The following is a 62,056-nucleotide window of genomic DNA, read 5'->3' as shown; positions in this document are numbered from 1 at the left end:
TTTTTAGGTATCGTGCTCTCAATCGTATTTTCTTACGGACTTTAGTTAATTCTTTGGGATCGGCGTTTCTCGTAAACAGTGTGGATTTTTGTTCATATAGTTCAGAGAGTTTTTGGTCATTGTGCCAGGGTTTGGATTGTAAGTTGTTGAGGATCTTGGGTATTGTTTGTTCAGCAGCAGATGCAATGGATTCGACTAAATGATTATTAATAAATTCATTATTTTCGTTAGTTGTAGGTTTCGAATTCATGTTTGCGGTAGCAGTTTCAATAAAGTTATCTTTTACGTTTCCATTGTTTTTAAAAGAGTTCATGTCGAATTTAGTGCAACCAGACTTTCGTTTCCTGATCTTTTATCTGGCCTGTTTGGTACATGGTGTGTCAAGGGTTGCGATTACAAGACGATGATCGCTATCAAAATCAAAACTTCGGTAAACTCGGCAGTTTTTCGCGTACTGACGTAACCAGCTATCGATAAGAACGAAATCGTACACTTTTTGAGTGACACCATCAGGTGAGTACCATGTGGCACGACGACAACGTTTGTGATTATACCATGTATTTAAGACAGATAGATGGCACGTGTTGAAAAATTCGTGGAAACGTTCACCATTATTATTTACTACCAGATCGGGGACGACTGAATTTTCTCGGAGTGAAGCGTTGTACCAAAACGCAGACGAGGTGGCGTTGAAGTCCCCAAGGCAGATAACTTTTTGATTCTCTTGGGTGGCTCTATCATGTTTTTGTAAGAGGTTGTAAAAGCTTGTTTTAGCTGATTCACTGTCCTCTTCTGTGGGAGCATAACATCCTATAATTTTCAAATAACAACCATATACATTTACATCAAGAATGATTAATCTTGCGTTAATGGGAGTAATTTCTATATTGGGGTCAACTTTGATTGCGATGCTTACACCGTGAGTTCGTTTGTGCAAATGACCGCTCCAATGAATTTCGTGTAATCGTTAGTTATATTTTCGATTGTACTTGAAATAATACCTGAGCCTTTTCCAAGTCTCCTTGTTTCTTGCAGTGCACATATGCTGAGTCCTGCATTGTGGATTTCCTCAATACATTTTTCAAGTTTTTGGTCATCCGAAGCAGTTCAAACATTGATTGTTCCAATTTTCCAGTGGTGAAACTGATTCATTTGGGGTTCAAATCTTTTTATTTGGTACGAATTGTTCGACCGTAGGTTTAAGGGCGTGTCCGGTCAGCACCTCGTCCCGAGCCAGTTAAAGCATCACATCACATCACAATGGAACCAGTTGTTTGTTGTTTCTTTATTTTGTTTTTTCTTTTTCCTGAAAAAACAATGGTGGCCGTGTCCGCAAGGACATACCACCTTATTCACTAATTCCTAATGGAGTGAATTTTTTTATCTGCGGCACAGGCAGTTTCATGTCAAACCTTACAGTATATGGCCCTCAAAACGGAGACGACCCCCAAAACGTAGGTCGCCATTAAAATGAGGATTCTGACCTGTAAATTGATCAGAAATAGACGATTTTTGTTTATTATGAAAGAATGATGCTCATAATTAAAAATGAGCATGTTTTTGATGGTTCTACACCCAATGCCTTTCAGAAAATGCAGATACATCTGTGACTTTAGAGGATGGTTAAATGATATAGCATCTTAAAGGTCAACCAGTATTTTGGGGTCCTAGAACCCGCATTGATAAAACCGAAAATTCTAAATAATAAAAACAGCTAAAAATCTTGGAATTCCATTCCTATCAGCTTGAAAAGATAATTTATAACAAAAAATTAATATTACATATAAAATTTTTCGCTGAATCAGCAAAAACGTCAAATTCTGTCATTTTTTTGCAAAATGTAGGAGAAAAATACCTTTAAAGCTTAATATTTTCAGTTTCAGTTAAGCTGTTTTTCTAAAATTTTCACAGCATATTCCATACATGAATGGAACTGTTTTTAGAAGAGATTGGTTTTCAGAAACTGATAAAGACGTTGTTAAATCAAAATTGTAATTTTGAAAAATTCTAAATTTTCAGTTTGGACTATATTGGCATCATCGAAAATCTTGAAATATATCTAATAAAAAGCATAAATCTTACATCCATCGGGTCGTAAATTTAAGGGAAAACACAAATATGTTCATAGTTTCTCCCACTGGGATTAATAATTTGATTTAAACTACACCTACGTTTTGGGGGCCCCAAACCTTCGTTTTGACAACCAAGGGTATACTGTAAAAATTTTATCAAACTAATTTATGCCCAAAACCCTCCAAATCACATTTAAAAACTATGCACAAAATTTTGTATTCAAATCTTAAAGATATCTCGAGAAATCGCTAAAATTGCAAACCTCCGTTTTGGGGGCCATTAGAAAAAGAATAATCTTTAAGCGATTGAAAAATATTGTTGAAATTGAAAATTTTGAAAAAGAACTTCTGGGAAGTTTTTCATGCAGCAAAAATCTTTGTAAAACGTCTTTTCCTCTAGATTTAAGAGAAATTTGATCGACGTTTTGGGGGATAAGTGTGATCATCTTTAGGCATATGACACATGATGAAACAATATCAAATTTCGTTCTTTTATATATCATCGTTTTTGTAGAAATCACGTTTTATGCAGAGTGTCATTTTTTTATGTCTACTACATATTCGTTATTTAGTTTTTATTTCATGAAGGTAATAAAGATAGATGGAGAGTCAATGCATTTCGTTATATTCTGATTTATCATTGGAAGCTAACAGCTGTTTGGTTGCTTTGGGCCCTTTGGGAATAAGATGATTAATTTTGTGTGTAATGAATGAAAAAACATTACATTTTTAACAAGTATATTGAAATATAATGTCATGAAAAATTGAAAAAAACTTCACATAATAAGCACAATACTTCAAATTTCTAAGGGAAGATACCCTGCAAAATTTATGAGGGGGTGCAGACGTTTATGACATATTCATTATCTTTTGATAAAACAAAGACAATAATTACAGTGTCGTAAAACCCGCTCTTATCCATAAAATCTCGCTACGCCTATGAATGAGCCATTTCATAATGAATACACGTTTTTTTTTATAAGAACGTCAAAAATTTTCGAAGCCTTCGGATGTTCTTAGTTTTTTGGATTTGAAGCCTAAAAATGTTCTTAAAATGTTCTTAAATTTTTGGGCCTCGAAGCCTTATGTTCTTATATTGTTTGTTCTTATAAAAAAAACGTGTAAAGCCATCAATAGGTTTAAAAAAGAATTACATGTTACTATTAGGAACCTTGTATCGATCATTTTGTCAGAGTATTTTCGGCAAAATTAAGTTTTTCGAAATCAACCAAACAGCCTTTTCCTGTCTTATAAAGTTATAAATTTAAAATATAAATTAATGTTTTTTTCTTCCAATGATGGTACATCAAAGAAAAGCCACTTTGAATAGATTTATAAAAGATTTCAACGACCATATAGGTGCCCTTAGGTCATTACAGACGTTTTCTCTCCATCTATATCTTTATCACCCTTATTGTTTTTTTATATAGTATCTTTATGACAGGTATAGGAAAGAAAAGTGAGTGTATAGTAAAGTTGACAGAGAGTTTTCTTTTCTAAAAAATTTGATTTCTTCAAATTCGAGGATAAGTGATTTACACGTTTTCTTTTATTAGAACACCTAAAATTTGGCTGAGCCTAGGTGTGCTTATTTTTTTTAGCAATTTTCAGCCATAAATGTTCTTAAATGCGTTCTTAATTTTTCAGACGACTCAATCATGACAATATCAAGCAAAATAAAGAGCACTTAAAATTGGTAAAATTTGGACAATATTTGACTCTCATTTCAGAAAATCCATCCCTAAGCTCACTTAAAACTGCTTGAAAAGAGGAAAAAATTGTAGTTTCTTGTCATTTTTTCCAAACTGAGGCTCTGGGCATGTTCTTACGATGTTCTTAATTTTTCGACGAATTTCAGCCTGTATGTTCTTATAAAATGGGTTCTAATAAAAAAAAGTGTATCGTTTGGGTATAAAGACTTGAAACTGTTTTTTAATGTATTTTTTAATGTTTCCGATACCTATGCTTTCCTACCTATAATTTGATATTCTTCTCAAGTCAATTAAAGCTAGATGTTCAGCCAATTTTTCAACTCTATTCATACTACGCTTTTAGGGGGGGGGTGTGCATAGCACTACTTCGTCACATATCCTTACTTCGTCTCCTATTGTTATTTTCTTTTCTACGTCATAATTTATGCTTAAAAATTAAACAGCTAAATATACATGGTTTCTACTAGATTATTGTTAATCATTTAAACATGACGTAACATATGCTATTATGCAGCTAAGAAGTTGATTGACATATATCTTTGAATAAAATATGGAAAATTGATTGACAGATATATTCTTTTAGGCTACTTAAAATAATTACCGTTAGGTGTGAAAATGATGGGCGCAGAGGTAAAAAACATATTTTGACATTATACATTTCTTTAACTGACTACACATGGTCACATGACTTGAAAGTTAGATTTTACAGATCAGTCAAAAAAATTTATCCTTACTTGGTCACATGACTTGAAAGTTAGATTTTGCAGATCAGTCAAAAATTGTTATCCTTACTTGGTCACATGACTTGAAAATTAGATTTCACAGATCAGGCAAAAAAATTTTCCTTACTTGGTCACGATGCATTGCGTAAGAGTACTTTAAAAAATTCGCAAAAATTTATATTGTCACTACACCACCACGTGATTTAAAAGTTAGATTTTACAGATTAGTCAAAAAATTTATCCTTACTTGGTCACCATGCATTGCGTAAGAGTTCTTTAAAACTTTCAAAAAATTATATTCCCACTACACGGTCACGTGATTTAAAAGCTAGATTTTACAGATTAGTCAAAAGAATTTTCATTACATGGTCACATGACTTGAAAGTTAGATTTTACAGATTAGTCAAAAATAATTTTTTTTTCATTACATACAATCCATCTTTGAAGAATCGAAACGTCAGATAATTGCCGAAATCAAGAACGGTGTTCGTATCTTCGACAAGACGAAGCCGACGTGCCTGACGACAGACTGGTCAAAGACTGGACTGGGCTACTGGTTGATTCAGAAACATTGTGATTGTCCAAACGTCAAACCATTCTGTTGCAACATTGTCCTAGATTTACCCACCCAGCCGAATCCAGATATGCACCAATTGAAGGGGAAGCCCTAGCTGTAGCTGACGCTCTCGACAAATCAAGGCATTTCGTGCTTGGATGTGATAATTTGATCGTTGCTGTTGACCACAAGCCTCTACTGTGCGTCTTCTCCAATCGATCACTTGACAAGATATCCAATGGTCGTCTTCGAAACCTGAAGGAAAAGACTTTACGCTATCGCTTCAACATGACATACATCCCCGGTGAAGAATTGTGGATCTGATCACCAAACAAGATGCACCTAGTCGACGACATTTCATCGATATCATGTATCGATATGTTACCACCAAAAGCACATCAACTCCTGCCATCAAACACTACTGCAACACCTTCTACCCTTGCTGATGAGGATCGTCTTCTTTCATAATCGATTGCTACCATCACTTCGACATGCAACTCAGTAACATGGGATATGGTGAAGCAAGTAACATCCAGTGATCCTGACACGATGCACCTTATCAACATAGTTGAATCGGGATTCACCGAATAGTTAACTGACGTCCCAGATGCTTTAAAAGCTTATCACCAATACCGATTTGATCTTTCAACCATCGATGGTGTCGTCATCTACAAGGACAGAATCGTGGTTCCTCCCAGCCTCAGAAGCCTGGTCCTCGACAAGCTCCACTCGGCCCACCAAGGAACATTCTCCATGATCGCCCATGCTGAGGCTGCAGTCTTCTGGCCGGGTATCACAACTGCTATCAAAGAACGACGCTCGCGGTGCCGTGGTTGCGAAGTAATGGCTCCATCTCAACCGAATCTGCCACCAACCAAACCTTCAACACCTGAGTATCCATTCCAATATCTATGCTCAGACTTCTTCCACTACATGGGCAAGTACTACTTCGTCTCCGTTGATCGTTATTACAACTGGCCGATTTTTGACCAAGCGAAAGACGGCAGTGCCGGCCTCATCCAGAGTCTTCGTCAAACATTCATCACCTATGGTATCCGGGAAGAGCTCGCATCCGATGGTGGTCCAGAATTCGTCTTAAGAGCAACCGAGTCCTTCCTGAAGTCATTGGGGGGGGGTCCAACACCGGCTATCATCCACAACCTTTCCACACAGCAACAGCCGTGCCGAAATCGGGGTAAAGACTGTCAAGCGCATGATCGTTGGCAACACTGATTCCAATGGCCGTCTCAACACTGACGCATTCCAGAAAGCAATGTTGATATACAGGAATACCCCACAACCTGATACTTAACTCTCACCAGCAATGTGCATCTTTGGAAGTCCAATTCGCTCACCTGTTCCAATACTTCCTGGAAAGTACCGTCCCCATCCGACATGGCAAGACACCCTCTAGAAACGTGAAGAAGCTATTCGCCATAGACACCTCAAGATTACAGAACGACTCAGCATTGGAACACGTCCCCTGCCACCATTGAAAGTTGGAGACCACGTTCGCATCCAAAATCAAGTTGGTCCGAATGTTTGCAAATGGGACAGAACTGGGACCGTTGGTTAGGTCAGGCAATTCGATTAATATGGTATCATAGTTGATGGATCAGGAATAAGAGTCACCCTTCGCAACAGGAGATTTCTGAGGCGCTTCATCCCCGTCATGCCTCAGATCTCTTCCTCTCATCTCCCATCCCCACTTCCTCCATTTCCACATTCGCATTACCCGTCATATCAACACACACAATCATTGCCACTTCCATTACACCCTAGTCCAGTCCCTCCATCTCAAACTCCATCTCCATGGGGACTGGGCGAAACTACTACCTCGGTAGCGAAGAAAGATGACCAACAACAACCAACGATGTCAGTAGGGACGTATAACCCTACTTCACTTCTCGACTCGATCAAACAATCCAATCAACAAGAAATAACCTGCAAAGACCGATTCCGCCAACGGATGTCGCTAACCCAGCAATCAGTCAACCAACACAGGTAGTACAACCAGCAGAAGTCAGCCAACCAACTCAACTCGTTGAACCACCGACAGTGAGACCCTCTCAACGACAAAGCAAAACTCCAGCGTACTTGAAAGATTATGAACTGAAGTCAAGAAACTTGAACCAAAACTGAACTTACGGTGCTTCGTATAATGACACCGAAGCCTAACATGATTTGATTAACATTGAACTTGTTGATTTCAGCTGAACAGTTCTGATTCCTGAAACTGTCCAGTGCTTACTGACTTATTGATACCATAACATATGGACTAGGCCCACGTAAGGGCTGCTTATTTTATGTACATATATACATAACAGTCAGCTACTGTGCTGATTAACTTAGGAGGGGGGAGGGAGATAGAGAGTATTATTATAGCTATATCTTATATTACATTTCATGTTCTTATACTTTAGATTAAACATTACTAATACATGCAAAGATATATATTTATTAAATGGCAATCATAAACCTATCTAGCCTTAAGCCCAACAAAGCACCAGGTGACGATGGCATCAAAAAAAAACTTTTATATACCATATCTGACCAAATTGCACCTTGTTTTACTTCTCTTTTTAATGACTGGCTAAACAACTCTGTATTTCCTTCACAATTAAAAACTGCTAAGATCCAAATGATTCCTAAAAAGATCAATACTACCAAGTTATCTGAACACAGGCCAATTAGTCTTCTTCCAACAATTGGCAAGATCTTTGAAAAGGTTCTGGCAGATCGCATTTATAAATGGGCTGAAGACAATAGCATCTTAAACAACGAACAATTTGGTTTTAGGATATAGATCCACCATAGATAATCTCTTTCAACTCATAAACGACTATCAAGAAGCCGAAATCTCTGGAGAAAGAATGCATGCTATTTTTGTTGACTTCGAAAAAGCTTTCGACAAAGTTAATCACAGTCTTTTACTTTAATAACTAAACTGTTTTGGTTTACCAAAATATTTACTTTATATATTACATAGTTATTTATCTGATCGTAAGGCTTTTATTCAACATCATGATTTTAAATCTTCCACCTTTGTTTTGAAAGCAGGAGTCCCTCAAGGCTCCTGTCTCTCACCTATTCTTTTTTCTATCTTTGTGTCTGATGTACCAAAACCTCCTAATAGTAAAACTAAATTATCTCAGTTTGCTGATGACTTTTAGGGACATGGGAAAGATATAAAAGAGTTTGTGAATCTCATCTCGATGAATATGTTGAAGTGTTGTTTGAAAAATGGGGTTTGGTTGTGAATCTTGAGAAAACTAAACATGTTAATTTTGTTCAAAGTAAGATTTCTATCTGGATTAAGAACACTAGACTACCAAACGGGCCTAAAAAAGGCAAATGAAATAAAGTGTTTAGGTCTTTCTATTGACAAAAAGCTAAATCTTATACCACATACCACAAATAAAATCAATAAATCTTATCATATTCTTAACTTTCTATCCACTCTTAATAACCAATATTCTATGGAAAAAAATAAACTTCTTATGTTTTACAAAAGTCTCTTAAGATCAAGACTTGAATATTCTCACATCTGTCTTCTTTCTGTTTCAAACTTTCAACTCAATATATTAGAAATAATACAAAATCGTGCTTTACGAATCATTCTGAATAAACCAAGATGGACTAGAATAACAGATATGTATGCAGAAGCAAAAATCTGTTCTATAAAAGATAGACTTAAAAATCTCTCTAAGAGTTGGTTTACTAACGCTTTAGCTACTCCTCACCATCCGATAAACCATACTCAGTACATCAATAGAATTAATCCTGATAAACCTACATTATATGAACTTCTGTTATCTTTCTGAATGACATATCTTCTTTTTTGTTCTTTTACCACACACCTTATAATTTTATTGCGCCCGTCAAGGGCGCCTTAATGAGGAGTACCTAGGGAAAATCTCACGATTCAGTTTTCCGGCTCGATTATTCATGTTTGTTCTCGATTATTCATTTTTTATTTTGTGTTTTTTTTACGCATGTTAATGTTAACAGAGACAAGAGCCTTGCTCGATTAAACTACTTTTCGTAGTATTTCGCCGATTTCCTATCTTTCTTCCGATCGGATTCATTGAAAGGTTATTCAAGATTTTCAAGATGGCTACCGAAGCGATAGTGTTTTTGATCATTTGTATGCTGGCATTGCAAGTTTCATCTTTTTGAATTAGCTCTAACTTGGCAAATTAATTCTTGCATCAGGGACATGCCTTTTTGCATCGTGTAAAGACTTTATTTGCTCTAGTTTTCGTTGATTTTTATGAACTATTTTTTACCAAAAGTGAGACTTATTTTTTGCTCTGTTTTGGTTTGTTGTTTGTTATGATTCCATGACATTCCATGATGATGCGATGGTTGATTGCAATAAAAAACATATTTTCCTGTTGGGCTTGGAGATGGATTATTGGATGAAGTATCCTAACGTATACATTTCCTATGTAAATGTAATGAAGAAGAAGAGAGAAGTAATTTTCACCAAATTATGGCGGCTTTCACTGCAATTCGATTGAAGACGATAATGTGATAATATTCGATGAACTTTTAGATCGTATACTGGAATTCCATTAAGTAAGATGAAAGTATCTTTCAACAAATTATGGACAAAAATCCAAACGGTGCGATTATCGATTTGCAATTGATGCACTGCTGCGATTTGATATTTAAGACGATGATGCGATATATGATTTGATGAACTTTTAGATCATTTATTATCATAAAGTGTTACTGGGATTTGATTAAGTAAGACCAAAGTATTTTTCAAAAAATTATGGACAAAAATTCAGACGTTTCGATTATTAATTATTGTGATTGCGATTGATTGATGCATGAGTTGGGCGGCAATCGAATATATGTTCCGGTCGCGTCAAAAATCTTCTTAAAATTGAGTCGGTCGGTCGGTAGTAAATTTAGTCGGGTTTTTTGGAAAATGGTTTCAAAGTATATATAGTTTTTAATATTTATTCGTTCGCTTGATGAAAAATTCCGACAATTTTCTGACTCGTCTGACTAGGAATTTTTGTCTGCCAAGTTGGTCAGTCGGCTGACGCGAACGGAACATATTTTTGATTGTCGTCTTGGAGTTTTTCACCAAACTGCGATTTGATATTGAAGACGATGGATGATTTGATGAACTTTTGGATCATTTATTATGATAAAGTGTTACTGGAATTTGATTAAGTAAGACCAAAGTATTTTTCAACAAATTATGGACAAAATCCAGTTCTTGTGGTTATTAATTGCGATTGCGATTGATGCATGGGTTTGAGTTTTTCACCTCTGCGATTTGCTATTGAAGACAATGGGTGGTTTGATGAACTTTTAGATCATTTAAGTAAGACCAAAGTATTTTTCAACAAATTATGGACAAAAATCCAGATGGTGCGATTACTGATTATGACTGATAAATAATCAATTATGATTAAATATCGATTGCAGTCGATCAGTATCAATTTAAGTACATTACATCGATTACCTATTGATTTTTACTGACTCAATAACTAATTGATACATTAAAGCAATCGATAGATAATTAATATATACTCACAATTGTTTCAATAAACTATGTATCAATGCAATCAATATTTTATAGATTACTCATTGATTGCAATCGATAATCGATTTTATCTCTTTTTTTATTTTATTTATGTTTTACTGAACTAAATTTCTTCTAGATGACTTGGAGTGAATTATGTTTAAAAAAAAATATTGATTTTTGTTGTTCTGTTGTTGTATATTGATTTTAGGTGTTCTACACTTTGGAAGCTGCTAAATTTATTTTTTCCTGTACAAGGACCATAAAGGAGTGGCAAAGAAAACTTCTTGTGTGATTTTTAAGAAAACTATATATTGTTTTGTTTTTACACATTTTCCTTGCAGTTCTTATAAATAAAACTTAAAAAAGCAAATTTAACATGTCATTGAAATGGTTTACAGAAACTGTAATTATTTGGGCCTCCTGCTTTTTGTTTCCTTGGTTATCACTAACCGACGTCAGTTTCCCAGAAAAACATTGCAACGGGCGCATCATAGCCTTGGCTATTAGCTAGTAATACAACAAATCCAGACACATATACTGGTAAATTTTCACTATAATATACACTCTTTTATCAATATACATAATATACAAAACACTTATTACACTCTTTTATATAACACAAAAATAGTAATTTAAACCGATTTCCTCCTCACAAAAATAGTTATTTTTTATGTACTTTGTCCTCACAGTACACTTAATTCATATAGATTTACAATTAATTTTATATAATTAAAAAATTGTTCTTTTTAACAAAACTGTTTTTAACTACTACTTTCTTTTTATACCACTTTTTGTTTATAACCTTTTTATAATTCCAAGTTAATGATTCTGACACCTCTCTCTTCCACTTTAACAAGTTCTAGTGTTATCCTTAGTCTTTTAACGCTCTCTCCAAAAAAAAAAAAATTCTATTTTTTAACCTCTTTCGCCTCTTTCCCTCTTTGTCTTTTAAAACCTCTCTCTCTTATTGTTCAGTGGGCTGGATACAGAACTATACATCCTATCTTTTTAAATCCACAATGGGCAAAGACTCTCACAACGAGAGTGACGCCCCTCAAACAACATAACATCTACTTCAAATTTGATTGACGATGCATTGCTTTAGAGTTCTTTAAGAATTTTGCAAAAAAAAATTTTCTCACTATATGGTCACATGATTTAAAAGTTAGATTTTGCAGATTAATTCAAACATTTATCATTACATGGTCACATGACTTGAAAGTTAGATTTTGCAGATCAAGCAAAAAAATTTATCCTCACTTGGTCACGATGCATTGCGTAAGAGTTCTTTAAAAATTTCGCAAAAATTTGTATTCCCACTACACAGTCACGTGATTAAAAAGTTAGATTTTGCAGATTAATTCGAAAATTTATCATTACTTGGTTACATGACTTGAAAGTTAGATTTTGTAGATCAGTCAAGAAAATTTATCCTTACTTGGTCACATGACTTGAAAGTTAGATTTCGAAGATCAGGCAAAAAAAATTATCCTCACTTGGTCACGATGCATTGCGTAAGAGTTCTTTAAAAATTTCGCTTATATTTTGGACCAAAAACATCAAACACTACTTCGTCATGCCTCTTCATAAGAAATGTTCATAATTTTGATCAAACAAACCAAACACTATACTCCGTCGCGCGTATTTCCTCATCAGAAATGTTCATAGTTTGGACCAAAAACACCAAATACTACTTGGTCACGCCTTTTTATTCATTAGAAATCTTTATATTTTGGACCAAAAACATCAAACACTGCTTCGTCATGCCTTTTCACTCATTAGAAATGTTCATAATTTTGATCAAACAAACCAAACACTATACTCCGTCGCGCGTTTTGCCTCATCAGAAATGTTCATAGTTCGGACCAAAAACACCAAACACTACTTGGTCGCGACTCTTTACTCCTTAAACATTCAGATATTTTTCACATAAAACCACACCAAATTTTACTTAATCTTTTTCAGGAGCTATTAACATTAGTTTCACCCCGGACAGAAACAGCTCCCCCTAGTACCTAGGGTTAATCTTTTATTGCGTTCATTACAAACACCTCTGTCTCACAACCCCGGTAGAAGTCCTATCTAACAGTCAAGAACACCTTCAAATTAGCCTATCATAATCATAGGCTATTTAGACTATTTTATATAGGCTATTTAGCCGAAAATCGATAAAAACCTTGATTTCTGACGAAATATAAAAAGACTCTTCTCTAAGGAATACATGGTTTCTCATTGTCAGAGAAATGCTCATGACAGATTTTGACTTTGGGTCAATTTTGGTTTAGGAAAAATTCCACTTTTTGGTACTGCGCATGCGTGCGCATGCACAGGGTAAGAAAATCGGGCTTTTTTGTCGATTCAGCAGAATTGAAAATGTAAATACAAAGTGCACATGGCACTTCATTATCAGAAAATTAGCCTATAATCGGTTAGTTATCCGATGGATAGGAAATTTATTCATATTTCTGTTTCCAAGATTGAATGTTATATCAGTTTAAGTGAAAAAGATTCTTTTGGCTTTGGGCAATGAACTAATGGTGAAAAATAGACGCGACTATTTATATTTCGTCAGAAATCGAGGTTTTTATCAATTTTCGGCTAAATAGCCTATATAAAATAGTCTAAATAGCCTATGATAGGCTAATCAGTCTATGATAGGCTAATTTGAAGGTGTTCTTGTCTAAAGTGGGAATAAAACTTTTAATCAGGAGTAAGAATTCTTTTGTTTGCAGGTCAAAAAATCCGGATGGTTTTGGAGTGCAATTCGATTATAAACGTCAAATTTGTAGTGGTGCTAAAATCACAGGCTACTTTTCTCATCAAAAAAGAGGGTTCCAGGGTTCCACCGAGTCTGTGTCCCAATGGAATTCATACACCCCCCTATTCTAACAGACGCGGTAGGATTTTTTAAGCCAGTGGGGACGAAAAGGTCGGATTTAAAATCAATGAGGATTAATAATCCCATATTTTTTATCGCTGGGGATTCAATTTTTTTATTTGAAAGTCAGAAAATTTAGTGGGGATTGGAAAAATAGCATACTGATTTGCAGTGAGGATTGGTATATTTGATTATTTTCAGTGGTGACAAAGATTGGAGAATAGTTTTCCACCGGGGACGATATTTTGACAAATTTTTCCAGTGGGAAAGGGTCCTAGTGTGTCTTGAGAAGGGGGTGTGTTTATGAAAATAGTACGTTAAAATTACTGTAAGATTCGAATTTAACAGGAGAGATATTCCAATCCGAGAGAATTGCCTATGTTATATTTTCTTTTCAATTAAAACTCTTAGGTAAACAATGGACAAAAATTCTGTGAAAATTGTCAAATCCGTTGCTGTCAGTGGTGAAACTTACGCCGAATTCCGCGAAGCTGATTGGTTAAAAAAGCGTTGTTCTACTGCATGGATATGTATTGTGTACGCTCTAATCATCGGCATGGAATATTCCTGCATTTCAACATCACTTTTATATTACCTTCAAGATGATTTGAAATTACAAAATCCTAAGCTTTACTACAGTCTCATAATGTGTTTGTCAGCTCTGTCTGCATCAGTTAGCGCTCTCATCAGTGGCAAACTATTCGATAAAACACGACGATTAAAGCTGTTTATGTTGGTTTTCACTTTACTGACGTTAGTTGGTAACCTTCTTTATACCATGCATGTTTCAGTTTGGTTTTTGGTAGTGGGAAGATTTTTATGTGGATTGTGTGATGCAGCACAGCCAATTATATCTGGTAAGTTGTTTTAACATTTTCACAGGTCTCTTTCAATTGACTTCCAAAGCTGTACTCCCATCGAGAGATACTTATTCAAATGCTAAGAAACTGCTTCTTTATCCTAAAAAGAGAATTACATTTTTTCCAAGAAGTTGCCTTCTTTCCCAGCTGGCACACAGCGTTGTTTTAACGTTTTTATAACGTTATATGAACGTTGTGAATATTAGATAAACGTTGAAAAGACGTATCGTGTCAGCTGGGTAGCACACTCACTTCTCACAGACCCACTTGAAACCCTCCCACTAGAAAGATTGGTAAGTTGTTTCAGCATTTTTACAGGTTTCTTTTCTTGATCTCCAAAGCTGTACTGGCCAAAAATAAAGCGACTAAAAGAGGCGTAGCATTTGGTTGCGCTGCACCGATTGGAGAAAATTTAGATTTTGATCCCCTGAGCTTTTTCACACCCCTGTGTCTCACAGACCAGCTGGGACCTCAGCCCCACTGGAAAATTGGGCAAAAAATCTCGTCCCTGGTGGGAAAGTACCCTAATATTTTCCACTGGGAAATTGACTTTGATCTCAACCCCTTCGAAATTCAATGTTTAAAAATTGTGCTCCAAAACCATCCCCACTGGATTTTTAACCTTGGAACAATAGAATGGGATTTGAATAGGAATTTTTATCCCCACTAAGGAAAAAATTCCACCGGGGCCGTGAGACAGTGGTGTTTTTTGAACCCTTAATCATTACCCCCTTCTCATCCCGCTGGAGCAGAACCAGTTTATATCCTAGCATGTATTACCCGAACTCCTATGAGAAATACTCATTCAAATGCTAAAAATATACTCCTTTATCCTAAAAAGAGAATTAAATATTTTTCCAAAAAGTGCCCTTCTTTCCCAGCTGGCACACAACGTTGTTTCGACGTTTATCTCACGTTATATGGACGTTGTGAACATTAGATAAACGTTAAAAAGACGTATTGTGCCAGCTGGGTTAGTACACTCGCTTCTCACAGACCCACTTGGAACCCTTCGCACTGGAAGAATTGTCCAAAATATTGCCCCGGTGGAAAATTACCCTCCAATTTTTTCCCCCACTGAAAATCATCAAATAAATCAATCTTTCCCATTCCACTGAATTTTCTGACTTGAAACAAAAGAATTTAGATCCCCGGCTATAAAAAATATGGCAATATCGATCCTTATCGAGTTTCAGTCTGTTCGTTATTTCTACTCCCACTGGCTGAAAAATATCCTACTGGGTCTGTGAGACGTGGGTGTATAGCAAAGTTTATCAGAAGTTTTACTGTCTCAAAATTAAATGCAATGAATTTGGGATGATTTTTAATGTAGCATTCAAGGAGGAGTATTCAAATGATTCTTAAACTTAAATTTCTTGTTTATTCCAGGTGAATTTTCGCGATTATACGAAGGACCAGAACTAACAAAAAAGCTATCACAATACCAAGCACTTTATGCGATTGGATTCCTTTCTGGACCTGCAGCTCCAGTCATGTTTGGTAAAATTGATATCAAAATTTGTAGTTGGTGGACTTTGAACCAAAATAACTTTGTTGGTATATTTATGGCACTCTTAACCTTGGTAATACTACTTGCAATACTACTGGGTGTTCATGATCTAAGCATTCAAGATGTTGCAGCGAATACTCAAAGTGAAATGCCAATAAATACGTCACAACCTCCGAGCAACAGTAGTTTTAACCTAAAAAGCATTTTAAAGAATCTAGATTTGATGTTGTTAATTCTTAGCTCATCGTTCACCAATGCACTTGCCGGTATGTTGGAATTGATGATCAATCTGACTGCCAGCGATTGGTTCAAATGGTCCTTGACTCGTCTTGGCATTGTCACTTGTATTTGTGTGGTGATCTATACAGTTCTGATGTTAACTGTAGCTCATAAAGTTATCCAACGCTACTTGAAGTTTTTGTTCCTATTATGTTTTCCAATACACGCGTTATGTGTAATCATTCTAATGCTGCCAAAGATAACCAATATTGATCACCTTTACTCCCAGGAAGCACATCTTGCTTTATGCATTCTCACCAACACTTTTACTGGATTAACTATATCTGTTTTATCCAGGAATCTATTATTTCAAATGGTTCCAGCAGGCAGTGCTAGTTTTTCAGATGGTTTTAGAAGCACAACCCAACGTATTATGGGTATTGTAACATTTTTCTTGGCAGCATGGGCTTATGATACCAGTGTGGTTACATCACCTATATTGTCATTAGTTTTGTTAATGATTGCAATTATCCTTGCAACACGACGGAAGTTTCGACCAGAAGTTTGTGGCGTTAACCAAGAACATCGACTGTTGTTGGATGAAAATGATAATTTATAGATCGACTTTGTACAATAAAGTTCAAAATATATTCATAATTTTGGGTATTTTACTGTTTCATTTTTAGATTTTAAAGTTCTGGCGAGAGTTGCGAATTCAGCACTTCCAATTTATTTCAATGGATACTTCGGTTTGGGAGGAATTCAATTGCCTTTAGATTTTATACCCAGCCTTATTGGAACAAAGGAGATCCTAAAGTCCAAAGACTTTAAGCTTAAAGATCATTTTTGTTGTTTACAAATGTTGTAAGGAATTCCCCTTTTTATCAAATATTATGCAGATTATTGTAAAATTTTACAAAATTATCTTTATAAGCGAATCTTCGTTATACAGTTGACACTCTCTAATTCGATTTTCTAGAGTTGGATTTTCATCGAATAAGAGGGTGTATTGAATAGTAGACATCGTAAATGAGAGTTTGTTGTTGACGGTGAAACTTTTCACTTCACTACCGCCAGACTTTTATCACTGTATAATAAAAGTCATTTAATAAATAAACGTTCTAAAAATTTTGAAGCCTATTCGAGTGTTCTCAATTTTTTGAATTTGAAACCTAAAAATGTTCTTATAATGTTCTTATTTTGACCATTTGGTAACCACTTTTACATATTTTTCTAAAAGACTTGGTGTTTTCGATACTGCAACGCCTTGAAATGTTCTTAACTTGTTCTTAAATTTTTCTTCCCATCGAATCCTTATGTTCTTATATGTCTTGCTCTTATAAAAACACGTGTATATGTCGTTCATATTGATGCTATTTTAAATTTGAACTAAAAAACAAACACTTCCAAGCGACCGCATTCTTATTTTACAACAAAGGTAGACTGGAGTCGTTTATCATGCGTGTGATACAGTAGTATAGGCGTTATAATGATAATACGATTATTGTTATGGGATTTCGTTTGTGTAAACAAAAATTGTTCCTTCCATTAATTTTTGCTTTATTTCTACTATGTCTGAATTAGTCGTCTAGCTTGCTTGACTATAGCAAAGGTCAAATGATTTTGATCTTTTGTAGACATAAAAAATATTAAAGCTTAACTCCACAACTTTTAGATATATATGCATGCAAAAAGATTGTATGCAGTTTGAAAATGCACTAAGATTTCATAACCCAAAATAGAAAAACTACATTTTAGTGTGAAATAAGACCCGGTGGGATAATAAGTCCACCGTTAAAATTAAATTAAAAGGTGGCATGGAGAAATACGCGATCAAGTGATGTTTTTCTTTCAAACCATTGAAATTTGATCCTTGTCGAGTTGGACAAAGTTTTTAAGTACATTAAATCGCATAATCTGTTTATTTACATTCATTGTTGTTGTAAATTTAGTACTGATACAGATTTGTAGTCTAAACTTAACTTTACTTTGTGAGGGCTATAAGAGAGCTTTTGAATAAGAAGTTTGTTGGAACAAACACCCCTTTCTCACAGATCCAATAAGATTTTTCAGCCAGTGGGAGTAAAACTAACGTATTAAAACTTTATGGGGATTGATATTTTCATTTTTTGAATTTTTGAATTTCATTGTTTTCGAGTCCGAAAATTCAGTTGGGTTGGCAAAAATAGCATAACATTTTGCAGTGAGGATTGGTTTGTTTAATTATTTTCAGTGGGGTCAAAAATGGAAGGATAATTTTTCACCGGGAACGATATTTTTCCAGTGGGCCCTCCCCATCCCATCCCAGTGGGTCTGTGAGATAAGGGGTGTGTTTAAGAAAATAATACGTTATATACGTTATGGTATAAAATAATATCTAAAGGCTTGGGGTGATGTGATTAGGTAAGTGAAGGTACAGGTATATGCCACCCTCAAAGGGTAACTTTTTGGAACCTGGTAGTCCCGGTAAGGTTTGGAAAAATCAGAAAATTTCAATTTTTTGTCCCTAAAAACATCGAAATTTGGTCAAATTAGTCCCAATAAGAGGCGTAAAATACACAAAATTTTCCAATTTTTTCCCTTTTTAGTCCCGCTAGCTGGTCTATAGCGAGCACCTCACTAAACCGGGATTTTTCATCTCGTTTCTTAGTGAGTTCCACTTTGACGATTTTCGAAAAATAGAAGCCTTTCAAGTGTTTTGACGCAAATTCGATTATTTTGCTACTGCAGGAGCTTCGAAAATTAAAAGTGACGTCAAAAAATCGAATGTCTAGAGCCCGAAAACCCGGGCTCAAAACATTCGAAAAAGTCGCAAAGTGGAATAGACGTTAATTGCGTTAAAAAAACGCGGGTGACGTCTAGTATAGGCTAGCTGGTCTAGGGTTAAAAGCCTGGCAGCAACCCCATCATGAAAACTAGTACTTCGGGACCTAATGCTAGGGGTTAACATAGAAAAAATATGTTTGAAAGTGATTACGGTATTTTAGAGAAGATTACGAGTTTATTACAGCCATGTAAGGGAAAAACTGCCAGAGGTTTGATTTATACTCTTAATGAAGTGTAAACAAACGAACAGTTAATGTCTTTACAGCAAACATAGAAAATGATTTAGACTAGATTTACGTTGTGGAAAAGTCACGAGAAGTAGTACTTTTTTTGAAAATTGAGTTGGAAAAATTGATGTATACTTAGGTCACTCAGTTTTGCAAGTGGTTATATATAGTTTTTTTGGTGTTACATAGGTTATCTTTGTGTTTAGCTCAGTGAAATCTTCATTAAAGCTGTAAGGTAACCCACCTTGATGGTAAAGGAAGTTTAGTTGACTTAAGTGATTAAAATCCCGAGATGCGACTGAACTGAATTAAGTTTTTTTAACTTTCCCAGCAAACAGTTAAAGGTTTTGTTTTCAAATTAGAGTGATATCGTTTGCTTACTCATCAATTTTAATTCACAAGCTTTTTTGCATTTGATTGACACGTATGTGGAGCACTATTACACCCCTGCCTCTGTAACCCAGTGGGATCCACCCCACTGGTCACCCCAGTGAAATTTCTTTCCAAAAATGGCTCATTTTTGAGCCCCACTGGACAAATCACTCACCCCACTGGAATGCTGTAGTAAAAAAACACCCCATTGAAAATGATGAAAAGTTTACACATACCTCACTCGGAATGCACTTATTTAACGTACCCCAGTAGAAATTTTCTCTCAAAAAATCACCCCACTAGAATTTTCTCCTTCCCCTTCTTTAAAAGTGAAATATCCAAAAAAGCAAAAAAAATTCTGCTCGCTTCGCTCGCTCGCCATCAAATGTTTCACTTCAATATATTAACTGTATTTAACCCGACTTCTATTGTTATTGTCTTGGTCATTTTAAAACGTAGAAAATGCCAAACAAGAGGGGTTGGAAATCAAACATTTCTCTGTCAGCGCAAGCAAGCAACACAAGCAAGCTAGGTTATAGCCTGAAAGATTTTCGAGAGGCTTTCTCACTTGCGTAGATACCTCTACTTGAATCATGTCGACTAAACATTACTAGGTTCCAGAGTTTATAAAATTTCATATAACGTACTGCTCCTCTATAGCCCCCTTCCCCCAAACCTCATTACATTTCCTGTTGCAACGTAAGAGTAGATCAACCTGATCAAGATTATATTTCTAGTGATATTTAGTAGCATGTAAGAAGCAGATTTTTACTAGCACTAAACCAAAAGCACCTTCTATCGATAAGATTAAGCGGTCTACAGTATAACACACAGGCTAACCAAAATTTAGCTCATACAAAAAATTCTTCCTCACCCCACTGAATGTCAAGGAAGTTTTCTCCACCCCACTCAATATTTGAAAGAAAATTTTTCACCCCAGTGACTTTCAGGTTTTTTGATTCTCACCCCACTGGGTAATCAACACCCACTGGGGCACGGAGACAGGGTGTATTATTTGTCAGAAAGAGGAAATGAAAAACATAGTTTACTTATATCAGCATGATATAACAAAAGGCAGACACTGTCCCGATATGAAATATGTGTCTGATATGAAACGCGGGAACACTTATGTAAAAACAAAACCTTTAATTCTTATATAGTATGAGAACAATTTGATGTATAAAATAAAAATGAACATGTTTTTCAAACAGGAAACTTAAATAAACCAAATTGCATTCATGTTTGTTTACTGCAGCAATTACCTAACTGAAATGTAAGCATTTGGAAAACTTAAATTAACACTATTTATATATAAAACTATTTTAATGTTTTGAATCTAGTTGCGTGAGAATAACGAATGATTTAGAAAGATATTTGAATAGAAAACCCTTCAAAAGAGAAAAAAGGAAAACTTTCTTAGGAAATTAAAAATGGTGCAAGCTGAGAATAACCTTACGGCAGCCGATATTTCGGTGATTTGTGTTTATATCGTTGCTGTTATCGCCGTTGGAATATGGGTAAGTGAAGAATGCGAAAATCTTTTTTTTCTTCTCCCAACTGGACGGTCGTCACTCAATCCTAAAACACCTCCTTCGAGCAGATCTGGTAGGAAATATCATCAAATCAAGAGGTAAAACACTTCGATAAAGATGTACGGTATTTTTTAGATTTAATAGATTTTCTTTATTTTGACTCTGATTTTCTAATTTTATTTTTTATTTTTTTTGATTTTGAAAAGAATTGTACGTGACTTTTTCCTCGCAGCAAAAGATTTTAAAAATGAAAACATCGATGATGCCACGGGAGGGACAAAAATTGGAGCATAATTTTTCCACTTAGGATGATATTTTGTCCGACCAGGGTCATATAAGAAGGGGGGGCTCTAATTGAATTTGTCACTTGAACTTAAAATTCACGTCATTTTACAATAACATCAGAAATAATTCAAAGCCCTAGCGCTCTAAACTTACTGACTTTTTAGTCAAAAGTGTTCTAAATTATTTATAGATATTATTACAAAAGTGTACGGATTAGTTATAGATCTACACAATTTAGACCCAAAATTTTGTTAAAAATAAAAGTGAAATAATTGAGTTTGAAGTCCAGCCCTTAAAGCATTCAAAATGAAAATCTATTCTTACCTGTAACTTGATAGTCGATGTTTCAATCCAAGCGAGGAACAGTGAGTGGATATTTCTTGGCTGGAAGATTTATGACATTCATACCGGTAAGTTATGGTAAATGGTAAATGGTAAATGGTAAATGGTGTATAGCTCAAAAATTCAATGGGAATGGTTTTCGAAGTGAAATTCTTTTTTTTTTTCAGACCTTTTTTCCACCTTTTAGCTTTCACTTTAACCCTTTCTCGGCTTTCCCTTTAGTTAGAACTACCGAAAAACACACTTTATAAGTTCTTTAAACTTATAAAATTCTAAGAATTTGCTTGAACAATTTTAGATTGCGTGAAGACCCCTAGGGCATGTAGTCAATCGATTTGGTCTAAAGCAATGTGACCTCTGTGACCCAGTGGGATTCACCCCACTGGCTACCCCAGTGAATTTTTTTCCAAAAATGGCTCATTTTTCACCCCACTGGACAAATCACTCACCCCACTGGAATGTTGTAGTAAAAAAAACACCCATTCAAAATGATAAAAAGTTTACATATACCCCACTTGAAAAGCCCTTATTTCAACGTACCCCAGTAGAACTTTTCTTTCAAAAAATCGCCCCACTAGAATTTTCTCCTTCCCCTTCTTTAAAAGTGAAATATCCGAAAAAGCCAAAAAAAATTTGCTCGCTTCGCCCGCTCGCCATCAAATCTTCCGAAAGAAAGACCTCTACTTTAACCATGTTGACTAAACATTACTAGGTCCCAGAGTTTATAAAATTTGATATAACCATACTCCTCCTCTATAGCCCCCTTCTCCCAGACCTCATTACATTTCCTGTTACAGTACTGTGAGACCTGATCAAGATGATATTTCTACTTTAGTAGCATGAAGAAGCAGTACCTTCCATCGTTAAAAGACGATAAAATTAAGCGGTTTTTGTCTAACAGGCTAACTAAAATTTAGCTCATGCAAAAAATTCTTTCTCAGTGAATCTCAATGAAATTTTCGCCACCCCACTCAATATTTGAACGAAGATTTTTCACCCCAGTGAATTTCAGATTTTTTCATTCTCACCCCACTGGGTACTCAACACCCACTGGGCACAGAGACAGGGATGTATTTAGTTGCTTGGTATTATGTAATGTTCCCCAGTCGTTTCAACGTTTATTTAACGTTCATAACGTCCACATAACGTTAGATTAACGTTGAAACAACGTTGTGTGCCAGCTGGGTCAGTAGTTTAGGTTTTCTTTGAAGAAAATTAAGAATAGAAAGTTTTGTTTGGAACGACAATCGTCTCGGACTAAATTAAGAAGGTGCTACGTTTTTCTTGATATAGGTTGGTATGTCGCTATTTGCGAGCAATATTGGAAGTTCTTCACTCATAGGATTATCGGGATCAGGGGCTGCGGCCGGAATCGCTGTATCGGGATACGAAATCAACGTAAGTGAAAATATTCAGCATGTATATAATCATTAGCGAGATTATGTATCGAAGATATTCTACTGCTACGGTTGCGGGGCTGCCCATGCGGGTCGTCACCAAAGGCGACATGTCGTTGTCTACTTTGATCCGTACGGGAAAAACACCAAAACACCGTATAAGGAAAGTCGAGATAATGCCGTACGTCAAATATCGAACTTGCTTTCACCCGCCATTACTTGCCTTACTCGCCATTTCTGTCGCCGCTTTAGCCGTAGCCGTAGGCGTAGAGAATTCCAGATACATAATCTCGCTATTGAATTAGATTCCCCTGTCTCACAGCCTCGGTGGAAATCTTTTCCTCAGTAGGGATAAAAATCCTTATCAAAATCCCTATGGGGATAGCGATTCTATTGTACCAAGGTTACAAAATTTGTGCAATTTTTGAGCATTGAATTTCGAGTGGGGATGAACTCAAAGTCAGTTTCCTAGTGAGGCTGAAATTCCAGAGCATTTTCCCAGCGAGGACAAAATTTTTGCCAAATTTTCCAGTGGGCTGGGGTCCTGTGGATCTGCGACCAAGGGTGCAATCAGGGGAACGTCTTACTTCGATGTATAAAACTCTTTAAAAGAATTTTTTGTACACTCAACTAAATTCGAAAAGCTTCGTAGTTCAAATGCCTTCTGCGATCGGAATAGGCTCAAAGTTCATAAAAGTTGCTCTTCTATATATTAATAGCCGTAGTCTGTATGTGTGTTTGTTGGTTTGTTTTTTTGTGTGTCACTTTCGTTTTCGCAAGCAATGTTTTGTTCTTTTAAAAGATGACTTTTATTTTGTTCTTGCTCCACAAATTTGTTTAACGATATTCGCGCCGTTTTATAAAGACTTTGTTTTGATTGATAGATTAGACTTTTTCTTTTTTTTTCTTTCTTTTCTTTTGTTTTATGTTTTCGAATGTAATTAACGACCTTCTTTGATTTGAGGCATTCGAATTCTTTTCAAAACAAAAGAAATTTTTTAAACAGAATCTGTTAAAGAAAAGAACAAATATAAAATAAAACACAAGAATCACATAACAAGTTTGTTAGAACAACAGCAACATTAAAAATAAAAATACAATTCAAAAGGCGGTAAAAACTAGAATTCTTTCTTCGTAAAAACGGACCTTTAAACATGTATGTCGATAATTATTTTGCTGTAAATCTAAGTCATTGTTGAATTTGAAAAATTATTGAAGTTATGACGAAGTTATTTTATAAAAAACAATATAAAATTGCGCTATTTATCACGCTTTTCTGTCTGCGTGTCCTAGCTGCCTTCCGGGGGACTATGGTTGCGAGCTGACTTTCGGCCCTGCCCCTCGGACCCTTAGCAGAATAAAGAGGAGAAGAAACAAGGGAAATTGTGTGAATTTTAATTCACTTTTTGGAACTAATTTGACCAAATTTCTATCTTTCTGGGGGCAAAAAGTTGAAATTTTCTTATTTTTCCGATTCTTAGTGGGACTGAAGTTTGATTTTCCAATTTTTCAAACTGCCATGTTTCAAAAAAGGCACACTTAAGGCCGGCACATACCCATACCCATACCCTTCTCTTGCCTAAGTCCCCCCCTCGGGCTGCCTTTTTTCGACGAATCGCGTGTCATGTCTATTACTTCACTCAGCTTATCTTGACATCAAAGTTTTCCTAAACATCAAGAACTACGGCAAATATAACGCGAGCGAAGCGAGAAAAAAATCTAATTGCAGAGCCGTCTCGGACGTCGCTGGTCGCCGGTATGGTGTAATTTGGGAATGATGCCCTTTCTGTTTTCTGATCGTTTTTGCCACAAAAATCTTTTTCAAAATATGGTTAAAAGATACGTCACCCGGGAGGGATAGAGTAAAACTTTGAAGAGAATTCTTCCCTTAAATTTTGATTTCATCGTGTTTAAGCCACCTTCCCAACGTTGCAAAGGACTTTAAATGCGTTCAGCAAACAGCTGAACCGGCGTGCGACGCCGGGTACCGGCTAGTTATATATATCGCTAAAAGAAACACTTCCCATCTTCAATTTTAAACCTCCCTAAATCCGCCACTAAACTTTGAAATCGACATCCCCACTATTTTTTGATTTCAGTTATATTAATTTTCTAGTCACTTCCTTTTTATCAAATTTTATTTCATTAATTCTCTTTTTTTAGGCGATCATTTTCATTCAGCTTCTTGGATTTGTATTCTTGCCCGTCTACATTGCCAGTGGTGTAAGTGATGTACAGTAAAACATCTTGAAAATAATTTCCCAAGATCTGCCTGCCTATAGTCACAAGTATCTTTATATAAAGCACTAGATATAGCTTATTCTGTGCATTTTCCGGCAGGTCAAGAAAAAAATAATCCACCATCTTTGCTGAAAGTAGGACACAGTAGGTCACAGTAGAGACTGGTCTTAACTGTTGAAACTTTTTTGACACTGCAATGACTTCAAAATTTTAAAGATTTTACAAGCTAACCTTGTGACGTTACTTCATCCAAGATGGTGCAAATTATTTTGATTCTTATTGGGTATAGGAAAAGCTCTATCTAGTGTTTTAATATATCTGTGATAGAAGCCCTTAGCAGATTCCGTGATCACACCACACCGCACCAAAGACATTCTTATCAAGCAATCACAACAAAAGCATGCTCTTAATATATATCACGGGTCACGCTCTATTTGATATCGTAGAGTACGTTATCACGCACCAAAAAGTCAAACATCAAGCAAAATGTTGGGGGATGGGTTTCATAACCCTTTAGATAGGACTAGGAGTAACTAATGATTGTTTCGCTGAAAAAAATAACGTCGGGTCTTAACTTACTTTTTTCCTCGGAAATTATATTATTTACATTCAATACAGGTTTGCACTCTGCCAGAATACATCCATAAAAGATTTGGTGGAAATCGAATTCGAATTTTTCTCTCTTGCCTGTCACTACTGCTCTATATTTTCACGAAGGTTTCGGTAAGATCCCATTGTACTCTGAATCATAATATCCCCTTCTCGCAAACCCGGTAGGATTTCTTCAGCCAGTAACACATTGAAACTCGATGGAGATTGATATTCTAATATTGCTTTTTGGCATGTGATTTATATTTAATTGTTTTAAGGCCAAAGAAATTGGAAATTGGATATTTTGGCCAATTTTTACAGTGGGAGGGAGTCCCACCGGGTCTGTGAGAAGGGAGTGTATATATTAGCCAAAATTTAAGATGAAAGTTAAACGCATATTCAGACACTTTAAGTCGACTAACCGTTGTAAAGTGGTTGTCAAGCTCTTCATAACTGGGGCAAATTTTATTAAAGCTTCCCTTTTAAGAGATCCAAAATAGTTATTTTTCGTTTGGATTATTAGAATTTTTGTATTTAAGTTGGAAACCGTTCACGTTTTGGGAAAAAATAGAGCATCTTTGCCAATAACTAGGTGTATTAATTTGGACATGTATTTAATTTGGCGATTGAGTAAAAGAGTATATTTGCCAGGCAATGATTAATGTTATTTTGAAACCCTTGTGAAGATTTGATTTGACAGAGAGAAGGATAGTGCCAAAACTATCAAACAAAAATCACTTTATCCAAGTTTGTATGATAAAATACGTTGAAAAAAAATTCTGAGCGTCAAGAAGATTATATCTCTTTTGAAACCTTTTGGAAGAAATTAAATTCGCCAATTTGACTAAGTCGGTGACTAACCATTTTTTAAGTTTACTTTCAACGTTTTTAGGTCAGTTTGTATTCAGGGGCATTATTCATTCAACAATCAGTGGGATGGAATCTCTACGTTTCTATTCTTGGCCTTTTGCTTTTGACTGGATTGTGCACTATCACAGGTGAGGTTTTTTTTGAGGAAGCAAGGTGCACCCCTGTGTGTTCATTTTCTTTATTTCCTTAGTTTTTGCTTTCAAAGCCTTTTAATTGCCACCGGAGGAAGCCTAAAGCTTCTGAGGATGGCATTCATAGCTTCACGCATAAGGAAGTTGGGCAAACATCTCATAATTTTGCGCGCGTTTTTCAGTATTTTAGTTCCGCTTAACGGTAGCATTCTTATCTTATGGTCTCTCTTTTGTTTTATCATCATCAAAAAGACTTGTCCGGAGTTATTTTGATCTAATACTCATGTTAAAATGTCAGTTTGTCTTTTTCTTATCCCTGGAGGGTTAAATGAATCTAAGGAAATTCCCTTTTTATACCACAAGTAGTTATTAAGCGCTCTTCATAGGTTAAAAATATTACTCTACTCAAAGTATTCGAACAGTTATGTTGCTAAACGTGTACATTAGTAAAACAACATATGAAGAGCAGTATCTTCAGATATATATTTAAATTTATATGAGTTTTTCAGCCTTAAATGTCAATATTAATTAAAATGGAAACATGTACTTCTCAGTAATTTTTGAAATCTGAGGTTCAGATTCTTCTTAATTTGTTCTTAGGTTTTGGCCAAATTTCAGCCTCGTATTCTTATGACAAATTGTTCTTATAAAAAAAGTGCAAGAATTTTGTCTCAGATAAGAGGTCACTCTTAACAAAAATTACTGTAGGGCTAAGATCATTCTTTTTGAACGCAAATTCAACTCTATGTGTTTGTTTCGCTGCGGTGGCACCTTAATGAAAGTTATGGCTAGTGTAGTACTTGCGTACCATCACAGGTGAAGTTTATTTTGGAGAAAGCATTAACAAGGTGCACCCCTGTATTACAGACTCGATGGGACTCCAGTCCCTTGGAAAGTTCGAGCAAAATTTCGTCCCTCGTGGTAAAAATACCACAGAATTTCAGCCCCACTGTCAGATTAACTTTGATCGCCATCGGGATTTTGATAGAAAATTTTATCCCCGCTGTGGGAAAAAAGTTCCTCCGGGGCTGCAATACAGGAGTGTTAAAGTTCATTGTTATTGGGAATTGAAATCGCATAACTAATTGCACAGACAAGTTTCTATTATTAATTTCGTTGTCAAAAGGACAAGGATTGATCAAAGACTTTGATGGGACTGTGGAAATATTCATCTCAATATCATTAACGCTGCAAATATAACACTTCTTTTAGTGTAACAGAGTGAAACATGGAAACATGGAAATCATGAAAAATTTTTAACTCAAATAATTATTGTTTTAGCAGTTTACTGTAATTTATGTCTTTAGGTGGTTTGGCTACAGTGATATACTTGGACACATTGATGGCTCTGGTCATGGTTGGAGGAGCAACTGTAATGAGTGCAATAGGTTTGTAATCTGGTGGGATGAGCTGGAGTTTTTACAAGATACTTCACTAATTGGTCATTTAAAGTGATAGAGATGACGCGTTCTTTAGAAAAAGTAACAAAATTGTTTTATTGCTGGTTAACGACCAACCAAATCAAATAAGAGCTTGTAAAAACTCCAGCTTGTTGGTGTTTCCCTAAACTTTAATAGACATGAACATCATAAGCAATTGGAAAGTTTTCTTTCGAATAAGACCTGAGAATTTGATCGACAGCATGGTGCCCTGTGATAACTTTTCGGTTTCTATATTTTTCTTCTGGCTCAAAATCTCGTTAAAAAGGGAGAACTCCTAAAAAAGACATTTTCAAATTCGAATTACAGGTTTCGATCGCGTTGGAGGTTTCGACGGATTACGGAAAAAGTACATGAACGCTGTTCCGGATGAAGTTCTCTTAGGAAATACCACATGCGGAATACCACGCCCAGATTCTTTTCAATTAATGCGGGAACCTCTTCACTCGGATTTACCGTGGCCTGGTTTCTTACTTGGGCAGACGACGGTTTCTATATGGTATTGGTGTTCTGATCAGGTGATTAATTTTTACAATCAAGTGTATTTACACGTTTTTTCTAAGAACAAACTATGTTTAAACATATGGCCTTGATGGCCAAAATATCAAGAACAAGTTAAGAACATTTTAAGGCTTTACAGACTTTAAAACACCCAATTTCTTAGGAATTTGGACAAAAATACTCAAAAAATGGTGACAAGAAGAACACTTAAGAACATTTTTCAGCTTAAGACTCAAAAAGTTAAGAACATCCGAAGGCTTTAAAAGTTTTAGATGTTCTTATTAAAAAGAAACGTGCAATATCTTTTGTGGTGGAATAACCAAGAAAATTATAGTGATTTTTTTGAAGAATATGATTCCAAATCTTCAGAAGAAAGCTACAATTTTGTTCGTTCGAAAACCTTCCTATGTTCATAAAAGACACTTACAAGTTCATTTTACGTTCTCTAACTCAACGTTTTACTACTTTCCACTATTCGATATAAAAAATCGAAAGTCACAGTCAACAAGACACTCTAATAAACGATGCTCCACTATTTGATACACCGTATTGGGAAGACATCTGATCCCCCTTGATAATCTAGAGAATTAGAGAATTAGAGAACAATATTTTTGATGAGATTTTCAAAAAACTGACTGCTCTTTTATTTTCTATTAAAGGTTATTGTTCAACGCTCGTTAGCAGCAAAAAGTTTATCACATGCTCAAGGAGGAACACTGTTGGCAAGTGCACTCAAATTGTTCCCTTTGTATATCATGGTAATGCCAGGCATGATCTCCAGAGTTCTGTTTCCAAGTAAGTCATAAAATCGGCGAGGTAAAACTCGACCTACTACAACTACCCCCTTCTCACGCAGACCCGGTAGGATTTTTTCAGCCAGTGGGGATAGAAATAATAACGGACTGAAAGTCAATGGGGATTGATATACTCATATTTATAATGAATTGGGATTTCAATTCTTTTATTTTCAATAGAAAATTCAGTGGGGATATGAAAAGTAGTAAAAACTTTGCAGTGAGGATTGATTTATTTGATTATTTTTGGTGGGGACAAAAATTGAAGGATAGTTTTCCACTGGATACGATTTTTTAGCCAACTTTTTCAGTGGGAAGGATTCCCAGTGGGTCTGTGAAAAGGGGTACTACAGTAAAGTATCTTTAACTCTCAACCTCTACAACTCGAATGTTTTCTTAACTCAATCAAATTTTCTCGTCTATTCTGTTAACAATGTCTTATAAAGGTATCTCGATATTTCCTTAACCCTAACAAAAATTGTGTTCCCTGTGCGTGTTTGAGCTATAGAAAGTCAACTGAAGACTGTCGAAGCTTTCCCTATGGAAAGGGAGGCTAATCTTTTGAACAATAAAAAGTTCATGTAGACCGATCCCTGGGGGAGGGGGTGGACTTAGGCAAAAATGGGTGCTAGGTATGTGCGAACCGTAAGGGTCGGAAAATTCACGATTTGTAGGAAAATATTTTTTGATTTAGAGTGAAAAAATTGTAAAAAGGGTAGAGAATTTTTCCAAAAAACGAAGAAAATCGTTCAAAAAAGTCTCTCTAAGGTTCACCTATTCAGCAAAAAATAATTTTCTATAAGGGTCGGTTTTTGGTTTTGAAGGTCTCATCCGCACATACTCCTCATCTGCCAACTCTAGTACCTCCTCCCCCGGGAGACCGATTGAATAGAGTATATCTACCTACTGTTTTCAAAGTCAGTGTTATTTGAGACAAAGCTGATTCCTTATCATTCATATCTTGGAGAAAATCAAGCAGGGTCACGTGATAAAATTTTATCAGGAATCACTATCACTCTTCTTCAAAGAAAATATATGCATGCGAAATGTAGAATTTTTCGAGAAAACTTTTCTTTTGTTTTCAGATGAGGTTATGTGTGTCGATCCAGACAAATGTTTTGAGATCTGTGAAAGTCGAACTGGATGTACCAATATTGCTTTACCACTAATGGTGTTGAGAGTGATGCCTTCAGGTTTGTTGGGAATAATTTTTAAGTATCCTTGACTAAAAAACCTAGCTACCATAAAACATCTTTTACAAAATGAGATGAATCTTAGGAAAACTTTTGAAGGAATTTCCGCGAAAGTTCACAAAAGTTGCTTCTTAAAAAAAGTCTTCCGTAAAAATAAAGAATATAATCTAATGGTATAAGGTACGCCAGGTACGACAGCTTCTGTACCAGATCCCGAAATCGTTCTATTCGTCGGTAAAATCGCTTACATTTACTGATTTGCCGCACCTTCCGTCGTGCCTTGGTATACGTCCAAAATAACACATATAATACAGAAAAATAGTAGATAAAAATTTATTTCTTTACTATGTTGCTGTTTTATCTACTTTTGATAGATTAACAGTTAACAGTCTTATTTTGTCGAGGTCTCATGCTTGCAGTAATGATGTCAGCTCTGATGAATAGTTTAACATCCATGTTCAATAGTGCTGCTACTCTATTCACAATGGATATGTACCAGATCTTCCGAAAAACGGCCGGTACAAGAGAGCTCATGATAGTCGGACGGTAGACTACTTTATGAACGGTTTAAAAACAGGCTATGGTTTTGTCGATCGGAATCTTTTAAATTATAAGAGAAGTCTTTGTAAATAGATTTGCGAGGACTAGAAAATGCTACTACAGTTTATTGAGGTTACAGAGGTTGCAGAAACCCGATGACTCGTCGAGATCCTAAATAACCTTGTGTATTCCTGAAAAATAATATTCTGAAGTAACTGCAGAAAACGAGGCTGCAATATCTAAACTCAAATTTGAAGAGCCGATGACTGAGGTTCTAGTGGATATCGGAAAAAACCCACAAAATTGCCTACATTACAAGGTAGATAGAGTCGGTATTCCACGTGGTTAGTCTAGTAATCTAGTACTTTCAGTCTTTATATTGTTTTTTTTTGGGGTCCACCGCCAGCTGGCTCGGCTACCTATGAACTAAACGGAGTCTTGGAAGGAGTTGGTAATTGAAGCACAAACTCCTGGTTTGCAGCGTTAATGCCTTAGACCACTCGGAAATTGCCTCAGGGGTTTGTCTTAAAATTGCAACCTTTTTTAGTGTTTCAGTCTTCAAAACCATAGCCTGTACGCGAACCGTTTTATAACTATCATTATCCAGTGAATTTTTAAATAACTTAATTATGATTTCAGGACTTCGTGGAATGATGCTTGCGGTCATGATGGCAGCTTTAATGAGTGATTTGACTTCCATTTTTAATTCTGCTGCAACTTTGTTCACTATGGATATTTATCAAAGTGTCCGGAAAAAGGCTGATACTGGAGAGTTAATGGTTGTCGGACGGTATGAGTTAATATGTTAGTGAAGTTTGTTTATGTGTAGTTTATTTGTGCATGTCATTCGGTGTATACACCTTTCTTTCTTTATTAGAACCCAGTTTATAAGAACAATTAGGCTGAAATTCGTCGAAAAATTAAGAACATCGTAAGAACATGCCCAGCCTCAGTTTAGAAAAAAATGACAAGAAACTACAATTTTTTCCTCTTTTCAAGCAGTTTTAACCGAACCCAGGGATGGATTTTCTAAAATCGAGAGTCAAATATTGTCCAAATTTTACCAATTTTAAGTGTATTTAATAACATTTTAGGCTGAAAATTGCTAAAAAAATAAACACATCCAGACTCAGCCAAATCTTAGGGGTTCTAATAAAAAAAGCTTGTATATTGATTATCTTTAAAAGATAATTGTGTTATTTTAGTGACTTTTATTTTGTTTGTTTGTACACCCCCTACTCACAGTCACACTTGAAAATTGGCCAAAACATCGTCCCCGCTGGAAAATTATCCTTCAAGTTGTATCACCACTGGAAATAATGAAATAAAGAAATCCTCGCTGTAAAATATTTTGCTGTTTTTCCCGTCCCCTCCCCACTAAATTTTTTGACTGGAATTTAAATCCCAAGCCATAAAAAATATGGGAATATCAATCCCCATCAAGTTTCAACCCGTTATTTCTACCGCCCCACCTGGCTGAAAAAATCCTTCCGGATCTGTGAGAAGGGGTTGCGTTTATTTGCCCGGAGGGGCACTGAGGCAAAAATAGGTGCTGGGTATGTGCGGACGGTAAGGGTCGGGTTTTTCACCTTTCAAAGTCTCTCTAAGGGTTACAAAAATCAGGAAATTTCAAAGTAGTCTCTCTAAGGGTGGGAAAAATCACGATTTTTAGAAAAAAAATTTGATTTTGAGAGAAAAAATTACAAAAAAGTCTCACTAAGGGTAGGAAATTTTTGAAAATCAGAGAAAATTTTTGGAAAAAGTCTCTCTAAGGGTCACTTTTTCACTAAAATTTGGTCTCTCTAAGGGTAGGTTTTCGGAGGTCCCGTCCGCACATACCCCTCATTCACCAACCCTAGTACCCCCCCCCCCGGGTTTATTTGTTTGTCAATTTGTTTATTTTGTTTGTTTTCTTGTTTACTTGTTTCCTTTGTATGTTGGTTAGTAATTTTTGTTGTATTTGTCAGTTCCTTTGTTGTCTGTCTCGTTTTATGTTTTTCATTTATTCGTCTGAAACTTTTTAATATATAAAGTAAGTTAGAAAACTCCTGGCAAACTCTTTTTTGTTTTATGAGAACAACTTTTTATGAATAATTTAGGATACAAATGCGTAAACAGAACAATACTGTGCATAGCATGGCTAAATTTTGATAAAATCTATAGCAAAAATGGTAGAATATAGGGTAAAAGACCAAAATTACCTAAGGATTGTCTTAGGAAAAATAAGAGCAGTATAAGTACGATTCACGCTCAAAGTCCCAAAAAATTACAGTCAAGCTTAAAAAGTTCACTTCTTATAAAAAAAGCCATTACGCTAACTTATAGCATCGGCTTGCCTATCAAAAAGCATACATTTGCAAATTTATTGAATCGACCAAACTGCATATCTGCCTCTATTATGCTCTATCCTGTTACAAAGTTCTATTTCACTTTGTTTACAGGTTGTTCATAGTTGTGTTATGTGTGTTTGCAGTGTTATGGGTACCATTATTGAAAGAACTTCAAGGTGGTCAACTTTTCTTATATATCCAATCAGTATCTTCATATCTCTCACCACCAATAGCTGCTGTCTATTGTTTGGCTCTTTTGTGGAAACGAAGCAACGAGAAAGTGAGTAGTTCATCTTTTCACATTGTCATGTTTAAAAGCTTTGTCGTTCAAAAATTATAGAATATGCAGTGGGCTTTTCCAGAAATAGTCCGTGCCCCCCTGTTAAGGATATCGGATATCCAGGGGTTAACGATTATTTTTGTTCAAAAGTAGATATCCAGAGGCTTAAATATCTATAAGTGAGCGGATGTCCAGGGGGTAAAGTGTCTTTTCAAGTAAAAAATACTTTACTAATAAAGTAGGATATCCAGGGGGTTCGATATTTCGAAAAATCAATATCCTCAACAGTGGATCTCAAATGAGTTGATTTGTATTAATGACTCTCTTCTCCTTAGTATGGAGTGGAATGAGTGCCATAAATACCCAGTTCAGACACTCGACGGAAGTCTGCAACCAATCGGATCAGCTCATTACCCAGTCGAGTCAGTTTAGTATCTGGTCGGGTGATTTTAGTATCTGGTCGGATCAGTTCAGAACCCATTCGAGTCAGTTCAGAACTTAATCGAGTCAGCTCAGAACTTAATCGAGTCAGTTCAGAACTCAATCGAGTCAGTTTTAAACCAATTGGATCGGTTAAAAATCAATGTTTAATTTAATTTCCCGAGAATTTTCCACCAGGGCTGTTAGACACTGGTGTTTGAATTCATTAGGGACCGGCTATATGTATGGTGAATGAATGAATATCTTTTTAAATCATTATTGATCTCTTCATATCTTCCAGGGGACGTTCTGGGGTATGATGGTTGGATTTTTTGCTGGCATCACACGGATGATTCTCGATTTCTCATACCCAGCTCCCGCATGTAACGAAGTGGATACACGACCCACAATCATCAAGAATGTACATTTCTTTTACGTGGCATTAATATTGTTTGTCTTGACAATTATTGTGTGTATCGTGGTTAGTTTACTGACTGAACCACCTAGTGAAGAAATGGTAAGATTACTATATTGTCTGATTTCTAGTTAAACCTTTTGTGCGCGCTGTATTTTTTGAAAAAGGTGAAATTTTTCTAATTGTTTTCTTAAACTCAAAACTTTAAAGTGCCATAAAAGCTTGTAGCCTTTGATTTAGAAGATGGTTTTGGTACCATTAGAAAGCTATTTTCATAATTTTATTCGGTTTATGCCCCTTTAAATCAAGTGGTCAGGAGCTATGGCCTCAAGTCTGAGACTCAGTATTTTGGCTTGTTTCGGACACATATACGCGTCCCTCGTGTTAAAAAAAAAACACTTTTTTTATAAAAATAAACTATATAAGAACATGAAGCTTCGATAGTCAAAATTTTAAGCACAAGTTAAGAACATTTTAAGGCTTTGCGGACAAAACACCCATTCTATTCTTAGGAAAATGGACAAAAAATGCTCAGAAAATGGCGGAAATAATAACACGTTAAGAAAATCACTGAAAATTCACGTAAAATAACGACTCACGAAATTAATTCCGTTGAAGCAATTTGTCGCGTCAGTCTTAATAGCTATTCTTCGCTTTGATTTGGGGATCATGTAAAAGATTTCTTTCGAAATAAACTCATTTCAATTACACTTGGAGGTTTCTGGGGAATTTGTAAATAGTAAACTGCATACTGATACAGTCTGGTAGACATTAATATTGTAATATTTGCTCTTCATCTTTGATTTTTTCTACAGTGATTAGATTGACACATGCGCGATAAAATATCTATTATTGGTCTTCAGAGGTTAATATATTCTTTGAAAACTTAACCTCTGATACTCAGGGTATCAGATCGCGCCAATGGAATATTGCTTCATTTTTCTTTTGACCAATAGCGTGAAAGCTTTGTTCGAAAAAGTGCGATCGCAGCGCGCGCAAGTGGAGACCGGCCTTAAGACCACATTCACGCGGTACGATTTCATTTTGCTCCGAGACGAAATAAATTCATTCTATTGGCTGAATTAAAGTTTTAAGTGATTTTTGACTATAATAGAAAAGCTTGATTTTGTTTCGGAGCGAAACGAAACCGTAGCGTGTGAATATGGTCTTGATTGCGGTCATCGACAATTCATATCGAAAAGGGAGGGGGGGGAGGAGACTGAAAGTGTAATGGGCATGACATCAACATCATTCTTTTGGGCTTGGAACAATTTTTTCCCCAAGTCCCATTAGGCCTGTGATACAGAGATGCTACAATAGCTGTTTGTCTCGTTTTTTTAATTTTTCAAAATCGATGTCGGTGGAGTTTTTTTAATTTGAACCTCTATAACAAGAATGCCTCCTTAACTCGAACAAGTTTTATGGCCCCTTCAGTTAACAATACCTTATAACCTTACTCCATAACTCGAAAAGTTCCTTGACTCGAACCAATCCAAGTGTGCGTTCGATTTATAGAAAGTTATACACTGTATAAAGCAATTAAAGGTTTTATTCTTACATAAGTGTTCCCGTTTCATATCAGACACATATTTCATATCAGAACAGTGTCTTGCTATTGTTATATTATACTAATATAAGCAAAAAAAGGTTTCTTTTCCTCTTTCTGACTAATCTTGCTCCACATTCGTGTCATATCCAATGTGAAAAAGCTTGTGAATTAAAATTGATGAGTAAGCAAACTATATCACTCTTATTTAAAAACAAAACCTTTAAAAAGCCGAAATAAAAATCAAAAGAAAAATAGAGAAAAAAATCTGTACCATATTTTGTATTTTGACAGATTATTCGGACCACAGTATGGACGAAACACGACCAAACGATTCGTTCGGACGAACTCGAAGAAGAAAAACAACACAACGAGAATGATCAATTAGAACGTACCAAGAGAACATCTTCCAAAATTTCACCACAAAATTACGAGAGTGTCGAGTTAAGATCAAAAGAAGACCAAGCCTCTGATAACCAGGACCAGCAAGGTAACAACATAAAACTAAAATATTTTTGTTGTGAAGCCAATTTTTTCTTTTGTAGTGGTATTGTATAATTTGACTTTTAAAGACTTTAAGTTCTTGATTTTGCTTTAAAAATTCTTGTCTTTGGATGACTGACTGAAGAGTCCTTGTCACAGAAATATGGGACCAATTCGTGATTGGAAAAAATTGATAAAAAGTTGGAGTATATCTTATTGCTTAGAAAAAAGTCCTGAGGGAGGGACACTCATATGGTCCGACCCGCGGCATATGCCGACCTTAAGGGAAGGTTTTTCGAGATCCTCGAAATGCACTGTTAGAGTGCACTACAATGGTCTTCTTTTAGCCGGATACACAGTGTGTTTGGAGACTGCTGAATTGCAATTTTGACAGTAAAAATCTGATGTATCTTTTAAAGTTTTGACTCGCACCCATTTCGATTTGTTTTTCACATTGTGTCGACATCTCAGGCTTATTTTCAGGTGGCTTCAAAAAAATAAGATATGAAATCAAACTACATTGTAAGGGTCAGAAAGGTTCGGTAAAATGCACTATAAGAGTACCTTTTCACTGCTGAAAGGCTGCACTGTAAGGGTCCGATGCCGTCGTTTAGAAACCGAGTGCCCCTCGGGGGTGTTAGAAGTAACACCTGCTCATTTTAGATGACGTCCATTGGAGATCCATCCCAGCTGGCACGAAACATTGTTTCAACGTTCATCTAACGTTATATGGACGTTGTGAACGTTAGATAAACGTCATAAAACGTTGTGTGCCAGCTGGGATTACAAAGGTCATTCGATAGTTTATAAATGACACTAGAATATACCGTTTACATAAACACCACGTCGTTAGTCTCAAAACTAGCTACACTCTTTTCTCTTACAAGAGTTATTTCATATGGACAACGAGGCTAAAAAAAACAAAGAGTAAGAACAATTTAAGAAGAATCATCAGTCTGGAATAGATAATTTTGGCCAAATTAAAGGCATTTGCCTCTCAAAATAGGAATAAAAATAAAAATGAAATTTTATCTTATCCAACGGTTCTGGTGGCTGGTTAGAAGACAACATGAAAGCGACTGTATTCACTTCATTGTAATACATAAGGGCAATATTCATGAAATTTACTTTGAAATAATGAGAGCAGGATAAGAACAATTCGAGTCTCAACAAAAGTTCTTACAAACAAAAACAGAGTCTAATAGAATAAGTTTTTTATTTTTCAGTACAAAAAGGAAAGCCTTTCATAAAATCTACCATTATTTTCAGGCGTAGAATCGGGAACTGAGGTTGAACAACCGGAACCGGTAACTTGTTGGAAACGAGTCTTCTATTTCATCTGCGGTCTGTCCAACGAATCCGCTCCCGAGCAGCAACAGTCAGCGGATGAGCAGCGGAACCATTTCCAAGAAGTGATTTCATTACAACAAAACCCGAGAGTCAAGAAACTCTTAACTGGAGCGAGTATCTTTTCTATCTTGGTTTCAGTTTCGTTGTTAATTCTTTACACTGTTCCGGATGGAGGTCCTACCCGACCGACTATCGATATACCGTATTTACCGTTTGTCAATAATGGTACAAGACCTTATAAAATTGACCTTTAAAATGTGTTTTTGAGTTCTTGAAATACTCTCTGGGGCGAAGTTAACATAAAATGCACTTGAAAATCACCGTCAACAAGAAACTGTCATAAACGACAACTCTCACTATTCGATACGCTTCCTTATTCGACGAAAAACCTATTTCGATGTTCAATTTCGAATATGACTGAACATGTTTCGGGGAACATGAGATTGGAGAGTAAACAAGTCATGAACTTTCACATAAATCGTGATTTTACTTTTTATAAAAATATGTCTGCTTTTTGTGGGACATTCTGTATGTGTTACAACTTGAGCTAACGTACGACTCCAATGATAAACTCCACTTTTTTACTAAATTTTTCTTTCCAACCGGAAAATGCTTGTCTCGTGTCTGCTGATTTTCCCAGAATAGTTCTTGGTTTTATAAAAAGTTGGACCTGCAGGACAGATTCCAGATGGAGCCTTTTAAACGCAATGATTTCATTTTTGATGTCATAAGTTTTGAATCGCAGCATTATGCCTATATTGGAAAATCATTTTTCTGGATTTTAAAACCGGAAGATGACACAACAATCTCTAAACTCTAAACTCATGCAGTGTTTACAATTCTACATAGCAGGTCGTCTTAAAATCTACTTAGGGTGTATATATAGAGATATTGATTAATTTTTGATAAAGTTTATGTTTATATTTTGTACCAGTCATGCATGTTTGATATGTTTTCTACGATTTGATTTTCCATTTTTTTGTACATTTTATATACTTTTTGTCACTTAGTTTGTAGTCGTAGTGTAGAATAAAGATTTTTTATCAAAAATTCTTTGAAAATTTCAATCTGAAAATGGTATGTATAATCTCACATTTTTTTTCAAAAACTCCTTTTTTAAAAGAAAATATGTATATAAGAACAGAAAAATTAACAAAATCTGTGTCTAGACGAGTCCCAGGTAGGGTCACAAAAACACCAAAATAGAAAAATCAGTCCCTCGTAGGGTGCCTATTTTTGGAAAATTTGGGGAAAAAGTAGAAAATTTTGGAACTTCGGTCCCATTCAGGGTCACTTTTTTCGCAAATTTCGAGTCCCGCGTAGGGTCCATTTTTCGAACCTCAGCGAAGCAACCCCGTCGGTCGACAAGGGTAGTACCCCCCGGGTGGTTTACCTTCTTTGAAGGAATGATAAGGGAATCTAATATCCAATAGAGCTCAGCAATAGAGGTTTTCATGTTTTTTTAAGTTACATAACAAACCAACGTTCGAATTGCGTAAGCGATCACCTCTACAGATTCAAACGTTTGCTTCCATAATGGTGGAAATTACGTAACTATGCAAAAGATGAAACAGATGTCTTTTAACAATCTGGGGATTCTTGTAATTTCGTTTCGAAGTGCTTTACCCCGTTTCCACACTACATGTTTTTTTTATAAGCAAGTGTATGCCCCTTGGTCAGGCTTGTGTATGCTTAAAAGTTTTTGAAGCATCCAGGCATAGTTTATGCTTATTATATGCTTATGAATCATGCTTATGATTCCCCTCGAGCCAAGTTTTTAGTGAAATTTCAGAAATTATGTAAAAATTTGTTCAGATTTTGGGAGCAGTGGATTGTAGGAAACCGTGGAAAGTCTTTTTTTTTTACTTGACCTCTACCAAACCTTTTTAAACAGATAAAAATGACAACTGGAAAAATATTTTAGGCTAACATATATGCTTATATTATGTTTAGGAATTCTGCAAATCTGAGCCTTCATATGCTTATAAGCGTTATGCTTATAAAAAAAAAACATGTATATTTATTTGATCAATTTATTTCAATTCAGAACACTTTTTCGTTGACCAAACAGTGAGATATTCGATAATACTAAGTGCAAGTTTTCGAGAATTCTTTTATTTTTTGGCCATTTTGTTAAAATTCCGAATTGTAAGAATCGAACAAAAATGTCTATTTCTGATACGAAATCGATTTTAGGATTGCGAAATACCGGATAGATTTGGTAAGGGGTTACCGAAATTCCAAAGTAAAAACGGTCGATTCCTGCAATACCGAAATAGTTTTCATTACCAAACCTTTATTTTCATCCACCTTGTTCGTGAGCTGCAATCAGTGCCAAAATATTTGGCTGTAAACAGTGATTTTCATTACTGTTTATGAAAGCCCTGGTCCCCCTAAACACCCCTGTCTCAGTGCCCCGGTGGAACCTTTTCCCTCAGTGGGGATGAAAATTTCTATCGAAATTGCAATGGGGATAGAAAATCTATTGTTTCCAGCTCAAAAATTCCACTGGGGATGGTTTTGGAGTCCAATTTTTTCCATTCAATTTTCAATGGGGATAGAATCATAGGGAAATTTCCCAGTGGGGTTGAAAATGTAGGGTATTTTTTCCATCGGGGACGATTTTTTGGCCTATTTTTCCACCGGGGCGGGGGGTCCACCGGGTCTCTGACATAGGGGTGTCCCTAACTTTAATGGTTGGAGTTGCTGTTTGTGGCTTACTGCAAACATATTATTGCACTGATCGTAGATTCTCTGTATTTTATCATGTAATTTATAGCGCGAATGTATTTCTGTTCATCTTGGTCAAGCTGGCATACAAATAGGGAATGCGTGTTGGGAACTATATTGTTTGGAGCATGGAATCCAACCTGACGGTCAAATGCCTTCAGACAAAACTATTGGAGGTGGAGATGATTCATTTAACACTTTCTTCAGTGAAACTGGAGGAGGAAAACACGTTCCAAGAGCTATATTCACCGACCTTGAACCGACGGTAGTGGGTAAGAAACTTTTTATAAAGTTTTCATTCATGTTTTCAATAATATATAATTTTCAGGCTAAACTATCGGCTAAAAAAGTCTTTTGTTCGAACCTTCAGCAATTCTTTTAACCTTCAACGATTCTGCTAAACGTTAAAACAAAGAGTTTTCCAACCTTAACAGATTTTTCCAGAATCTTCCAGCCTGGAAGGGTTGTGTTTCTTTCTATTTTTAACAGTTAGAGCTTTCGTATGGAAGTATCGTATCAAAAATTACCGTGAAAAGCACAGGTCGAAATCATATATCGACGCTGTGCCGACGAATCGAGATTCTATTCAGCGCGAAATCAACGAAGACAAAAGTAACCATGACGACCATCCAAGATCTTGGATGAAGTTCAAAGTTGATATTTTTCTTTCCGTCGTTGAAAACACAACTAAAAAATATCATCAATGCTTTAGAGTCAGTGATAGAGAATCATAACATAAAGTCTGTCTATTATTTCGATTCAATTAAAGTGACATTTCCATAATTAATAATTTAGTAATTACTGTTATACATTTGAGGATAATCTAAAAGATTTCTTTCGAAATAAACTCATTTCAATTACACTTGGAGGTTTCTGGGGAATTCGCCAATAGTAAACTGCATACTTATACCGAAAGCAGCCGGCGAGGCAACCTTTTTTTTCGATGTGTTCTGAGAGCATGTTTCAGCTAGAAATTTTGATCTGTTCTGATCAGATCTTCGAAAATTAATCAGCTAGAAATATGATGTGTTCTGACGAGACAGGGGTATAATCAAAGTCATCTAACTTCATCTAACGTGTTCTTGTTGTCTAGAAAGCTTCAAAACACATCTTTTAAGGAGACGGGTATAATCAAGAGAAAATTGATGTAATCTTGTTGCCTAGTAACCCTAGAAATTTTCAGAACACATTTTTCGTGGAGAAAAACAAATATCTTACAAGTTTATCTTGGCAAACGGTTTTTCCTAGATTTTAGAACACATCAAACCATAAAGTAGTGATAAGTTTAGAGAGACAAATAGTGCGGTAAAGGTTTCCTAGAAATAAGAACACATCGTTTGTATAAAAAATTGAAAGGTCATAACATTTGGTCTCCTAGAAAATAAGAACACATATTTCTAAAAAATCTCTCCGCCGGCTGCTTCTGTTATACAGTCTGCTAGACATTAATAAGGTAATATTTGCTCTTCATCTTTGATTCTTCCTAAATTAATTAGATTGACACATGCGCGATAAAATTTCTATTATTGGTCTTCAGAGGTTAATATATTCTTTGAAAACTTAACCTCCGATACTCAGAGTAATCAAAAATGGTTTAGTGATAAAAAAATGATAGGTGGGGAACACATTTCTTTTATAAGAACCAGTAATTTTGGCTTGGGCTGGGGTGTTCTTAAATTTTTGATTTTTTAGGCTTAAATGTTCTTACGGTGTTCTTAAAACTTAGTTTCTTTTATTTAAAAACTAAAAATATGTTCAAAAACTGTCATACAATCAGTACTTTCTAAGTAATTTCTGAAATCTCAGGCTTAGGATTGTTCTTAATTTGTTCTTAGGTTTTTACCAATTTTCAGCCTCGTGCTCTTATAAGATTATTCTTACCGCAAAAAAAGTGTAACATAAGAGGAAGGAAAATCAACTTATTATAATAAAATTCTTGTTTTAAAGGTTTTGTTTTTACATAAGTGTTCCCGTTTCATATCAGACACATATTTTATATCAGGACAGTGTCTCCCTATTGTTATATTGTGCTGATATAAGCAAAAAATGCCTTTCTTTTTTCTCTTTCTGACCAATCTTGCTCCACATCCGTATCAATTCAAAATCAAAAACTTGTAAATTAAAATTGACGAGTAAGAAAACGATATCAATCTTATTTAAAAACAAAACCTTTACCTTTAGACGAGGTTAGAAGTGGAACATACCGAAAACTCTTCCACCCGGACCAACTGATCTGCGGAAGAGAAGATGCAGCCAATAATTATGCTAGAGGACATTACACTGTTGGAAAAGAATTGATCGATGTTTTGGTTGACCGAATTAGACTATTGTCCGAAAATTGTATAGGTATGTTAGCCTAACACTATATTTTTTACTGGTTTTGTAGATTATCCTGAGGGAGGGAGGGAGGTTCAGGCAAATTGACCGACGGGTATGTGAGATGGTCGAGGGTATGTTTTAAGATAGCAGGAATAAATCCACTGTGAGCAGGATGAAAGTTTCAGCACATCCTGGAAAACAGGCTCAGTTATGCTTAAGTTATATTTTTGGAATCAAGCTCAAATTATGCTTTTGATAGCATATTTTTCGAAAAAATATAGTTTTGTAAAATTGAAAAGAAAAATGACCTTGTATACAACCCAGAACTATGAATGACTAATGATCAAAGCTCAGATATGTTAATGATACTTTTTTATCAAATCCAGGTTTCAGTATGCTATTAAACGTTAGGCTTATGAAAAACATGTACTTTTGGAAATTTGTTTAGGTCTGCAAGGATTTCTGGTTTTCCATTCTTTTGGAGGAGGAACAGGATCTGGTTTCACATCTCTTCTCATGGAAGCTTTGTCTGTTGAGTACGGTAAAAAGTCCAAATTGGAATTCGCAATCTATCCAGCACCACAAATCTTCACAGCTGTCGTAGAACCTTACAATGCGATTCTGATGACGCATACAACGTTGGAACATACCGATTGTACATTCATGGTTGACAATGAAGCCATTTACGATATCTGTCATCGTAACATTTGTATTGAACGTCCAACTTATACTAACTTGAACCGTTTGATTGGTCAAATCGTCTCCTCTGTCACTGCTTCTTTGAGATTCGATGGTGCCTTGAATGTTGATTTAAACGAATTTCAAACCAATTTGGTGCCATATCCTAGAATCCATTTTCCATTGGCTACTTATGCTCCATTGATGTCTGCCGAAAAAGCATTCCATGAGCAAGTATGTTTTTGCGTAATATTTCATAGATGCATAGTTCGTATAAAAAACTCCGGTCTGGAGGGATAAGCTGGAGTTTTTACAAGCTCTTATTTGATTTGGTTGGTCGTTAACCTTTAATAAAACACTTTTGTTATTTTTTCTAAAGAACGCGTCATCTCTGTTACTTTTAATGACCAATTAGTGAAGTATCTTATAAAAACTCCAGAACATCCCGGTCTGGAAGCCTTTTGTTCCTTTATATTGTTTCAAACTTAGACTTGCGTTTAGAAATTAGTTTTTTTTTCTCACTTTCTGATCATGTGATTAACTTTTGAACCAATGCCGATAGAAGTATTTGATAACGTGATAAAGAACTTAGCAAATCGATTTTTATAATCGTTATTAAAGTTAACAAATAGTTACAGCAACAGTTCAGACCAGTACTTTTTATACGGGTTTTGATAAATTACTATGCTGTTTCCTCGATTCAGGAACATAAAGGGAGTCTTGTTTTCTTATCATATCCTAATACCGCTTACTATAGAGTACATATTGTAAGTAGATAGCCCAGCAATCCAACACTTTTAGACAGTTTTCGATTGTTTGCACAGGGTCCACGACCAGCCGGCTCGAATATCCATGAACATGAGCGGAGCATCGGACGGGGCAGGGATGCGAACTGAAACCTTTAGTTTCAGCAGCTGGCTCTTTGATGAGCTTAACTAACTGACAGAGCTAATCTCGGGGGGGGGGGGTTACTAAAGCAAAGCTGGTTACGGATATGCGCCGCTGGTCAGGGTACCTTTTTCACCTCCATGAGTCCCAGGTAGGGTCGCAAAAACACCAAAATAGAAAAATTAGTCCCTCGTAGGGTGTCTATTTTGGAAAATTTGGGTAAAAAGTAGAAAATTTTGCAATTTCAGTCCCATTCAGGGTCACTTTTCCCTCAAATTTTGGCAATTTCTTTCAAAAAACCAGTCCCACGTAGGGTCCATTTTTCGAACCTCAGCGGAGCATCCCCGTCAGTCGGCAAGGGTAGTTACCCCCGGGGGAGCTAATCATCATACAACTCGATTGTCCATCTTAAGTCGAGTTAAAACTTTCAGAGCCTACTTGAATACCCAGTTCTATTTAATTGCTGTGACCATAGTGATTTTTTTTATATTTTGCACGTACAAAAATACTACAACCTACCTGATGTAGCCCTCAAACTTAAGCATTTCATACATTTTCTGTTACGTTAACCATGTTATGGTTGGCATTCTCGAATCTAAAAATTCTAAAATCTTAATGAAAGAATTTGAGGAAAAAGAAAATGAAGACTTCTGCGAAGAAAAGAATATCGACTTTAAAATCTCATTTCAGCGAAGAAAATACATTCTGAAAATATTTTTGCCCTAGATAGGGTATCTTTTCCCGAATCAAAAACATATTTTCGGAAAATTTTTGTAAAAACTACTTCTCTCAAAATCTCAAGAAAAGTGATTTTTGGCAAATGTTTCATGCACATTTTTTAAAGAAAAATAGTCTGTCCATACACCAATTAAGAAAACCATTCCGGAAAAAAAAATTCTACTTTCAAAAAAATTTACTTTTAGAGCCTTCAATATAAGATGGGTTTGTGTAGAATTCTGAATTTTTCAAGGCTACCTGACTGAAATTTTATTTATCATCACAGGTTTCTGTAGAAATGATAACTAAACAATGCTTCGAACCTGCCAATCAAATGGTCAAATGTGACCCTCGACATGGAAAATACATGGCTTGTTGTTTGCTCTATCGTGGTGATGTTGTCCCCAAAGACGTGAATTCTGCTATCAGTTTCATGAAGACCAAACGTAGCATTCAATTTGTTGATTGGTGTCCAACTGGATTCAAAGTTGGAATCAATTACCAGCCACCAACTGTTGTCCCAGGGGGTGATTTGGTCAGAACTCAACGCGCTGTATGTATGTTATCTAATACAACAGCTATTGTTGAGGCCTGGGCTCGACGTTGATCATAAGTTTGATTTAATGTATGCCAAACGTGCTTTTGTACATTGGTTCGTGGGAGAAGGTATTTCATTCTTTCGTTTCTTATCATTGGGTGAAATACACGTTTTTTTATAAGAACAAACTATATAAAAACATAAGACTTCGATGACCAAAATATTAAAAACAAGTTAAGAACATCCGAAAGGCTTAAAAATTTTTGAATGTTTTAATAAAAAAACGTGTAAGCTTCAAAAGTTTTGGAGTAATTGGGATTTGGACTGACTCTTCTGAAGTTTATTTCTGCACATTTATTTTGCTTGGCTTCTCGCCAAAATTATCAAATTCATTCCTCATTTGACCTGCATTTGATCTTATTTTCAGCTAAAATAACCTTAATAATTATCATTTCAATCAGTCATTTACAAAGAAAAATTCGCTCAAGCTTTAGAAACTTAAATTGACAAAAAATTATTAAACGGTTTGCAAGTCCGGGGGGGGGGGTATTTGGGCAAAAATGGGTGCTGAGTATGTGCGGACATTAAGGGTCGGGTTTTCCACCTTTCAAAGTCTCTCTAAGGGTTGGAAAATAAATCAGAAAGTTTTAAATTAGTCTCTCTAAGCGTCGGAGAATTCACGAATTTTAGGAAAATATTTTGATTTCGAGAGAAAAATTGTAAAAAGTCTCTCTAAAGGTAAAACATTTTTCAAATATCGAAGAAAGTTTTTCAAAAAAGTCTCTCTAAGGGTCGGTTTTCGGAGGTCCCGTCCGCACATACCCCTCATTCGCCAACCCAAGTACCCCCCTCCAAGGTTGCAAGTAGAGTAATAAATGTTAAATGTGCTGATTTAGTAATTTAAGAAACTCGAGCCTAAAATTGTTTAAGTTTTTTCCTGGTATTCGGCTAAATTTAAGTCAAACATTCTTAAAGAGGGGCTGTTTAAAAAAGTCTGAATAAAAATCCTGTCAAAATACAGCTTCAGTGATTTGTGAAAAACAAGAAAAAACTAGTTCATTTTCGCAATTGACAGAAATACTTGCAATAGAAATCTTGAAATATTTTACTGAATGTTTTTTTCTTTCCATGGTATTTCTCAATTTCTTAAGATTTTTATTGCTTCTTTTTGAGTAAGAAATGTTCTTTTGACTATTTTCCTGGACATTCAGAGTACTTTACCGTTCGGACTTGTTTGCAATAGATATTTAATAAATTGACGAGGAGAGAAGTCTGGCAGAGGGGTTTAGTTTTGTTTTTGATAGGCTGTTGAATGAAAAATTAACGCTGACAAATTCTTGATTTTAGGCCGGGAATAAAGCATGAATATGAATTCAGCAACGGAACCTAAAAATGCCATTTATAGAGTATTTTTAACTGTAAATTGCCAATTAGCCCCCTATAAGTCTCAATAATTTCACATAAATGTCATTTTATGCTTCAGGTGTCTATTTCTTGGTAAATTTAGATTTAATTTTTATCCTAAGGATTTATCGTTAAAATGTTTAAGGGTGATTTCCCCAAAAAAGCGTTAAGAATATCTTTGATGAAATGAAGAATAAAACATTTTTATAAAAAAGTGGTCAGTCTGTGAAACGAACTTTTAGACTTTTTCGCCGAGCTTATATAAAACCCCTGCTGTAGCAGACGGTTTTTTTCCAGGATTGTTGGTTAAACATTTTCAAAGTAGATTCCTTCCTTCCAAGGAGCTGAAGTCAATTCAAAAAAACCCCTGTGTCACAGACCCGCTGGTAGAAAAATTGGCAAAAATTTAGTCCCAGTGGGGAAAATACCCTAGAATTTCAGCACCACTGAGAAATTGACTTTGATTTCTTCCCCATTCGAAATCCATTGCTTAGAAATTGCACTCAAAAACCATCCCCATTGGATTTTTTAATCCTTGGAACAATAGAATTTTTATCCCCATTGAGATTTCAATCGAAAATTTTATCCCCGTTGCAAGAAAAAGTTTCACCGGGGCTGTGAGACAGGGGTGTTCAAAGGAAACCCTGTAATACGTAATACATGAACAAAAAGGAAAAACATCGCGTGCTGGCTTGATTTAAAGGTGAACACGCGATGTGATATGTGCGAGGGTTCTGCTTTTAAGTTGTTTTTGTAGACATTACGACTTACCTGTTATCTTCTAAGCCGTTGTCAAATCTCGAAAACGAGATATCATATAGATTTTTCCTTGTGCAGTATTACCCATTTAGTTTAAAGCCCCGAAGGGACAAGAGTAGAAACTTTTGGATGGGAAATAAAGCTACTTAATTTCCCATCTAGAACATTAGCACGTGATTTTTACACAAACACTGGCGGATTAAAAGTAAAGTCTATTGCTAGATTTCAAAAAAATGCAGTCCTCAAAAACATAGGAACATCTAGATACAATCCATCATCATGAGTGTGGCGCGTTCTAGGCACGTTCTGGATGGGAAATAAGTGGCTTCACTTTTCCTTTCCTGATAATGGTTAAAGGCTCTACTCTAGGCCTTCGCGCTTTAAACTCAATGGTATTACCTCCAATACTGAAAATTATTTTACCAATCTTCTCCCACGATATACACTTTCTTGTATATGATGCTCGGCTGTTAATACATTTTTGAGTTTCAAGTTTTTCTTATTCTGTTCTTATTTATAGTTTGAAATTAATGTATTTTAGGCTTTGCAACCAATTTTGAACACTCAATTGCTTGAAATTGCATGAATTTCAGTCTCAGCATTGTTCTTAAATCGTTCTTATTTTTTGGCGATTTTGAGTCAAATTATTCTTGTAAAAATGTTCTTATAAAGTAAAAGGAGTGTATCATGCATCCTTTAACTTTTGTAAAATTGAAAAATATCAGAGTGCAATAACGGGTGTAAGTAATAAGCAAGAGGGATTTTTCAAATTTATTTGGCAAAATCTGTGTACGCGGGACGTAAATTTGTATATGTTCAGAAAAATGTCCCCAAAAGTGCTACCTCCAACCGAAAAATGTCAACTTTGCTCTAAATAGAAGAATAGCTGTTTAACCAGCCAAAAGAAGCATTTACCTCGTAAATTTTATTGAAAATTAATTTTAGTAAAACTTTGGTTACTGTTTTTGTCGTTTTTTTCTTAATATACATTTAAAAAAAAAAAGTAAAAGTGTTACTAAAATTATATCGAGTTGGATGGAATTGCGGAAACGAGTACCCCCTGAACCAGCCTTAACCATAGATTTATAAAGCCCGAAGGGCTAGATGGAGTGCTTTAAGCTCTTCCAAGCAAAAAAAAAAAAATGAATATCGCAGAAAATATTGCTGTTATTGTTTTCAAAAACCCACAAAGCTTTCTGATTGGTCAAGCGCTGAAATTCTATCGTAATGTCACGTGACTTAGGTAGGATTTTCTACCTAACCTCGGCACACTTTTCAGCAAAAGCACGATATCTAGCCCTTTGGGCTTTATAAATCTATGGCCTGAACCCCAACTTTTCATAGTATCGGATGATTCGGGGACTGTCAAGCTTTAATGATTATTTTTTCCCTAAAGGAATGGAAGAAGGTGAATTTTCAGAGGCTCGTGAAGATTTGGCTGCTCTTGAAAAAGATTACGAAGAAGTTGGATTGGATTCGTATGATCAAGAAGAAGAAGATGATAATGAGTACTAAAAAAACTTTTCATACAAAACATTTTAAAATTCATTTGGATTAACGAGACTAGGCACTAGAGTTTCCATACAAAACATTGTAAACTTCGCTTGGATTGACGAGACTAAATTCTGTATTGGCTAACGAAGTATAAATACTATGCTTTTATGGAATATATTGTAAATTTAGCTTCAGTAAGTCTGGCAATAGTACATAACATGTAAGAAAGAATCATTTTTCCTGAAGAAATTTCATTCGCCTCCGCAAAAGCTCTGATTTAACGGCCCAAGACCTGAATTACCGGCCCAAGACCTGCGAAGCTTTGCGATTTTTTAGACTTATGCTTTTTTTATAAATGATCCGTTATTCCTACTTCCATTTGATGATCTTACAATTAATGTATTCTACTAGTTTTTTTAACTTTTCCGGCCGATGATTTAGCTCTTGAGCCGCTATAAATTCTAAAGTCAGGGCAAAAACTAAAAGTCGCAAAATTTCGCAGGTCTTGGACCTTTAATTCAGGGCTTGGGCCGCTTACGGAAAATATTTTATCCGCTTCCTAGATACATATTTGCAAAATTTTCAAAAGCCTTAAACAAAGACAACTGAATTCTATGAAAATTGGGATTTTTCGGTAAAACCAATTTTGGGTCGTCTTAGACAGTAAACTTGGTTAATTTTTTACAAATTCTACCAACAGTCATATCGAACTTCCACTAAAACGGAGCCTAAAAACATGTAAATTTTTCTAGGAGCCTGGTTAAATATAGATTAATCTTTATCACGCTTAAAATAGTCAAGGGCACTGAGAAACTTGAAAGGAGATTGAAAGAAAGACTTTGTGCGTGGGCCCAAGAGAAAATGCAACGGAATAGATTTCCACTTCAAGAATTTATTGAAAATCATTGGTATATAATGTTTTAAGGACAATTTAATATAAAGTTAAAATTGAAATTATTATAATACCAAAAACGATTTGAGATCTTCAAATACATCTCCTATTATAAAGTAAAGAAAGTCTATATCGGGTCAGTATTTTGGTTCTTTTTGTTAATACTACCACTAGTGACTGTATAGAAAGTATTGGAAACAGCTTTTTTTATCAGTAGGGAGCCATTAAATACATATTTTTTTCATGCCAGAAACCTTTTAAAAATCCACTTCGTATTAAATATGACTTTTGTAGAACCTTAAAAGTAAGGTAACTCGATGTGTGGTGGTTGACACAGATATCTTAAATAAAACACTATATAGAGCTACTCCGTCCCAATTTTAATCAAAATAATCCGCCATCTTTGATAAGTAGATCATAGTTCGGTGCCAGCAATTTGAGCGATCAAGCCCTATTTTTCTCTTCGTCGCTTCGCGCTATTCAGGTCTTTTTGCTTGGTTGAACAAATTGCCGGTACCAAACTGTGGCCTACTGTGATCTACCTTCAACAAAGATGGCGCATTATTTTGCTTCACCTGCCGTTGCTTGGAAAATACAAATTAGCTATCTAGTGTTTTATATTAGATATCTATGAGTAGTTGAACATATATATTGCATAACTACAACAAAAATTTTCACTGGATTCACAAATTCTAATGCAGACAACATCTATGCTCCTAAAGTTTGAACATCTAAATTAAATCAACGTGATTTTTTTGACATATTGAAATGGTGTAATTGTTGTACTTGTATCTAAATATTTGAGGAGGCTGAAATTTAGCTAAATATGAGCGAAAAATCTGCCTTTACACGTTATTTTTGAAAATTTGTGACTATTTTAAGGCAAAGTATGTTCAAATCAAACGTTTTCGAGCACTTTCCAAAAGCAACATTTTTATTCAATTGAGCATAACTTTCGATCTGATTTAATAAATGACCCATCAAAATTTAAGTTTACTTTTCTTCTTTCCAATAAAATAGGAATGGTTCTTTTAAAATATTTAGATTTTGAGAAAATTAGTTTTAAAGAGAGAAACTTTTTTGTGGTGCACCCGGTACAAAATACGATCTCTCGCTTACCAAATCTTGAACGCAGTCTTGTATTTGTACAGTACAATATGAAATACAGCATTTATGTACACGCTTTTAGCCAATCAGATTGCTCATATTTTTCATGTTGATGATAATTCTTAATATTTTGGCCATTGAAGCCATATGTTATTATATAGTTTGCTCTTATAAAAAAACTGCTTGGCTCTTGCAGGCTCTTGCTTTACCTATCAATAACTGCAATTGCAAATAAACCTATGGTTCGGGATATAATTTTGTAATCTTACATTCGCAGATATTTTGAAAAGAAGAAATTCTTTTTGTCAGTGTTTAAAAAAGTTGATATATAATAGCAAAATGGCAGCGAATATTATGAAATTTTTGCTTTTGCTTAACATATTCCCAGCAACTATGGCAAAGGAACCTATCGTTTGGGACATTCTTGGATTGTTTACAATGACCAATTGTCAACCAGGATTCGAACATCATTGTTTAGATGCTCAATGGACTGCAGATATCTTATCACATCTTGTCCCTGATGAGAACCCTCTAAAATTGGATTATCACGAGAATAAAAGAAACAGGTAAATACACGTATTTCCTATTAGCAGATTCATGTAAAAAAGTCACGAAAAAACGTCGAGTAAAGCTCTGATTGGCTGAACATTGCACATATAAGCATATTTTTTCAAAATGTCTTTGCATGTCTCAGCCAATAGGAGCTTTACTCGTGACGTTTTATATGAATCTGCTAATATTAAATTTTTTATTCAGCTCGAAATATTTGATAAACACCTCCTTTTCACAAAACTGTTTCACAGACCCGGTGGGACGACCGCTCCACTCGAAAATTAAGCCAAAAAACTTTTCCCCGCTGTTCCATTTTTTTTGTCAAGAAAGCTCACAAAAATACTCATTAAATAGTTAAATAAGAATATTTTAAGAACATTCTTTAGGGTTAAAAACTTTTCATCATTTGATCTAAAAACTTCGTTTATGCAGTGTTTGTTTCTCTCTCGTGATGTAAATAGAAAACTGGATTATAAAGAGACACAATGTAACTTCCGATCAATACACGATACAATTTTTTATAAGAACATCTAAAATCTTTGAAGTCTTCGGATGTTCTTAGCTTTTTTAGTTTTGAGCCTTAAAGAGGTTCTTAACATGTTCTTATTTTAACATTTTTGTGAGTATTTCTGTCCATTTTCCTAAGAAATTGGGCGTTTTAGAGTGCGTGAAGTCTTAAGATGTTCTTAACTTATTTTTGATATTCTTGTACTTGAAGCCATGTGTTCTTACATAATTTGTTCTTATAAAAAACGTGTGTGCTACTTTCTGCAACAACTTTTGTAAGAAAAAGTTGTAGGGGTTTCACTTTATAGGAGGTGACGAAATTGGAAAAAAACTTTTCGTCATCACTTCTTTTAGCTCCCAATCAAAAACCCTTCCTTTTTGTAGGTATAACAAAGAAAAAAAAAGAACTAAAATGATTTCTATGTTTCTTTTTGTCAAAAAGTGGGTTTATTTTCATATTTACATGTACAGGTACAAGTACTATTGTATCATTGATATAAAGAACTCAATCAAAGCTGTCAACGATTTCGCTCTACCTTTCATCGAACACCCTGTCACAAACACGAGCGGGATGTGTTCCCATGGGAATGCCACAACAACGCACAATCGAGAAACAACTATCATCCTAACCTATATGTCTCATGAATTAACGCGATTCTTGAGTTATCTTCTCCTCAATGAAGATATACCTTTACTGTCTGTCACATGGCAGGAAATGTACCCTAGCATTTTAGTAGAGAAACCAACAAACATTTTCAGTTTTGAATGTAGTTATTCAAAAGGAAAATCAACAGAGACATTTCTGTCATCTCTTGGTGTTACTTACAGTGCAGTGTTCTACATAAAAGAATTTAAGGAAGACGATTCAGTGATCAGAAAGAATTGCACCGAAAGAAAAGATTCAGCATTCTGTCATCTCTCACACATGGAATATGCAGATAAATATCAATGTATCTTTAAAGGAAGAAATTTTGGCGGAAAGAAAATTTGGCGGATTTGGCGGATTTGGCCAGAATCCGCCAAATTAAGTTTCCACCAAAATTTATTTTTTCCTCCATCCGCCAAATTAAACTCCCGCCAAATTAATTGTATATAACGCATTCCCCAAATTGCTGCTTTTTCAGGCCTTTAAACAGGTTGTTTTACTTATTTGATAACGATTTTGGCCAAAAATATCCTGCAACCACCAAATTAAAATCCCTTCAAATTTATTTTTTCCAGCCATCCGCCAAATTAAATCCCCTCTGAACAAACTTATTCGACCATCCGCTAAATTAAATTTCCACCAAAATTTCTTCCTTTAAGGTATTAAGGAAATTTACATCGACCGCAATAATGAGACACAAGTGAACAACTCCATTGCTTTTGTCAAAGCGCACGAGAACCTGAGAGCGATTTATATTTATGGTTTATACACTACTTACAAGTCCTTCGGGTATCAAGACGCGTTTCACTATTTCTGGCACCCAGGTAAAACTTTTGTTTTGATTATTCGTTTTAACAATCGAAAATAGCAACCTGATTGGTACAGGGTTTGCGCCATTTCGTATTTTGATTGATTGCTTAACGGGGAAGCAATTTTTTTAAACAATTTTCATTTCAGACGCAAAAAACGATTTCTTTTTGGCTCCATACGTGAGACCTTACAATAACGAAACAGCGACCTATCAATCTCAAGAAAGCGACTTAAAACGAAGAAAACATTATAGACAGTTTCAAAATGTACCAGGTGAGGTTTCCATTCTTATAAAATATTTTACAATCACTAGGATTTCTTCATTAGGGAAATAATACTAGGGCGTGTCTCATGGTTTCTTTTTTTGTTTTATGGGATAAAAAGTGAGGAAAATACCCAAAAGACACGCTGACTTTGTCCCAGGGATGAAAGTAAGAGAAGCACAAATGGTATTAAAAGAAAAATGAGACACGAGAAAGCGTTTCAGGTTGGTGGGATGGAGCATGTTGCATTGCACCAACGCGGAAAAAATTTCTCGTGTCCCCAAGCCTTTAGTTGTTTAAATTCTTAACGTCAACCTGTACTAACAAAAACTTTTGGGACATGAGAAGTTTTTTTCGCGTTGGTGCAATGCAACATGCTCCATCCCACCAAATTGAAACGCTTTCTCGTATCTCCACCCCATTCTTCTTTCTACCAAAAAAAGTGAAATCGACAACACTTTTGATAACATTTGCGTGTCTCTCACTTTTGTCCTTGGGACAAAATCAGCGTGTCTTATTTTTTTCTCTTGTCCCCAAGCCTTAAATTCCGAATCGATCCCAAGAGGAGTCTTAAGTATTTTGATCAAAATCTGAGCAAATCTGTTTTTATCTTTTGTTATCAAAAAAGGACAAAATCTAACAAAAAGTTAAAACAATAGGCTTCCAGACTGGGGTTTTTGATACAGCCTATGCTTTGAAGCCATCGGAAAACTACCGTACTTACCTATAACAATCCAAAAGTTCCTTTAACAATCAAATGCGCCAAGATGATAAAACACAGCTGCACTGCAGCACTTATTCCAATATTTGCGATTTTACCGCTTTTGATTGTTAAGGGAGCTTTTGGATTTCAATAGGTAATACTATACCCTGCATTTCAAGAGGAATATTCTGTTTGTTTTAGGAGGAACACAGTTAGAAGAAATTATGTGGTTAATCACTGAATTCAAATATCTATTAGTCGAAGGTTATCCACAAATTTTGGATGGATTGAAATACGCATATCCTCAATTCTCTGGAATGACTACTGAGCAATGGCTTAGTATTGATGTAAGAGAATGCAACGGAGTCTTTTTAACTCGAATGTCTCCTTAACTCGAACAAGTTTTCTCGTCCCTTCAGTTAACAATGCCTTATGAACCTTACTCCATAACTTGGACAAGTTTGTTTTCCCGTGCGTGTTCGAGCTATACATCCCCTTCTCACTAACTTGGTGGAATTTTGCCTGCTAGTGGGGATAGACATAACGAACTGAAAATCGACGAGGATTGATATTCCCATATTCTTTTTAGCAGAGGATTTGAATTCTTTTGTGTTCAAGTCAGAAAATTCAGTAGGGATGGAAGAAATTACACAATATCTTTCAGTGAGGATCGTTCTATTTGATTAAGTCTTTAAAAAATTAAATTTTCAAGCTTAAATGAATGTTTTAATGATTTTCGTAATATGCTTAGTTTATGTAGTTAAAAATTGAAAATTGGTTTAAAATCCGTTGAAATTAGTGCTTTTTTGATAATTTCTTAAATCTGAGGCTCAGATTGTTCTTAGTTTGTTGCTAGGCCGATTCCCAGCCTGTTAAGATTCTTATAAAAAAGGCGTGTAGCAGCGAATCTTGAAAAAAATCTAGGACTACAATAACTAATATTCTCAACCATATTGTGTTACCTTAAAATGAAGAAATTTTGGCGGAAAGAAAATTTGGCGGATTTGACGGATTTCGCCAAAATCCGCCAAATTAAGTTCCCGCCAAAATTAAATTTTTCCTCCATCCACCAAAATAAATTCCCGCCAAATTTACTTTATCCAGCTATCAGCCAAATTAAATTCCCTTTAATTTAACCATAGGTAAACATAAGACAACATTTTGCCAATCAGATTGCTAGCAATAGCGAAGAGCTAAAAAAATTGCTTTACATGTGGAGAGGTATCACTTATCAAAAGGTTAGTATAGAAGTTATTATATCTATTTTTCAAGGTTTTCTACGGGAATAAAAGGAGCTTATTTTAGGCAGTGTCTTTACGCTGAGTCAGATGAAATTAAATGAATTAAAGCTACTTTTTTTACGCAACGATATCCTGCAAACAAGTGAAAGATCGAAAGTTGTTTCGAGATGTCACCTCACATTCTATTGCTTTTGCAAAACAAAAGAAATAGCAAAATTGATTTCGAGCAAATTTACAATCGAATGTTTTGATTATAAAGAAAACGTTCTATAGTAATATGCCTTATGAACTAAATCATTTAATCTCTCAAGGGACATAATCACCATGGGAATTGTTTGAATACGAGGACAGCGATGTCCGTGAAGTAATTTATGAAAAGGTAATTATCCCGATGAAGGGAGGGGTATGAGGCTTGAAAGTGACTTTGAAATTTGGCTGAATTTTTAGGCGTTTTCAGTTGATGACGTCATCAAAATAGGTAAAATGCTATGTCTCGAGATTGGATAGGCGTTGGGAGGTCGTTGACTCCTCACACTGGTGAAAATACTTTTCTTAGTACTTTTCTTTTCTTAAGTTTTCATTTAGGTTACAAACATATAGCTCTGGTTTCATTGAGCACTATGCAACATCAATCACAAATAATACTTTACTTTCAATTCATAAAAAAATGGAACGTTTTCTATCTTATAATTAACTTTGCTATTTTTTGGCCCAGCCGCGCAGCGCAAGTGGGCCTTTAAAAAGCAACTGGTCGAAAACTGGTTTTTGGCTTTGTCGGGGCCTGTGAGCGCAATAAGTTAACGAATCCAGGCTAAACAACGCCCAACCACCCGACCGCCTGTTTTTTGTCTCGTCTACCCGCGTGATATTTAGGCTGTCTCATATGGGATGGAGTTTAGTAACAGAGTCAAATTTATTTTATTTTTGGTTGCGAAATGAAGTGAAAACATGGTTATTTTCAAGATGGATTGAAATTTATATTACAGACTTGACACGGAATTTTTCCATGTAAACTGATTCAGAAATTTGTTAATGGATACTACAATGCAGCTCATGTGTAAATTTGAAAAAGATCGGAATATTTTTCATGGTGCTATGCATGATAATGGTCCTTTCTGCGTTTCTGGATCTGTCGCATTTAATGGCCGGTTGCTGGATTTTTCAAACTTGACACGTAATTTTTCCATGTAAACTGATTCTGGAATTTGTTAACGGATACTAAAATGCAGCATATATGTAAATTTGAATAAGATTGAAATATTTCAAATGATGCTAAGCATGAAAATGGTCATTTCTAGATCTGTTACATTTAACGTTGGGTGACTGGATTTTTCAAGCTCGACACAGAATTTTTCTAAGTAAACTGATTCAGGAATTTATTAATGGATACTTAAATGCAGCTTATGTGTTAAATTGAATAAGATTGAAACATTTTTCATGATTCTAGCGTGTGAAAATGATGATCCTTTCTTGATCATTTTTAAGGTCAGTGACATGGGAAGTTTGAATTTATTAACCAATGTTTTCTTTCATATTACCGTGTCAAAGTGCATAAGATTCCGGTTCCTGGTCTATAGTTCCACTTTCCACTTGAAAACGGAAAAAGATAAAAACGTTTTGGATAGCCAAAGAAGGAAATTTAGAAAGTTGGATGGTCATACAGAAGCGTCTCGCTTTTTTCGGGGCGATTTCTAGCAATATGACTGCCGGTATACCCGGGGAAAATAGCAGAATGATTACGGAAAATCGCCAGTAATTTTTACACTCTTTTTTTTCTTTGCAAAATTTTTGCACTTTGACGGTAGTATCAAAAATATAAAATGAATTTATTTTGTACATAATGTAGGCATGCAATAGCATAGCTTTTTTTGTTTTATTAAAATACTCTTCTGGTCACATTCATCACTAACTCGCTTTCATTTACCATTGCGGACTTTTTAGCGCATCTGCTTTCTTTTGTTTTGATATTTTGTTGGGCAAAGTTTGGAACATTTTTGGCTTTTCATTTTTGCACTTCGAGAGTATAAATCTGGTACTTTTCGCAAAACCCAAAACGCAGAAATTAGTCCCGCCAACATTACCGGTACTCGGTACGAATGAACATTCAGTTATTGCCACGTCAGCTTGGCCTTCACGCCGATACGGCTTCTTGTTTGTTTTACAAAAGCAATACAATGTGAGGTCACATCTCAAAACAACTTTCGATCTTTCACTTGTTGGCAGGACATCGTTGCGTAAAAAGAGTAGCTATAATTTATACTATCCCGTGTATAAGGTCAAGTGTGTTATAAGAAAATGGAACACATTCTTAAGAAAGCTTAGATTTTTGCATTGTTGTTTTTCATTTACAGGAAAGGGAAGAGAATCGCCGCGATCCTTACCTCTACAACGCGCAAAGACAATTAAATAAATCAGAACCGTTCTGCAATTTAACCAAACCACAATGTGGAAAAGGCGAAGAATTGATTCATGGTTTTTACAAAGAACCAAAATGGGTGAACAGTTTTGGATGGTTTTGTCAAAAGTGTCAGCACGGTATAAAAATTTTTTGAAAATTTTTGCGTTTTGCGAACGTTAAATTTTGCGAATTTTCGAAAGAAATTCATGAAGCTTGCGAAATATAATCCTCGCGGCCGAAGGTTTATTAACTTACTAAGTGAGCCACTGGCAAGGCCAGCTTGGACATTTTTGTTTTCTTTGTAACCCTTAGAGAGACTTTTGCAGGTCAAAGAACCGATCCTTACCACCTGCCTATATACTAGGCACCTACTTTTGCCTCAGTACCCCCATGGCTTCACACGACAAAATATGTAGAAGTGTCACTATCAAAATTTAAGTTTGTAAACTTTAAATCTTCAGGATTTTACAAAGAAGTCGTTGGAAATGATAAGTGCGGTGAATGTTTTGGTTTTTACGAGACAAATTTTGAAAGAACAACCTGTTTCGATCCGTATCAAGATCAATACATCAAAATGGATCAATTGGATGTCATTTTAATCTCCTCTCTCGTTTACATACTTATTCTACTTATTAATTTCGCCTTAGCGAAAGTATTACGATAGGCATTCAGCGGCGGTGTCCTCGGACGAAAATTTAGAAAACGAAAGTACTTGATACGGTGGACGAACTTACTAAGCTTAATTTACATTTTACATGTTCGTATAACCACGGACGATTTTCGCGGGTTTTCTTTGGATTACGTCATATATCTTTGTGTCTTTAGCTTCACAGTTTGGATTTTTTCTTTATTTTCTTATAAGCATATACTTTATAAGAATCAAATCAATAACTCTTGATAAACGGTGATATACCCTTCGGTAATTAGTTCTTACAAAGTAAACAAGGATGGCACACATGCACAATATGATCATATTTATTTTTCTTATAAGCATACACTTATATAGAATCAAATCAATAACTCTTGATAGACTGTGATATACCTTTCGGTAATTAGTTCTTACAAAGTAAACAAGGGATGGCACACAATATGATCATATTTATTTTTCTTATAAGCATACACTTTATAAGAATCAAATCAATAACTCTTGATAGACTGTGATATACCTTTCGGTAATTAGTTCTTACAAAGTAAACAAGGGATGGCACACAATATGATTATATTTATTTTTCTTATAAGCATACACTTTATAAGAATCAAATCAATAACTCTTGATAGACTGTGATATACCTTTCGGTAATTAGTTCTTACAAAGTAAACAATAGATGGCAGGCAATATGAGCATATTTATTTTTCTTATAAGCATATATTTTATAAGAATCAAATCAGTAACTCTTGATAGACTGTGATATACCTTTCGGTAATTAGTTTTACAAAGTAAACAAGGGATGGCACACAATATGATCATATTTATTTTTCTTATAAGCATATACTTTATAAGAATCAAATCAATAACTCTTGATAGATGGTAATATAGCCTTTGGTAATTAGTTCTTACAAAGTAAACAAGGGATGGCACACAATATGAGCATATTTATTTTTCTTATAAGCATACACTTTATAAGAATCAAATCAATAACTCTTGATAGACGGTGATACACCCTTCGATAATTAGTTCTTACAAAGTAAACAAGAAATGGCGCACAATATGAGCATATTTATTTTTCTTATAAGCACATACTTTATAAGAATCAAATCAGTAACTCTTGATAGACGGTGATACACCCTTCGATAATTAGTTCTTACAAAGTAAACAATAGATGGCAGGCAATATGGACATATTTATTTTTCTTATAAGCATATACTTTATAAGAATCAAATCAGTAACTCTTGATAGACGGTGATACACCCTTCGGTAATTAGTTCTTACAAAGTAAACAATAGATGACAGGCAATATGAGCATATTTATTTTTCTTATAAGCACATACTTTATAAGAATCAAATCAATAACTCTCGATAGAAGGTGATATAGCCTTCGGTAATTATTTCTTACAAAGTAATCAAGGGATGGCGCAATATGAACATATTTACATTATCGGGGAAAGCTTCGTCGGGGAAAAATATTCGTCACTTGCTGGTAGTTGGTAAACGCATTAAGGCCGGGGTAAATTTTCGTCGGGGAAAAATATTCGTCACTTGGCCAAGATTTCGTCACTTCTCCCCGACAAAGTTTTCCCTGATAAGGTTTTTTTTTCTATAAGAATCAAATTAATAACTCTTTATAGATGGTGATATGCCCTTCAGTTTTTAGTTCTTAAGAATTAAACAACCATTGTTCGTAAATTGATCTTTTCTTTTTAGCGAATTTGAGCCTCGTTGTTCATATAAAATTGTTTCATCCAGGCTCGATGTAAAATAGACTTCAGATTAGCTTTCATCTCTACTTCTTGTTTTTTCCCATGCAGTTTAAACTTTAGGCGAAATTTTCGACTTCAAGTCGTCTTGTTATATTTACAATGATAATCTTTGTGAAGCTTCGTGAAACTCCGATTGTAAAAAATGCGAATCGAATGGCAACCTACTTCCAACTCTCTGCTCATCTTCTCTCGGCAATCACGTGTCAGATATTTTTCATGGATGAACCCACTTACTTGAAATGCATTGCAAGACCAATAGCATCTGGGTAAGACAACACCCCTGTGTCACAGACCTACTGGGACTCAAGCCACACTGGAAAATTTGGCAAAAATTTGGTCCTCGGTGGGATAATACCAGGGTCGGATACAGGAGGTAGGCTATCTTATTCATGGAGAGTAATTAGTTTCCATATAAGGTAATACGATAATAAAGTGCACTCTCCTCCATTGGTTATAGCCTCCCTCTGTATCCGAGCCTGAATACCCTGGAATTTCAGCCCCACTGGGAAATGGACTTTCATTTCATCCCCACTCGAAAATAATTGTCTGAAAATTGCACTCCAAAACCATCCCCACTGGATTTTTTAACCTTGGAACAATAGAATTGAGATCTCAATAAGGATTTTTATCCCCACTGAAGAAAAAGATTTCACCGAGCCTGTGAGACAGGGGTGTTAAGACCTGAAAGTGAATTTCTCAAATACCTTTAACATTCTTCAAAGTCGTGTGTACACATTCTAATTGTACCAATATACCAGATTTAAGGCTATACTTCCTGACCCCTTGATTGGTTGATTTAAAAGGGCATTA

General features: G+C 35.4%; 3 protein-coding genes and 1 pseudogene across 3 annotated transcripts; all 4 read left to right on the top strand.

The window, feature by feature from the left end:
• Positions 1–13,894: 13,894 nt before the first annotated feature.
• LOC136811889 (uncharacterized) lies at positions 13,895–16,904 on the top strand. The gene is made up of 2 exons (XM_067068513.1): positions 13,895–14,345; positions 15,738–16,904. Exons 1-2 carry the CDS (start codon positions 13,907–13,909, stop codon positions 16,694–16,696), a joined length of 1,398 nt encoding a protein of 465 aa, XP_066924614.1. The 5' UTR covers positions 13,895–13,906; the 3' UTR covers positions 16,697–16,904.
• Positions 16,905–20,202: 3,298 nt separating this feature from the next.
• Positions 20,203–38,846, top strand: LOC136811810 (sodium/mannose cotransporter SLC5A10-like). Its single transcript, XM_067068439.1, has 15 exons — positions 20,203–21,019; positions 21,658–21,729; positions 22,955–23,059; positions 25,222–25,281; positions 25,918–26,022; positions 26,783–26,888; positions 28,199–28,279; positions 28,640–28,848; positions 29,491–29,626; positions 30,711–30,818; positions 31,998–32,148; positions 33,800–33,968; positions 34,690–34,905; positions 36,644–36,839; positions 38,102–38,846. Exons 1-15 carry the CDS (start codon positions 20,933–20,935, stop codon positions 38,434–38,436), a joined length of 2,136 nt encoding a protein of 711 aa, XP_066924540.1. The 5' UTR covers positions 20,203–20,932; the 3' UTR covers positions 38,437–38,846.
• A 316-nt stretch (positions 38,847–39,162) lies between these two features.
• LOC136811818 (tubulin alpha-3 chain-like) lies at positions 39,163–49,897 on the top strand (annotated as a pseudogene).
• A 5,506-nt stretch (positions 49,898–55,403) lies between these two features.
• On the top strand, positions 55,404–59,492 carry LOC136811208 (uncharacterized). The gene is made up of 4 exons (XM_067067825.1): positions 55,404–55,536; positions 56,332–56,427; positions 58,782–58,965; positions 59,290–59,492. The coding sequence occupies exons 1-4, from the start codon at positions 55,414–55,416 to the stop codon at positions 59,490–59,492; spliced, it is 606 nt and encodes a 201-aa protein (XP_066923926.1). The 5' UTR covers positions 55,404–55,413.
• Positions 59,493–62,056: the final 2,564 nt, after the last annotated feature.

The sequence above is a fragment of the Clytia hemisphaerica genome, unplaced genomic scaffold, assembly GCF_902728285.1.
Source record: "Clytia hemisphaerica strain Z4C2 unplaced genomic scaffold, Clytia hemisphaerica genome assembly, whole genome shotgun sequence".
NCBI classification, from domain to species: Eukaryota; Metazoa; Cnidaria; class Hydrozoa; order Leptothecata; family Clytiidae; genus Clytia; species Clytia hemisphaerica.
This window is presented reverse-complemented; position numbering and strand designations above follow the sequence as displayed.

What these genes read in the sequence shown, in the direction of transcription:
- LOC136811889 (XM_067068513.1), top strand. Translation starts at nt 13,907, where the DNA reads ATGGACAAAAATTCTGTGAAAATTGTCAAATCCGTTGCTGTCAGTGGT. An exon ending in AGCACAGCCAATTATATCTG is followed by an intron (nt 14,346 to 15,737) that starts GTAAGTTGTTTT and finishes TGTTTATTCCAG; the next exon opens with GTGAATTTTCGCGATTATAC.
- LOC136811810 (XM_067068439.1), top strand. Translation starts at nt 20,933, where the DNA reads ATGGTGCAAGCTGAGAATAACCTTACGGCAGCCGATATTTCGGTGATT. An exon ending in AACTGTAATGAGTGCAATAG is followed by an intron (nt 28,280 to 28,639) that starts GTTTGTAATCTG and finishes TTCGAATTACAG; the next exon opens with GTTTCGATCGCGTTGGAGGT. An exon ending in TGATAACCAGGACCAGCAAG is followed by an intron (nt 36,840 to 38,101) that starts GTAACAACATAA and finishes CATTATTTTCAG; the next exon opens with GCGTAGAATCGGGAACTGAG.
- LOC136811208 (XM_067067825.1), top strand. Translation starts at nt 55,414, where the DNA reads ATGTGGTTAATCACTGAATTCAAATATCTATTAGTCGAAGGTTATCCA. An exon ending in GAGGTATCACTTATCAAAAG is followed by an intron (nt 56,428 to 58,781) that starts GTTAGTATAGAA and finishes TTTCATTTACAG; the next exon opens with GAAAGGGAAGAGAATCGCCG. An exon ending in TTGTCAAAAGTGTCAGCACG is followed by an intron (nt 58,966 to 59,289) that starts GTATAAAAATTT and finishes TTAAATCTTCAG; the next exon opens with GATTTTACAAAGAAGTCGTT.